This window comes from Dermacentor variabilis, chromosome 11 (assembly GCF_050947875.1).
Source record: "Dermacentor variabilis isolate Ectoservices chromosome 11, ASM5094787v1, whole genome shotgun sequence".
Lineage (NCBI taxonomy): Eukaryota > Metazoa > Arthropoda > Arachnida > Ixodida > Ixodidae > Dermacentor > Dermacentor variabilis.
The window spans coordinates 12,068,141-12,129,088 of record NC_134578.1 but is presented as its reverse complement, the minus strand read 5'-3'; the positions used below and the strand labels follow the sequence as shown (position 1 = coordinate 12,129,088).

The window sequence follows — 60,948 nt, the reverse complement described above, 5'->3', positions numbered from 1 at the left end:
TCTCGTATCGTCATCCTCACACCGTCTTCGAGCAATCGTCGTCATACGGTCGTCATCATTCCATCGTTGTCATGCCGTGGCGGACATCGCTTCGTTATCACCTTCGTGGTCCATTCGACGTCATACAATCTTTGTCATACCACTGCCGTCATGCCTTCATCGTCATGCTATTGTAATCATTTTTACGGCGTCACCCCATCGGCATCACTTCCGCATAGTGTGTGAGCGGTTGAAAAAAAAAACATTAAAAATTTATAGAAAAAGAAAGTTCTTCTGTTTTTTTTACATCCAGGATAAAACTGAGCAAAAAAAGAAAGAAAGAAAAAACAGAGCTTCCAGCAGAAATCTGTTTCGATGCGACTCCTCCCGACGTATCTAAAAATTTGGTAAAAAAGAAGGAGTTTGGAAGTCTGCGAAGCGCCTGGATCCATCGATGTGGTGGCAAGGACTTTACTTCAACCAACCCATGAGCCCCCTCGCCTGTCGCGTACTGCAGATTCCCTGTTCTTCAGCGGCATGTGAAAGAAACTGGTCCGAGTTTCGAAATGTGCACACGCACCAAGCTATGCAACAGGCTCCAGGGGGTAGCATGCAAAAACTTTTGTACGTGCACTTTAACCTCAATGTCCGGAAGGCTTCATCCTCAGCACAGCGAAGCGTTGACGCGTCGAGCGTAAATGAATGATACAAAGACTGACAGAAATGTCGGTATTGACGCTCTGATCTGAAATCAATGCCCTGACGAGAAATTGTACCGACATTTGAACCCGGAAGCTCTGCTGGGGCTCTTGTGATGCAATAATGCAACAAATATATTCTTTGCAGTTTTAGAGAAATATATGAGTCAGGTTTTTCAAAGTTCCATGTGCAATCGTCTTTTTTCAACTTTTGGTATTTTCTTAACAAAATACCATTAACCAGTTTTTTTCATAACCCTAAAGATTTCGTGAAATTTTGCATCTCTACTTCAGCATCGGCTTCACGTTGCATCCCGCCGCCGTCAACACACCATCGTCGTCAAATAAGCGTCGTCTCATGATTGTCACGCAGTCGCCGTCACAACATCATCGTCATACCATCGTCGTACTGTCGCTGTCGTCACGCCATTGTCGTCACACAATCTTTGTCACTCCAGCGTCCTCATAACCTTGTCGCCATGCGGGCGTCGTCACACATTGTCATCACACTACCGTCGCCACTCTTTTGTACACATTTGCGTCGTCGATACCCTTCACAAGTGCATCTCATGATATAGATTATTATCAGAAATTGTTTCTGCAGTTAGTAGCAGTAAAATATCAGTTGTCATCGTTAAAAGGTGCGGGGGTTTCGCACTTGCCTTTGCGTTGTAGACAGTATGGGTGACGACCTATAGCAGAAAAAAAAACTTATTGTTTGTTCTGCCATAAGCATCAAACTACGAGGGAGCTTATGGAAGTCTTTCATATTGATCGGAAAGGGGAAAGATGGTTTAGCAGGCCGTCTGTCGCTCTTAGTAATAAATAATTGAGATATTTGCAAGAAAGCTTGTCAAGGTAGACTGTTAAGTTTTATAAGGAATGTCTTCTACTGGCTGCCTTTTTTTGGTTTTTGCTTTGACATACTCGTTTATTACACGTGGTTCGACACGTCACCATGGGATGGCTTCTGCTGCGCATGCATAGCCGCTTTAGTTGTTGCCCTGTCGGCCCGTGTTTATAAGTGTGATATCATTCGAAAAAAACTTTAGTTGTGAGTCAGAGCCCGTGTCATGTTCTTCTCTGCCTAAGTCCTTGTCCATTTAGCACTGTTATTTTTCAAAACATGAATCACGACCAGCTCGCCCGAACTTCTCTTCTAGTACACTTTGGAAGACTAAAAAGGAAGGAACAAAAAGAAAACAAAAGTGGATGAACTTCAGCAGTACCTTGATATTTTGCAGGAGTAATAATTGCGTGAAAAGCACAATAAAATACTGAGTAATATTATAATTGAAGAAAAATTATAGTTATAGAGCCATTGAGGAGAAAGAGCTCAAGAATTTTTACTTCCTTCTATTGCAGCAAAGTCCCGTCATGATATCCCTCCGATAAAGCAGCGGCTTAGGTGAGCGGTGATGAAAACAAATTTAATTTAGTCATTCCTTGTCACTTCAAATTGAAATTAGGAACTGCGCTATTGTGCTTCTACAAACTCGTCCAGCCGGAACTACGAGGACATTTTGTATCTTTCGCGCACTCCTGTGTGCAGTAAACATTTGCAGTCTGCAGTACGTCGAAGACGACCACTTTTACGTAGTTTCAAACAGGCGATACGTCATCACTACGGTGGGCACGACGTATGCGTGTAACTTACCCCCAGCAACTTTTCTTCTCCATACGTCATTCTAAACTTCCACTTTGGTTGTACCTTGTGTTCATTGCACTATCAGAAAGAAGGAGTTCGGGTTACGAACTTGAAGGTATAAAAAATACGTGCCGAAGTGCGCACGGCATCAAATATCAACTTATTGTTCTGTCATTGAATGGTCAGCGAAACCGCTGATGGAAAGATGATTCCTCTGTTGATTCGAAACCTTTCGCACCGTCAAAACTACAATGTATTGTCAAGCCGCTCGAAGGTACCTTTTACCTCGCACGGAGTGTGTCGCAGCGGTTACCCGAAAACAGCAAATCTCAAAACGTCACCCAACACTCATGATGAGGAGATGAACTTTCAAGGCCCCTGAAGTCAGCAGTTGGCGAAAGCAGGCAAATAAATGCGGTTGTTTTTGGAGATAACTGTTTATATATCGAAGATTGAATGTTGTAAAACTAGCAGAGCTTGAACAGCGCAGCTGTGTGCCTGACCACTTAGGACGTGTAAAAAGACAGAGAAAGAAATGCTCGGCATTGCCGTGGTCCTCCAAATTCTTCAGTGCTGCCACGCAGGTAAGTTCTCAATTACACCTTGACTGAAATTTTGCCATCCTCATGAAGTAGAAATTGATAACTAAAATGATTGTACAATATATACGGATTAATTTAATCAATGTCGATTAGCAATGATTTAGACGTTCAATTGTTTTGTTGCCTCCAATTTATTCTCCAACGATGCTTGTTAGCGTGTGCATTCTTGAGAATAACAGTACTCAGCACTACTTCTGAACAGCTTTTAGTATAAGTTTACGTCTTATGTTGTTAGTATACTTATTTGTTTTTGTTTATTTATAATTAAAAACAAACAAAACAAATAAGCACCTGTTCCCAAAGTACGTGTTATCTAATCTCTCGCCAACTTCTTTTCTATATAGGGTATAATGTAACTCACAAACCAATTCTAACATCTTCAGCTTACATTGCAGCTATTGTTTATGTTTTAGCTATCCTATGATACAGCTTACTGCGCTGAATAAGCAGATACTATATTACTGCAATCACATTTTTGCATTTCATCTCGTGCTATTTCTTTTTTACTTTGCAGAAACTATTTAGATTGCTATTATTGTTTCAAGTCCGTCGTTACACTTGTTTGCTTTTGCTACTGTAACTGCATTATTCCGGCTCGCTGTCATTGAGATCGCTGAGATCTTATTTATTGTTGTCAGAGAGACATAAATAAGTGCTTTCAACAATCACTTATAATAAAAAGTAAGCAGTCAGCCAATTGAAACTTTATTTCCCTTTGCGCTTTGATGCTTGACTGTCTGATGCTGTCTTTTCCCTTTCTTCGAGCAGGGAAGGGATGGCTAGTATATCCTACAATATTGCAAGAACGCATGACTGCACCGAATTTGGTTCTGCGGCTGAATGACGACATAACACTAAATCTCCAAAGGAGTTCTGTGCTGGCGGAGGAGCTGTTGGTTGTCACGACTACTGAGCAAGGGTACGAGTTGGACAAGGTAAGCGCAGAGTGTGTCGCTTGGAATACTATTGCTATATTAAGTCAGACTATGGCAAATTAGTTATACGGAAGCCCGTAAGGTAGAGGAAGGTTCATGGAAGGGAAAAGTGTCAACCACGCTACCGTAGCCGTACAAAGGAAGCCCGGGTTTCTCGGCAAGAAGTCTCTGCAGTCGAAGAAAAATTCGACCTGATGACACTGTATACTGTTTCGTATTAGCGTTAGTCGCAGCGTCAGGCTTTGTAGACGTTTGTAAATGAAAGTTTTAAAGTGAGCTCATCATTCAAAAGTCACTTCATTTGCACTCGAATAATTTTTTTTTGTGAACTCTAGTTTGTGGCGCGTGCGTAGCATGGAATTTTTTATCGATTTGTGAGCGCAGTCTTTTTAGCGCACGCATTGGAATGAAATAACATATTGATGACCGTCATTAGTTCGCAATAAACACTTATTAGTGAGCGCTCCCGCGTGGCTAATTCTGTGTATTTGTTTTCGCATTCAATTTCATACCCAATGAGCTCAATGAAGTGAAAACGGTCTGTCAGGGGGAATATTGACATCGAATGTGTTTGCTGCTTATATTTAGCACAAAGCTCAGCGTATTGGAATCGACTTCATTTCCACATAGTGTCATGCAAAGAAATTGCTCATTACCTCTCTTCTCAGCACAATGCATACACATTGGGACAAGCACGAGATTAGCGGACACGGGGATCAAGACCTCGTCCTTCATTAGTAAGAAATTTAAGATAATTACGGAGTCTTACCTGCCAGAATGACGATATAGTTATGAGGCACACTTTTGTGGGGGGGCTGCCGAATAATCTCGACCATTTGGAGTTCTTTAGTGAGCACCTAAATCAAAGTATAAACGCGCGTTCATGCATTTCACTTCCTTCTCAATGCGGCCGCCGCGACCAAGATTGAATCCACGACCTCGCGATCAGCAGCTCAGCGCTATAGCCACTGGGCTATCATGATAGACAGTGCGAATGAGAAGCCTGTCAAGAGTAATACACAGCTACTCAGAAAAGCAGAACGCACGTGTCTACAGAAAACCGAGGTTATCACAGTGTGTTCGCGCTGGAACCATGTGCTTTGCGGTGGACTATTTATAAATTACGAAACAAATTAACAGAGTTCGCTCTGCAAAGCAAGCATTCTTAAGATATTTCCATTCATAGTGCAGGTGTGGAACTGAAGTTGCACACATTAACACTTTGCCAATGCGACATTGTTCCGGCACACAATGCGACTTTGAAATTAGCGGGGCTGTGAGAATTCTCGCGCAGTGAACTTTCTTAATCTAACTATGACGATGTTGCGTTAAACCATAAAATAAAGGTTCTTGCAATATTGCATTTTACCACCAGCTATTTTCAATGACACTGAATTGAATAGAGAAAATGGCTTTTCTTGTCAGGTAAACACATCTGGTATACAAGACAGGTTATACCACGATGCTCACCATCAGTCCTCCGTGATGATACAACATCAAAATGGCGCAATGCATGTGGTAAGTTTTCTTTCCACGACTGTGCTTAGATTTCGGAACTTGAGGGACGTACTTATGTCAAAATGTCTCATAAGTCTATCACATGTACGCTGCAGGACAAACAACTATTTCAGCAATCTACAATAATCCCCGACTGGTGTTAAACGACTCTGTCTAGTGGCTGCAACCTTTTTCGTAGATTCACTATTATGCAATCTCAGTGGCTTGTAAAAACTATATCGTATGTTACCGTTTTGTTCTGCACTCTTTTGTGCTTTGTTGATATATTCGTCATCATCATCATCATGTTGTTTATTTTCACCACTGGATGTACCGTTATCATTGCCCGCTTTACCGATATATTATGTTCACTACTGTGGAATTATCATACTACTTTGTAACGTATTCAACTTGCGGATATCCTTCATAATATGCTTTTGCGTTCCTTTGCATTTCTATAATACTAACGATATACTGAAACTGCTGATTCACCCCGGTGGCTAGGGCCTAGTTAAGCTGGTTAAACCAGCTTTTTGCTCTAGCATTCATTTCAAATTTGTACTTTGGAAATAATAACGTGATTTCATTTGATTGATCAATATTACCACCACGCCACGTAACCTTCGCTTGGCTCGGCTGCATTTCCCTTCCCTTGGTACACATTATTTTACTCTGCTGCCAATTCTTTATTTACTAAAGTAAAGTTTAAGAAATCACCCGCACCAGATGAAATAATACCCAACGAAACTTTTACAGGTATGCGGAGTGGGTTTCAAAATATCTTGCCATTATATTTCACTCATTATTACTAACAGCTGTTTCCCCAGTCCTTGGAAGCGTGCTAAAATCGTACCCATACACAAAGGCGGCACAACAGCAGATGTCAGCAACTACCGGCCAATTTTCCTTGCCAGCACGTGTTCAAAATTACTGGAGCATATTGCACCAAAACATTTAATTAAATATCTGGATTACCATAAGGTATTAAACAGCCGTCAACATGGGTTCAGAAGGAAACTCTCCACGACAACTCAACTTATAGAAATTGTATATGACCTCTCCCAAACCATTAATTCGCGTGGCCAAACCGACATAGTGTACCTAGACTTTGCAAAGGCGTTTGATAAAGTTTCTCATCCTAAGTTATTACACAAAATAGACGCCATATTTAAAAATCCCGCAATCATGAAATGTTTCACGTCTTACCTTCATTGCAGAGAACAGTATGTTCAAATTGGAAATCGCCAGTCTGTACCCTCACTTGTAGAGTATGGTGTACCTCAGGGTGCGGTACTAGCACCCCTCTTATTTCTCGTATTTATCAATGATATGTCTACTGACATCACTGTACCGTTGCGCTTGTTTGCCGACGACTGCATCATTTATAACAAAATTCAATCCAGACAAGAACAAGAAGAACTTAACTCAAATCTACAAAAAATTAAAAAAAATGGTGCGACGATTGGCAAATGGCCATAAGCCCGCAAAAATCAATCTCTATGTTTATTTCACGCAAAAAGCATACCCTTAGTTACACATACTACATTGATGACAACAAACTCGAGAACGTTGAAAAACACAAATACTTGAGTTTAAGTTTTACATCAGATTTACGCTGGAATACACACACAGAAAATGTGTGCATCAAGTCGTTTAAAGCCCTGTAGTCCTTGAGGTGGAACCTCAATCGGGCAACCCCTGAAATTAAATGTCTTGCTTACAAAACTCTAGTTAGACCAATTATTGAATATGCTAAAATTGTTCGGGACCTACACAGACCTCCCCCCCCCCTCCCCATAACCAACTGTTCCAAACTTGACCGAATACGGAGGCTAGCTGCCAGGTTAATATTTAATGAATATCGTCGCATTCATTTTCCAACAGAGTTATGTCAATTAGCTGATCTAGCACCACTTGAGCTCAGAACTAAATACGACAGATTAAAATTCCTCCTCGAATTTATTCACAATCAAGTAGATATTAAACCAGAGGATTATTCTGAGCTTCCTATGAACGCGTCAACGAGGCATCGTCATAGTATGTACATTCCATCTCCACTTGCCCGCAATGATTGCTTCAAGTTCAGTTTCTTTTCTAGGGGGACAAGAGAATGGAATTTGTTACCCGACTCTCTCGTAACCTCGATGTCCTTAACTGCCTTTTGGGAAAGTCTTAAAAGCACAATATTTTGTAAGAACACGTAGGAAATTGCCCAATATGTATGCATTTACTTTTACATGTGACTCTTATTGTGTCTTTGGCGATGCGGTGCCAAATTGTGAATGGTTTCTTTATTAATTTCCCTTGTATTCTCTTGTATGTTGTATTTCGTACGTCTTTTTCATTCTAAGACACGCTTTGTGAGTGTAACTCGGTCGCATTTTGTTTCTTTGTTTGTTTTTTATTCTCCACAGCTGTAATAGCCCTTAGAGGGCTGACAGTATAAATAAATGAATGAATGGATAAAAAATGGTTATCAACTTAAGTACGTGTGTATCGCAGGTTCTGAATTTATAAGACTTTGGGCCTACGACGGGCTTTTTGCATTCAATAAATTTCATAACGAGTTTACCATCATTAATACAGGAAGGCGTCATCAACAGCAGGCTGAGAATCAAGCCTCTACCAGAGGGCGAACGCTCATCGCTGGGTCAAATACAGCACAAGTTGTACGAAGTTGACGAGATCAAAGACAATTTCATGAAAACTGGTAAGCATTCTTCTTGCCGCCCGTCTCAGCCAGCCGTTATGAATGCAATGTAGCCACTACATGCGTCCTTGTTTGCTTCCCTCTTGTTCTTGTAATTTGCTCTCATCGAATCAGGAATAACGTAAGACTAGACAACAGTAGTAGCTCCTGCAATGAGGGCGTCTCCTTGTCACCGCTTTTGCTTTGCAGTAGCCAACGATGCCTTGTGGCGCAAGTGCGGCAGCATGCCAGGATATTCTTCCTATCCCATTGCGGAGAACGAAGCTTGCGTTCTCAGGGCCATGTTGTGCAGCAAACACGCTAGGTGTATGTCGGAACACGGTGGCAAATTCAACGAGACCTCTATAGCAGTGCCCGCGCGACCTCTAAACATCTTACGAGCGTCCTGCGCTCGCCCGCACCTCTTTCTTTCACGATGGTGCCGGGAAACCGCTATGCGCACACGGTTGCTGACATTATGCAACAGATCTATTGATGCCTTATACTAAACACCATAATGAACTAACTTCTAGTTTCCCGAGCTTTCGCCTTAATTTTACAGCAGTAAAAAAATATTGCAATAACATCGCGAAAGAGGGGATTTGAGGACATGAAGAAAGCCAAAAGGTGAGCCACTGATTGAGCATGCGCTTTGCGTGCTGCAAATGGATATATAGAACTGGAACGAAAACAAAGCTAAAATAAAGTCTAAGGAAAGTGTAAAAAACAAGACATGCTAACATCAGCGTTTGCGGACATTGGCTTCTGTATCGCGGCCCGACCTACAACAACGAAAGCACTGCAACTTTAATTGATCTTTATTTCTTCTTCAAATCATTTGTATATTCCGAAGGCGGCCAAAAGAAAAGTCGGCACGCCAATGCTTCGGAAAATACTTGGTCCCTTCTTAGCGCCCACAACCACAAAGCAACAATGTCGTTAGCAAACGCAAGGAACAAAGCAAGTAGACAGTCTTTTAAAATGCGTTATACATGCTTTATTAGTATTATTATTAGATACGAAAACTTACGAACACATAAAGGAAACAGGGAGGTAGCACGCAGACAACTGCCGCCGAGAAGGGCGCACCTGCCTATACTCTTTCGAGAGGAGGGAATGATAGAGGAGAAGAGAAGACGATCGGAAACAAAGAAATAGGAGAGAAAATAGGAAATAATCAAATGACACAGACACGGACAAAAGAATGTAGGAACACGGAAAGATACATGTGCGCTGAAGCAATGCAGAACGTATCACAAACGCTGGGTGTAAATTTAGTAAGTACGTAATAATGTAGACGACAGAGGTTAACATGCTGGATTTGGTCCATATAATAGTATTTAGTACATAAGACGTTTAAGAGATATAATAGTCATGCAGCCTGTTTCAGTTAGTGAACATATGGGCTAGTTGTGTGATTGATGTGTGGAACACACATCTAGTGACAAAAAGGACAATAATGAAAGACAAAATACATTATATAACTTGTGCCAAGTGGTGAAAGGCGGAAATCGCATCACTGTGAGCACGGAGGCTGGTAAACGGAAACTTGTAGACAGGCGCTGAAAAGAAAACCTTACAAGTCACCCTGAAGAAAGATGGCCCGATCATCGGGCCATCTCATTTCAATATAAGCAGTCCCAATCAATGTGAACATGGCGACAGGGGCGGGACACTGACGCATCACAACAATGGTGACGTTTACGACGCCTGCGCCGAGGATGGCAAAGTATCGCTCATGTGGCTTGTTGCAAGAAGAGTTTGCATTTATGGTGACCTCTTCACCTCAGGGAATATGATGATGATACTATTTGCCACAGATGGCACCAACATGCGTTGAAGTACCCTGAGAATTGCTGAAAAGCCGGAGAAGGCGGGAGAGGGGGCGATGCTACAGCCGGGACAAAGTCCAAGGAAGTCAGAACTAGGGTGAAAGGGAGCGAGACAAAATGGAGTTTTGGCATTAAAAGTGAGAGAGCAGTTGGGATAGCTAGCATTCAGATGCTAGACAAAAAAAAAAAGCGGAGCGTTCGGTGTTGGAAGGTGATGACGAGAAGAAACGAATAGAAGGCGTAGAATAAAAAGAAAAAGAAGTGAGCAAATTTTGTGAAGTAGAGGGGCTGAGCGTGGCGTATGAAGTGAGACAGTGGTCTTTTTCGCAAGGAGGCTTGCACGATAACATTCCTTTTAGTCTTCTGTGCCCTTTTCTGAAGTATGCTCCCTCAGCAACTGCCGTTATTTCAAGATGTTGCGCGCTGCAGCTGTGATTCTACATCACCGGTTAATTTAATAAAAGTGACCCGTCATGATTGCTTAGTCGCTATGGTGTTGGGTTGCTAAACGCGAGGTCGCGGGATCGAATCCGAGCAACAGCGGCTGCATCTTGACGGGGCCAAAATGGGAAAACACCCGCGTACTTAGATATAGGTGGACGTTAAAGAGCCCCAGGTGGTCAATATTTCCGGAGTCCCCCACTACGGCTTGTCTCATAATCAGGAAGTGGTTTTGGCACGTAAAACCCTATAATATTTAGTTCAGCCACACTAGTTAACAGAGTGAGTTCTAAAAAATGAAGAGTGAAATCATCAACGTTTCATAAAAATTCTGCAGTTCATCACCGTGGCGAACGGCTTTGTGTACACAATGATCGCAAATGATGTCGTTCATAATAAACGCTGTAATCTTCCACATAAATAATCGCATAATTAAAGATGGCTTCCGTACCTGTGATAATATTTGCGGTATCAAATTAGTGGGCATCAAAAACCACGTTGTGGGAAACGATGCCTGAGAGAAGCAAATCTCTTCGGAATGCCTTTCCTGCACTTTGGTCACTGGCACTTTTTGTTATGTATTACCTCACTTGTGAAAATTACCTCTCAGTCAATTTTTTGGTCCATTTAACTTTTCACTTGATTCTATCTTACTACATTAACACGTATTTTTTTTCTTGTGCCATCATGCACTTAAGCTTAACGCCTGCTTAGTTAATTCATCTCTGATCTGCTCCTTACGCTATGGGGTGTAAATGGACACGACAAGCCTCTTGTCTATTTAAGCTTGCTTACTCGGTCGGTCAGCAAAAGCTATAGTGCTAAGGCTGTCATTGCGAAAATTATTACAGGAAATATTGACCACGGGAATAACCAAGAAGCCCAGTTAAGAAGCCCATAGGAACTTGGCAGCCGTGAAAGTTAATGCCTTCGATAACAATTTCTAACAAAACCTAATTGCTTGTTAACTTGAAAGCCGATGAACATGACAACTTTTTTAAAGCTTTGGTACAAGTTAAAGAGAAGGAGAAAAGCTTTAGTGTCATTGCTGCTCTCTCCCCGAGCAATTGAGCAATGTACAGCACTACTATCATTTCAACCTATTGCGATCCTGTTGGGACAGGAGGGGGAGACATTTTGTTCGGACGGCTGATTTCCCGGTTATAAAAATTACTCAAATACACGTACGCACAAGACAAAGAGTTCACAGGAAGAATGAGACCTGACGTTATCAACGGTGCGGGCCAGCAGTCGAAGTCTCAACCTGAACACAACGTTTCGTCAAATCCACTCGTTTAAACGTTGTCTCCAGGCTGACGCTTGCTTCGTTCAAGCATTGCTGATCGCATATACGGGTCACTGCTTTAGCTAAAATTGCTCTTCAGTGCATTTTGACCTTGATTAAGGCCATTTGGTAGCTCCAGGTGTACAAGTACCGACTTGACCTCTAGATTTTTTTGTAATATAAGCTGAGCTGGAAGAAAGGTGAAAGGAAAACTGAAAACTCGGGGGAGGGAGGGTAACATAGAATAGACGCAAGCACAAGTTAAATTGCATAGCACGACGGTGACTTCTGTGATTTCACTTTTCATTGATGAATGTGCAGGTGTCTTCGTAGTTTGGAGGTGCAGGTGCCTTTGTGTCATTGCATTTCAGGTGCCTGTATAATTTCGCTACTTCTGTAAACTGCAGTTTATATTTGGCCTTCATGGTATTCTAGGGTGGTTGCTTGGGCTAGTTGGTAATTCATGATCAAAAATAACAGCGCTGTGTATCTCGTATATCGCAGTCCTTGTCCTTCGCGCTGTATGTTATTTTTGTTCATGGTATTCGCCTCAATTAGTTGTGTTCCCTCTTTTTTAAGCGTATTCCAATCGTGTTGGTTGCTTGATTACTTGCTTATCCATACGATGCCTTTTGTTCGAAGGCGTTTATCATTAAACCATTTAGCGTTTACGTGAACCTTGCTCTCGTGAGGCGATAGTTTAAAAGGCCGCATGGAAGTCATTTGAAGACGAATATTAAGGTCACAGCCTGATCAAGTTGCCATCATCTTGCTGCCTATTGTCTTCGCCATTTGAAGTGCGAAAAGAGGAAAGTGTCTTGTCAGCTGCGATACACTGCGGAATGGAGCGCTGCCTTGAATGACCCCTGAGATGACTATGTGACAGTTCGGCCACAGGTGCCCAATGGAAATGGATGGAAAATTGCACAGATCTTCGCGCCGCAAACAGACACACGTATGTCGGCATTGTGGACGGTATGGTGGGGTGGCGACTCATTGTGCGCTGTCGCTGTCGCAACGGCAGCATGTGTCGTACAGTTTGCTTACGAGAAAGCAGGATTTTGAAATGGAGAAAGCAATTGAAAGTCCACGCTCTGAAAGCTCATTTGACAGACATAACATTTGGTCCTGATGAAAAGAATAAATAGCGAAGACGACACTCATGCTTTCTGTCCTCCGAAGGTAGTTTTTGTACAGTTCTGTATTACAGAAAGTCTTAAGTAGAGAGATCTGTAAAAAGACGAGTTATGCAGCACAGGGCAGTGATTTATATTCTGGCCATTTCTCCATTGTCGCCATGAATAAACAATAACATTATTCGCGAGAGAGCTATGTTGCGCCGCGGCGTGTCTGTATAAGCATCGCCTTTAAGAGTGGAACGCCATGACATTAAATGATCGCTCACTGCTTCTCATGCTACCCGGCAACTGCAGCTTACGTAACCGTAATGTTTACCGGAAGTCGCTGGCGGCGAACGCTATGCACGAAGGCGAGCTTTCTCGTAGAAGCGCGGACTCCTGCGTGGGCCGATCCCAAAAGTAGTGCACAGCCGCGCCGAAAAATTCCATCATTTTCAGGTTTCTGTTATTGTTTGGCACTTTAATTATTTAGGTCTAATGAAGTTTAAAATAAAAGGCATGCGCTGTCAGTGTTTTCTTTCATGACATTTGCTTGTGGACTGTCAATGTCAAAATTCCGAAGAATAACTTTGTAAAGGATGTTAGACAGGCTATGGGCAACTTTAGTGATATAATGTTGTGGCAGCATAACCCGCACATACTTCATGTCATATAGCAAGGCGTGACATATACACATGCATAAATATATGCGGTAATTTTCGACCGCAGTAAGAGCATAATGGGATGGGGACGAATGTATGACGACGATAGTGTGACGTCCACTGTATCACGAAGACTGTACGGCGACGGTGGCGTGACACGCGATGGTCAGACGACGACGCCAGGACGAGAGTCGGATAACGAGGCTGAAGTGATGGCAACAGATTGACCACGACGACATCACGACGACGGTATGATAATGAATGCGCGATGAATGTATGACGAAAATGAAGGGAGTGGCGGTGATGGCGTCTGAACATTTGAATGACAAAGCTGGAATGTTAACGATGCAACGATCACGAGTGGCCTAGTGGTCCATGTTATTAGAGAACTTCGACCATTGGGTCGGTGTTCCGCAACTGTAACGATGATGAAACGACCTCGACGGCAACCCGACCACGCGCAAATACACGCGCGCGCGCGCGCGCGCACGCACACACACACACACACACACACACACACACACACACACACACACACACACACACACACACACACACACACACACACACACACACACACACACACACACACACACACACACATATATATATATATATATATATATATATATATATATATATATATATATATATATATATATATATATATATATATATCAATATCATGCGAAGCAGAGTTGAATGGAAGCGAAGTGCGTAGTAAATACAAAGTGCAGCGTGAAAAACAGATTCCCAAAGAAATACGACAAGAAATTCGAAATGCTGTTTTTTGCTAAGCGCAACTTGATAGAACATAACTAACGCGGTGTAACGTCGTCATCACGTGGTGCATGAGAAGTTACATGTCCTTTCCCCGTGTGAATACCCCTTTAAGCACTGAAATAGTGCACGACTATCCCTTTGACTGAGTGGAATCTGATGAATGGATGGCTATTATAAGCATCGCCTTTAAAACGGGATTGTAGCAAAATGACATCCCCCTCGTTATTTTTACCTTTCTTCTGCGCTTAGCATGCCAAGTGACCGCAAAAATAAGAATTCAGGCGAAAATTTCCGTTGGCAGTGGCATTGTCTTTTCTGTATATGACAGGTAGCTGTGTTTGAAAAGTGTCACAATGTGCGATATCCCTTCGAAAAGAGGTTGAATTAAATCCAAAAGCATTGTATCACACAGCGGAGTAAAGTTAGTAGAATTCGTCTGTTTTGCATTACGTTGCTTTCTTTTCTTAAGAGGAAGCTTTATCTCGGGCCCAACTCCGACGCGGCCTATTCAAATACATGTAAAACGCAAAAACGTTTTCATGAGATAACCCCTGGAGCGATTTTGATGAAATTTGCCGCATTTGAAAGAGAAAGTTAAATTCTAGTGACTGTTGGAAGCGGAATTTCGATTTAGGGCTTGAATTTTCTTAAAACGATTTTCAAATATTTGACCGTTTGAAAAAAATAGAATCACGAAGTTTACAAATTCATAGCTCTGCATCAAGAACTTATATCGCGGTTCTGTAAACGGCATTGATTAGATCATTCAAAGCGGACAAATTAAATATGTCATTTTGCATCTTACGTGAATTTGTTACGTTGGTTACAACGGTTTTGCAAAAGTTGTATTTCCCTATGATTAAATTTTTTTATATTCATGTGTAACATATCAATTTTGTCCGCTTTAGATGTACTATTAGATGCAATTCACATAATTGTATTATCATTTTTAGTGGTTAAGTTACAGAGTTGTAAACTTGATAGTTTCGTTTTTTGAAAATTTCCGATTTTTGCCAATCTTTAATAAAACATGGACAGTCTAACTCAAAAATTCGAAACCAACAGTCACTAGATTTTAAGTTTGTCCTTTAAATGCAACAAACCTCGTCAAATTTGGCGCAGTGGTTGCCGAGAAAAACGAATTCTCCTTTTACATGTATTTAGATAGGAGCACTCGAGCTAAAGCTTCCTCTTAACACCTTTTTCTTTCGTATTTTCTTCACTACTGCTATGACGCCAAAGTTTAATTAGTGACTTTGGCCTCCTCATACGAATGTTAAGCGTTCTCCACCACAAATGCACGTCTATTATTTTCAGAGCAGAAGCTTCAACGCTATTACTGGGATCGTTATGGCAATTGGTTTCGTAAGTACTTTTGCAGTGGCATCCTACTCATTTGCAACTGTAGTCACAGTTATAATGACGCGGTGGTGAGAGAAGGGAAAACCTTCTGTAGATATACTAATTAAATCATTCTCTAAAAGACACATGCCAGAAGCTTACGCGTGAGCGTGTAAGGGAACGGAAATTTTTTAATTTTTTTCACCCTTTTCAGCTCCCTACGTAGTGAGAAGGACAACAGCTAAGCCGGCAATGAACATTGACAAGTTCGTTGTGGAGGTTCATGTGATCTCCGACAAGGAGCACCAGAAGCACTTCAGGACAAACAAAGAATTAATTGCTTACTTGGCTGTCATGATGAATGCGGTAAGCAGGCGTTGCCTTAAAGTATTTTACAGCCACTAGTTGTTGACCTCAGTCAGCTCAGCGAAGAAGAACGTTACTCATGCACAGACTCAAAAGATCAACGCTTCACGGATGTGTCGTTATCACTTGTGCACGTATTCATCCACTTGTGCGTAGAGGAGAAAATGATTGAGTTGAGCCACTTTAAAGGAAGATCTACCTCCTAAGCCTAATTTTCGAACACGGGGGAAATGCATAAATGCCCATCATTACGTTACTCTGAGTGAATAACGCGATAATGCATGGCGCTTACTGTGTCAAAGCCACAGGTTTATGCGAGGGAATCCATACTTAAGGTTTAAGGATAATTGTGACTGCTTGCAAGGATCTTTAACCTAAAATATCCCTAAATTTCAGTACTTGATTGCGTTTGCACACCGCCACGATCGGTATGCGACCACCACGGCTGGGAGTTGATTCCGCGCTTGAGCTCTGGCTCAACAGCAAAACGCCGTGGCCACTGAGCCGCCAAAGCGGGTGGGTGGCCTCTGAATTGCTTTGAATATAGTCTGCCGTGTGAGAAGACATAAGAAAAAAAAAAGGCAAGTTATAGTCATGGTTGGAAGGTAGTGTTTTATTTATAATCTCACATTTTTAGTTCCTAATGGGCGCCTCATAGGTTACAAACTGGAAATGAGAGTGAAATAGGGGACTTTCACCTTCAGTGAGAAAACTTATGCGCTCGTTAACACGATTGAATGAGCAGATCGTTTTTATTTTCATTATAATTAAACGTGAAAAGCAGAAAGGCAATAGGATGGCAAAATACCGACAAAATGTATGCAAAGTGCTGGCAAAATTTCCACAGTGTAAAAAAAAGAAAGCCTACAGAAAGCGCAAACAGGAAGTGTACAAAGACAGAGAAATAACTAAAAGATTTAAAAAAAGATCTACGCCGAACGTGGTCAACCATGCTTTGAAATTTGCTGCATGCTCGAGATACATTAAAAGGACAGCTCAATAAACACAGCAACTTTGTTGAGAAAAACGTAACTGCGCCCTTGGACAGCCACACGATTGCGCTAAAGCCGCTTAATTGAACTGTAAACCTGCAAAGAAAGCAGCCATAAATGATAATCCAGCTCGGATTCTTTTGGAACCCGATGGTTATGAACGACTAAAGCGAAACAACAAAAGAGGACCGGGAATGAAGGCGGACTACTTAAAACAAGTAGCGCATCCGGAAGTGCTTGTGAAGACTATTTCAGGCCAAAATATAGCACATAGTCAAGTCTTCTGATTAGTGACATATTCAGTTAACTGCCCAGCTATCCATATTGCAATTCAAAAAAGCGCATATTTGCAATTTTATTTCCTCAAAGCATTCTCAATCTTTTGCTGGGAACTATTTCATTTGCATAAAGGACGCGCAAGGAGTTATGTATACAGTTGCCTTAGCGCATTGCTCAGCTTACTTTCTGTGTCCCTCCATGCTTGACGCATTGGCGGGCGCAGTACTTGAAATTAAAGTGAGTTTTGCTCCTTGCATAAAAAATACCATTAAGGCCGCGTGAACTGGCGACGGCTTTACTAACATAATTGATGAAAGTATTCTTTATTCTAGGTGAACTTACGGTATCTGGACATGTCTATGCCTAAGATTAGCTTTATAATCGTCGGAATAACACGCAGTCTGGTAAGTACACCGAAAACCATTCAAGAGAATGGGAAGATGTAAGAATGACTGTGTTTGAGCAGGCGAAATCTTCGTTTTGCTCCAGTTGGGCACACGGGCTCCGTTCAAGCCGAAGTCCCGCCACCTGAATCCGCGGCAATCCCAAACCTTCATGTGCGTTCTGCGCTTAAGTGAACAACTTTGGAGTAGTTTTTGCTGATTAACGTGTCTGACGGAACGGAGAACTGAAAATGTCATTGTGTCACAGATAACACGAACCTCCATGTACAATATTGTTCAAGTGAAGCCCTATCTTCGACATTGCTTATGCAAGCACCCGTTAAGTTGTGTCACAAGATTTTCCACCTCACGCGAAGAAAGACATCGAAGCGGAGCTGCTTAGCACAGTCGTTGACTCGGTTCTGCAGAGTGTCTTTTCTGACGTGCTCGACGGAATGGCTCTAGCATTGTGTTTATTGCGAAAATTTACTGACAGCGATTGACCCTCTACAGGAATGGGGTCCGGTTGCGAACATGTTCCTCTAGTGTGGGCTAAATGTGCGAGCAAACTTATGCTCTGTGTCGGAATAGCCCGATCATTGAGAGAAGCGATGACTTCAGAGTAAGTTTTATATGTCGTGTGTAAATGTGGGTCGTGGGAAGACACAATGTTCGCGCCCTCTCTGTGAATGTGGCATCCGCTGTGCTGAACATGCAAGAAGGAGAAGGAGAACATCCAAGAAGGAGAAAACTCAAAGTTTTTTTTTGTTATCACACCGTCGAGGTAATGCCTGCATGCCGTTTTGCAATTCCCTATTAAATTTGCATTTGCTACAGGTATGACTATTATATAATTAACTTATTTGTTCTCACTGCGGACCTCCTGAGGCTGCTGCGGGAATGGGGAGTGGGAATAAAAAAATGTGTTAATAGCATTAAACCAACTCCTCCAGGAACATTCTAACATTTCACAGTTAAAGGGAAAAATGTGTGTCTACGTGTCCTTCTTTGACTGAAATGCTAAAAGGTTCAGGCTGTGAGACCTACGGGTGCGCAAAAGTTCAGCAAGCTTGATATAAAGTATTTATCTAAGTATGTACAGCATGGCGAGAAAAGTAGGATATGCAGGAGCTTTAGGCGTTTAATGCCGCCAAGTGTTTACAGCTGGATTAGCTTCACGTTAAAAAAGTTCCAAGAAGGTGAGAAGCTCCTATCGTAATTGCGACAGATAGAACGTAGAGTGTTTTTTATACAAACACAATGTTGTTTACATAATTTTTGTGAAAAGGGTTCCAACACGCACACATTACAGGTATCAATCAATGCGCTAAAAAGGAAACGTGTAATTGATCACTTGCGAAGAAGCATGTTGAAACTCGATCGCTAAATTTTACAGCGATCGTTGACCATTACATGGTCACGAAAGGAAAATATTATTACCACCCGACTGTTGCTCGCAGTTACAAAGGAAACCCGTACGGCTATCTCAGCAAGAAGACTTTGCAGTTGAAGAAAAGTTTCTCCTGCAGCGAGATTCGAACCCGGGACATACTCCGTACCGTGACGATCATACTCATATTTCTCGTTCTTGAACTTTCCCCCACATTTCGGGCTTCCGCATAACTGATTTGCTATGTTGTCGATTAATTCAATCTCGTTCTGCGATCTGCTTGCCTCATGGTTAGCTCAGATGGCAGAGCGACCACCCCGGTACGGCGGTGGTCCCGGGTTTGACTCCCGCACCAGGACAAAATATTCTTCAACTGCGAAGCTTTGTTTCTGAGAAACGCGCATGGGTTTCCCTGTACCATCGTGCTACAGCAAGATGGATGACAGTATTGCTGTTTCACCAGCGTAACCATGTCTACCTGGTTATACTTGCCATTGTTCGAATAAGGCGTCCAACGCTCTAAAGGGGCCATTTACTTAATGCAAATGTTTGCGTTTGAGCTTGTAATTAGCCAAAAGCTTTAGAAGACGGTGATTACAGTGCAAAACCAAACACTGGCGCTTCTTCATTTAGTGATGGTGTCATTTCCTTATTCATTGAATTCAAAGTGTTGCGAAATTTGATGTAAAACACATGCTTTTCCAGCTGCTTGCTAGTGTTACAGTAATAACTGTTTTAAGGCACAGTGGATGCATCAAGTGAGACGAAGATTATCTGACAACACACAGAAAGTACGATAAGATTATACGCAGAAAATGAGTCTAATTCAGTGGATCTATGTCGCCTTAACTCGGCTATGGGCCCGACTAGTTTTGGAAACTTTGTATGTGTTACGTCTGTAAAATTAAATTGAAAGTTGAACTGAACATTATTCTCATCCTCTTACTGCGCAGACCGACCCTTTCGCCAGACACGTGCAAGGCACTCTTGAGGCGACTCGAACCTTGAAGGCATTGGTACAATATTACAAAGAAGGAAATGTACCAGATAATCCTGACGCCGTGTACCTCATAACCAGGTAGGAAAATTCCGAGGCGTTTTTCGAACTTTTCTCGGTGAAAAAGAGTCAAGAGGTGGGCTACGTCTGTAAGTCACCGTGTTATAAATGTGGAAATAGGCGGCTGGCACGTTCTTATGGGCGGGTAGTCCTGCTGTGAAAATTTGAATGCCGTACAATATCAAGTATTTGTTGCGTTATTTTTGCGAATATTACTCGAATTTGATATGTAATATTGATAAGGTAGGCATAACTTGTGCAGGAAATACCCACAAAATGACCGGAATTATTTTATTGCATACGGAAACCTTTGCTTTTGCAATTGCCGCGCAACACAATATAAAGGAAGAAAGAGTGGGACGATTCCTTAGGGCTTCTATCTTGGGAAATCACAGTGCGAGACAATGCGAAGGACGCTGGGAGCATCTAGAAGGCGCATGCAGTGCGATTTTTACTTGATGTTCTTTGTTTAGGTTCGCCCTGTGATTTCAGGGTGGAAGAACTCGCCCAGCTTTCTGTTCGGGTAAGGAAGTCTACTAAGGAATCGAATTATACGTAAAGTGCTCACGGTAACAGTAGGCGTGATGCTTTTATGCAATATTTGAAAATATTTTGCAGCTTAGACCTGTCCAGCGTAGAAGGTGGAGTGCTGAAGAAAGAGGTTGCAGGTAAGCGGAGTGGCCGTGCTTTGATTTGACGACTTTGTTATGTAGTTAATTTCAGGCATGGTTAGAACTTTTGTATTCTGTGTAGAGGCAGCATTCCAATGTTGAATGACTAGCGCTGCTTTGCATTCATTGTACACAGAGAAACAGCGCTTCATCATTAGGCAGCCATATGATTCTTGGCACTGCCGCATTGAAATCATGATAGGCCTCTTGTGTAGCGTATCCACCTATCTCCACTTCGTGAAAAATCAAGACCCATTTGAACAAACATACCGTTTGTTTACATAAGGGCATACCGCATGCCGATATCTCGGTATGTATGTATACGGTATGTATGTTCGGCGTACCGGCATACTGTAGGCCGGTATGCCGTACATGCTGGCATATGCCTCATTGCGACTACTGCTGAGAGGACGCGAGGCGATCTCACGCCGGCGTGACGCATCAACTGATCTACGCTCAGAGGGTTTTTCTTCTTTCAGTTCACTTGTCATGTTCACGCAAAAAACACTCTTAATTCTGTTGTTTATGCTTCTCCGGCATTGCCAAGGCCATCGAAATGCTTGTTCTACTGGGTCCCTTTTCACAATATAGAAACAATGAATGAATGAATGAATGAATGAATGAATGAATGAATGAATGAATGAATATGAGGTCCATTGGGCTTCCGCGTAACAGCAGGAGATTCCATAGGCTGTAGTAACTTGTAGATTGTCCCCGTTCTATACCGTCGAAATTAAACAATAGTGGTCGTGAATTTGAATACCAACTTAGCATATTAAGTACGGCACACCTTCATGATAAGAAACGCGCTGTTTCCTCACTCTGCAGGCTGTCTTCAACAAATGCACAAGAAAATCGCGTCGTTATTTAGATTTGCGGTAGAAAATTCTAGGAATCAACAAAAACCTATTGGAAGTGTGCATTTATTGAAAAAAAAAAATTCGCGACGTTCGTGCTCTGCTGCGGAAATGTCCTTTTATTATGCGAACAAAATGAGCAGGTTAAGTCTCTTTAAAGCTTTGGCACATGTTTATTGTTTTTACTTATGAAACGTCTACGCTGTTCTTAATGTGCTCTGTTTATTTGCGAATATACCTTCCTTTTATCTTATGGTTTGTCTTCTTACTTTACGCTTTGTTCAACAATATTTTATCGGTTATAACTTGAACATCTACCGCTGAGACTGCCCAGACCCGCACGCAAGTCGTTGGCTTGTGTGGGCTGGCTACTGCTATGCATATATGGCAATAAAATTTATTATTAATATTATTATTATTCACTAATCAACCTGCTCACTTATTACTTTATCGCACACATTACGGCATATGATGCCAATGAGTTCACAAGGCACATACACTTGGAATGAATGTTGAATATAGCGCTAGTTTTAACATAAGCGCCGTGAAACTTGCTAAAAAATTGCACTATTCAATTTTCTCTTTTTCTCACAAATTGCATCCTTTTTATGCACCGACGCTCGATATAACTGCAACAACTTCAAGTTGGTTATTGCTGTTGCTCGGGAAAACGCAACAACGACGTCAAATCATGGACATTTTTGTTACCCGCAGGACTTGCATTCGTCGGCACTGTCTGCACTAAGCACGGAGTCGCTGAGGGAGAAGACATTGCTACTTCTTACGACGGGGTGTACGCGATGGCCCACGAGTTAGCGCATACGTAAGTGGAGCAGCTGCTTAGTTCGAAAGAACGAACGCGTACTGAAAGCCGAGATTATCTTTAGATAGAAAAGATTGAAGCTTTATTCACTAATCACGGTTGGGCACCGGCTGCACAAAACTTTTTTTTTTAACCAAAAGTTGGTCGTGCTGAAATTCCGCATTGTGGTTCTGGCGTTGTTTCATGATACAATGCCCATATCATGAAATACCAAAATACCAACCTCAACTGTCTTTAATGACATTAGGCCTTACAGCGTCAAGAGTTTAAGGAATTTGTAGAACTCGCGGCCAGCAAGAATAACGAAAAAAAATCGCCGTCCAATCACAACGCACACATGGTTAACCAGTGACGGGGAAACGTGCGGCCCCGGTCTTAATCACTGGGTTAATCCTGGCGGTTAATTGAAGTATTTCTGAATTTTTTATAAGGACGGCATTGACACGTGTACTTGTTTATCTTTCTCGGGTGAGCACTTTTTCACCGGCTAGCAAAGGGTAGACGTTATCGATCAGCACAGGACGCGCCTGCATGTATCGCAAGTTTCTCGAATGTTATCGATGGTTCCATACGTCGTCTCTTCTCATTGAATCTCGTGTAATCTGATTGTATGCGCGACGCAAATTGTGTAGTACTTTCCGGAAGACACGCGGGTACCAGCGATTATTCCGGAACCTTCGATGTCTCATGTCTCATGCCAACGCGCTTGCTCCGCAGATCAGATTTCGACGATCGCCGACTGTGTTGACCACTATCGTCGTTCTTTGAGTTTAACTTGCTTTTCTTTCTTTCGCGCACACGCCTAGTGTTGTGCAGGAGGAGTTTTCGGCGTGCAAGCGACCGACGGATGGACGGACGAAATCGGCCAGCCACATACAGCTTTGCTGTAAAAGGATGATTTAATAGCAGCGAAGATTTATTGGAGAGCGGCATTGTTGGGCGTCATTAACGCATGCTATAAAAGCAACCTTTTAGTCATAAGAGCGTTCTTTATTTGTATTGGTGCTGTGAATGGCATGTGCTATTATTGTGACTCAGATTGTTGCTTTCAGTATTTTGTTTTCTAATATCGCCGTGTTGTGTGATATCGTTGACGTTCGCACTGTCGCTTTGGGAGGCGCTTTGCAATGTCATGGTGTTGTTTTGACTGGTATGTGATAACGTACTCAAATGTGCATTGATTGTTCTGCTTTTTCTCGCACAAAACTATGCACAAAAATACATGGAACTGTACATGTGACTTTAACACATGTTCAAGAGCCAAGGTTTAGCCCGCGCCATATTTGTGTGCCGACATCTCCTATCATGTGTCAATGAAAAAAAAAGAACAAGTGACCCATAATATTGCCACTCAGGTTGGGTGCCGAACACGACCTGTCCCCCAAGTGTCCGTGGTCCCAGGGCTACCTCATGAGTTACGCCGACGGAGGAACGAATAAGTACCGGCTTTCCCCATGCAGCGAAGAACAGATAAGAAAAACTGCGAGGTAGGTTGTTGTAATATTTCGACGTTTGTGTTTCAAAGCAGCGTAGCTAGCTTTAGCGAACGAAAGAAGATGTCAGTGACCACAAAATAAATCTGCAGATTTCGCGCGATTCCTACTGCTCTGAACTCATTTAGAGCGACAGCAGCATGCGGTTCCCAAAGTGGACTCCGTTATATTATGAACAACTTGTGATGATGATGATGATGATAATAACGCTCATGATTTTTATTGGCAACTTTCGTTGAAACAGGACGGCAACCAGCCGTCATCTAGGCTGCTTAGTGTAGAATGGTTTTACTACATCTGTCGCAATCTAGCATTTTGCCCTATCTCTCCGCGATCCCTTCTTTATTCATTAAGGCCGTTATTCTATATTGTATAGTTACCTATGTCTGTAACGACTCTGGTTCTATTAAACTCTTGCCTGCTTTATTTCCAAGAATACAGTAAATGAGTCTGGCTCATCTCGACTGCTGACTAGTTAATGCTTCCATCCAGTTTGAGTCCCAGCCTTCTGGAAAGAGAACGCTTGCTACTGGTCTCGCTGAGCGAATATCTTGGCATTCCATTACAATCTGCTGAGTCGTTCCCGATGTACACAAGGCCGTTATCGTCAGCTACGCTATTGCCCGTTGTGATCTTCTAAATGCAGGCAGAGACGCCAGTGTCCTCGGAGTCTGTGTTGAGCGCAGGACACCGCCCATATTAATGAGTGCCTAAGCTGCGTGATAGTGTGACCAGTTCACAACTGCATATAGCCACCAGTTCGTATCCTAGTGGCGATGTTCGGCAGCTTTCTTTATTAGCCTCATGGAAAGGGTTAAGCTCAGGATGTGGAGGTGGCCTTAAAGCAAGAGACCGGCACTGCAACTTCAATTTTCCATTCCACCGATAGTTGAGCAAAACACGAAGAATTCTCAATAATATGGTGCAAGATCGAAATCGAAATGTTTACGGTATTTCTAATGGCTTGAATTGATGCTGGAAATACTGGAAGAAGTGGATAACTTGTGATTATTTATCCTTGATGGGACACCATCAGCAGCGGCTGATTGCAGTCGTACGTTCGTTTATCATACTATTAGTTTTGTCGCTTTTTCTTACCATTCAACTCAAGTTTGTAACAGCGAATGTCTACAATTCCACTAGCACCTTCTGTTTGAAACGGTCATAATATTCACGACTCCTCAAGCACTGTGTCACCTTGTCCTTACTTCGTCCCGCGCTTTCGCGCTGTTTTGACTTCGAGATATAAAGCTAGTCAGCGTCAACGCCTTCGTTGATAGATTCAATCAATCAATCAATCAATCAATCAATCAATCAATCAATCAATCAATCAATCAATCAATCAATCAATCAATCAATCAATCAATCAATCAATCAATCAATCAATCAATCAATCAATCAATCAATCAATTTTAATTCCAGTTTGTACAAAACCGCATACGTTCACTTCTAAGGGTCAACGGTATGTAACGCCTCGTGTACAATGAAATGAATGAAAAGGAATTTTGTCCTTTGCTTCCCCTTGCGTACGTCTTTTTTTTCACGCTAGTCTCTCCAAACCATGGATCCCTACCAACATTCTAATTTTCTGCCATTCTAATCGTTCATAAAGGGCATCACATCGATGTGATCGTTCAATTCACTCATGGTGCTGTAGAATGCAGTCAAACGTAGTTTTTTTCTCTCTGTAGGAAGCTTTCAGCAACTTGTATAAGTGTGCTTTCTTCCACAAACCTAATGGAGCAACACAAGGAAGTTCCAGGCCAAAAAGTGCCTGAGGACTACTACTGCAGACAGATCCTGAAGGAAAGAGCACACCAAAGGTCGGTTACACCGGTGAAGGTGAGCAGTTCAAAAATTAGCTTTCGTTGAGTCCTTTCTCCCTAGACTACTTCAGATAGGGGTTCATCTAACTGAGTACTTATCTGTCTTACATCCTGTTTGTGTATTATTATGTTCTTCCGTACAACTTTAACGCTCCCCTTCGCACAAATGTCGAACCAAATAGCCCAGCAGTTTACTATGATGAATATTTCGCAGCACAGAGCAATCACAGTACTATTTTGCAATCATAAGAATAAGTTCATCGCCATGCAAATTAATATCAACTAATCAGGTGAAACTCCATCACTGCTTTGCACTGAAACCTCATCATAAAGCCTTAATACGACGCTATTGCATTATCACACTGAGGCCTTATCACTGCCTGGCTATTCGAGAAGTGCTTACATCTTTTAATAAGCCAAGATATCTCCTAAAGGAACACTCAGTCATCAATTATGATGTTTGAAATTGGCATCCACGTTATATGTAACAATATTTTCGAAGGCTGCCATTTGCTACTTACCAGTAATCTAGTGTTAAAAACTTAACATTGCTATAACCGCCCGTGGCATCTGTTTTGCATTCTGTCCCCAGAGCAGTACTACCACAATAGTCATGAATTGAACCAGGCGATCAGGTTGCACAGCTCCACAGCAGTATGTTACAACCACTACAGCAATGATCCGCTGTATCCTAAAACAACGGATATTTTGATGAGGTCAACTTATGCGTTTGTCTGACGACAGGTTAGCTGAAGGAAATGATTTTGTGCTTTTTAAAATGCTATTACTTAAGGGGACAATATTTTGAATAATCCAGTCAAACCAATTTTATTTTTCAGTAGGCATGCTGGATGGCCATTTTGGGTTAAAAGCTACACAAGAAGCTTAACGTGTCCCCTAAAATATTTTGCAGGACACAAGCTGTCAAACAGCGTGTGTACAGTTCACAAAAGTACGATATAAAGATAAATAAAAGCAAGTAAACGCTGGAATTCATGAAAGCGCGAACAGAGACGGAATAAAGAAGCAGAACGTTAATTTTGTACCTATGTTTACACTTTCAGACTTCGGAGCTTAGCAGAAAGTGTAAGATGTACTGTTGCTACATAACTGGCTATCTGAGAAAGTGCCAGCCAGTGGACATACTTGACGGCATGGCTTGCGCCTACGGACAGGTGGGTGTGTAGCTTATTTTGGAATGTGACACCCAGTCGCTTGGAACTATTCGAATACTAGAGCTCACACAGAGCGAGTTCATGAATTTGAAAAATTCTACCCTGGAAAAAAATGTTTACGGGGACAGCGCATCAAGAAAAGCCATAAGGAAAATCCAAGCTACAAAAGCCGACATCTGTGGTCACTCTCAGCCGCTTCGTGTTCCGCCACATGGGCAATGCACATACTACGCGGTTTCGTCGAGTGAAAGACTACCATTTTTATCTTCCATGAACCTTCATTCCGCTTATCGGCTTCCATATAACTGATTTGGCATATTCAGTGTCCCTGTGCTTCTAGTTGTCGATAAGTTCGCCCTCGCGATACGACCATGCTAGCCTCTTGGTTCACTCACATGGTAGAGGGACCCCCCCCCTCGGAAAGTCGTTCGCCCTGGGTTCGTTTCCCGCACCGGGACAAATGTCTATAATGTTTCTGCATTACGTACACGTAATGCGAAGACGTGGGATCGTTCCCCGCCTGCGGCAACTTGTTTCTTCATCCACATTTATTGTCATTAATTTAAATTTCTTTAATTCAATTAATACATACAAGTCATTTCCCCTATGGTTTCCTTGGTGTCTGTTGGCTTCGCATGATATGACTAATAAATATCGGGCCCCTCTATTAACCCCCTTTCTTGTGATGCTTTCGTAGTAGCACCTTCGAGAAAATTAAATATTTTTTCTTCTCTTTCAGACGTGCAGGAGAGGAGTCTGTGGATATCACAACTGGGAATAGATCACGGTAAATAGTATGCTGCGTCGATGTCCTGTAAGGACAGAGCCAGGAGTACGGCTTCTCGACCAATAAATCATTCACAGCGACTTACCATCCAATTTGTATTGTTATGTCGAGGCTTTTTATCAATCACGAAATCCAGGAACAACCAGCAGCTAGCCTCCCAACTGCTGATTCACCTAATTCGAGTGCTTTGGTAGCGCTTTCATAATAAAGCTTACTTACTTGCTTGTTCGATTGGTTTCGGTCGAGATATTTTTCAAGGTATGCAATGTAAAAAAAAAACTCAGTGCCCTTCCACTTTGTGAAGGATGACCAGTGAAGCTGCGTATGTAGGCCCCTTAATGGCGAACGGCACCTCCGCCGCGGGTCGGCCCGGCATTGCCGTATCTACGGGATCGGCCCACGTATGGGGAGTGCTTAACGCCTGCTTCACTTCCGCCGTGGATCGACCTGGTATTGCACTATATCCGAGATCGCCCCACGTAGGGGAGTTTTTTGCTAACCACGCCAACAACTACACGAAAATTTCCTTAGACGGTAGAGGTATGCAGTTTCGCTGTGAAGGTGTCAAAGATACGTAGCTCTGTATTATGCAAATATTCTAACAATATCGTTGCAAACTTATTTCCCGCTGTCGAACTAGTTTGCGTGGGGTCGTCCGAAGACGTTGTGCTTGATAGTGAACTCCGTGAACGCGTTAGCTTCATGGATTCATGGATTCCTGTCAACTTAGTGCTGATAATTATGCGCAAACGAGAGAAATGTGCCACAGGAGCAACATATTGTCACGATCGATGCAGAATACATTGGAAAGCACAGCTGTAGGTGTAGAACGTTGAAGTCAGTTGCACAACCGCCCCGGGAAGTTAGCCAACAACTGGGTAGCTTTCCGTGCTGCTACAGAAATGAAAACTTTCTAAAACGAAGCTTTATTTTGACTTACTTTTCTGGATTTGGTGTAGTTACTGTCCGCTGAGTTGGTCAGTGTCGCGGCGAATATGTTTGCGGAAACTTATAGGGTGCCCCACATGGCTTGAGTCGAACTTTATTGTTACGCGAATGCCACGTACACTGGACAAATCCAAGGTAATGTTGTTTGCAGTCGCTTGGAGATAATCATATTTCCTTGCATTCCGCTTAATGACATAATTAGTCTAAATTATTATTCAACTTCTCAAATATTGTTATTATATGAGAAGTGTCAATGAGGAAATTGACACTTTTTATACCGCTACGGGTTTCTGTTGCTCAATACGTGCTACATAACGGCGTTTTTCCAAACATGAGAGGAGTCCGCGAATACGCGCAAAATGCCTCGAGCGGTCAGTCGGGTGGCAATATTGACCATTGTGGAGGACAATTATGCACTGACAATTATGAAGGGCCTTGATTCTGAAGAAACGCTACCACAAAAACCAATACTCGCAACGCCAGTCTTTATTGCCTTATAAACCAACATACCTATGACTAATTCTAATTACTCTTCGATAAGAGAAACTATATTCAAATACAACGCGCAGCATTCCATTAAGTTTATCTTTTCTTGAATCCGTGTTCACATATAACTACATTAAATTTGAGGACAATTACCACCTGCCAATACATGGGACAAGTATTGGTAGGTATGCATGCACAGACAAGCCCCACATGTACCTGTGATACATAGAAGACACAGTTACAATATGGGCACACCGCCAGGGCAGTCTGGATAAATTTGTAACATTCCTAAACTATTTTCACACTACTGTAAAATTAACATTGGCTTCTTCAATAGTGCGCACAAACTTTCTGGACACTACAATATGGATTGACAATGGGACACTAAAGACAACATTGGATAGGAAATTTTTGGCAAACAACAATACCTAAAGAATGCAAGACATTATTCCATACATCGCAAACGAGGTATCTTCAATGGTCAAGCAAGCGGACTATGTTGCATTTGTGTTGAAAAGCAATGTACACAAAGACTCGAAAACCTTAAAGAAACCTTACCAATTAGGAGCCGCACAAACCCTTTCTCAAAAAATCGCACACCGACGCAATGAAACTTGAGCAAACCGAGGTCCTTAAACACAGCCCTAAGGTTACAACACCAACGCCTTTTCTTACTACTAAATTTTGAAGCGCACTGCCAAACGTGAACAACGTCCTTAATAAATACTATCCAGTTCTCATCAGCAACCAGAAAGTCAAGAGATTTCCAGACCCACCCAACGTAGCCTACAGACGCAACACTTATCTCTAGGACATTCTTGTACATGCCCAATTAAGGACAAAGACGAAGCCAACGTCCTGTGACTGTGGAAATCGACTGTAGTGTCCGCAAGCCGAGCACATTGGGCCCGACTTGTGGACACTACAGCGAAGCACATGAGCAAATGCCAAACAGTTATCGTTCTGTACTACCACATAAGCTCAAGTAGCGTGATCTTTCTGCAACTGCGTTGAATGATCTTTATTTTATTTTTGACTGGTCGCGCTATGACTAGACACAATGCTGAAAAAGTTGTGCAAGTGTTCTTGTCAACTACGGGGGCTTGACTCACGTCAGTAGTGCGCATACTGTGCGTGTGGTTTGATCTGTGGAGATCTGCCTTCCTCTTTTCTTTTCATGGCTTTCTTTTCCCCCTTTCTCACCCCCTTTTTACCTTTCCTCTACACATGGGCAGGTGACGTGTTTCTTTCGGGAGACCATTCCTATCACTCTTCTCTTCCTGTGTAGGTTGGGTGTTTATGTATGTTTACATGAATGACAATAGTAATTCAGGTTTGCTTAATTAAATGTTTATTTTGCTTAGCAAATAACAAATATCATGACCGCTGCGCTAAGAAACTCGCAGAATCAGATCGATAGATAGAAAGACCCAAATTTTATATAAGCGAGTCCTACAGCAGTTATAGGATCTAGCCATGGCGAATGCAACCGCTTGTCAGGTACGAGTTACTTCTTCATGTACCCGCCCTTGGAACCCAGCCCTCCTCCAGAGCCACCGTCAAGGCCTCCTCCAAGCCCTCCTCCAAGCCCTCCTCCAGAGCCACCATCAAGGCCTCCTCCAAGCCCTCCTCCAAATCCTCCTCCAACGCCTCCTCCAAGCCCTCCTCCAAGGCCTCCTCCAAGACTTCCTCCTAGACCTCCTCCGAGACCACCTCCAAGACCTCCTCCAAAGCCACCTCCATAGCCTCCTCCTAGGAGGCGAATGCACGATGGCTCGAACACTTGGTACTTGGGAACTCCACCGCAGAATATGTTGAAGATAAAGTCGCAGTAGTCGGCGCGCTTGTGCAGCTGTGACGTACGACGCCACATAGCGCATCCATATCCTGCCGGAAAGCAACGAAAGGTTATATGAAGTATTCAAAACGATACTTTGTCGAAACATTTCTTAGAACATCACGAGCTTTTATGTTGGTTTCTCAATATAGTTCCACTTCACTTGCAACCCTACGTGTAAAATTTACGAAAACATTTTCGAGTTATATAAAATGCATTTCCCTTAAAATCACAAAATATAAACAATGGCGTTACATATACTTTAACTTCAAATATGTGGGACACTGAGACTTGGTTGTAGTTACACGTGTGTGGAAGAATGTTCCAGAAAATACATAGGTACAGACATTCTGAACACTGTTCCAGTTAGCAGTGGCTATGTCACTGCAACTTATAGTGGGAGCTTCAATGAAATGAGATTAAGGCTGTTGAGAAGAAGCAGAGAGATCTCAAGGTTACGTTTATTTATTCTGCGGGGAGCCTTGCAAGATAGCAACACATGGAGTGAAGGAATTATTCTGTAGAAGCTAGATGTGCCTCAATAAAGTGCAAACGCAAATCCGCTAATTAAAGGTAATCATTTCACGTTATATAAGTTGAAGAATATCGAGCTATAGGGTTTTGTACACTGCTATGACGTTGAATGTTTGTGCGATGCTTTTTCTTTCTTTTCATACGTGATTTTCAGGATATTTCGACGCATCCATGTGGCGCCAGCTAGTAATTTTTACTTAGACGTACAATAAGTAAATGAACAGAATCAAGGAAAGGAGATGGCACTGGACCAAAGGAAGGCCAAAGGTTTGAAAAATATCTAATTAAACACATTGAATCACAAAGTGAGGTCTCAGAAAGGCCCTGAACACAGCTCGAAAAAATTCTCTGGGTAAGAGAAATGTCCGCGTGAAACTATGTCATCGAAAAGAAAAAAACACGCGAACTCAATCCGAGTAGGACATAGAGCAAGAAGGGCATTGCTTATGCCTTCATGGTCACGTATTTATTATGATCTAACCATTACTAATCATAACCAAATCGCCTAGCTGAGGACATTATACAAGATATCGACAGTTTTACCGTAAGTTCTCCATGTAAGCCCGGAATTAATCTTTAGTGTGCTACACACGAAAGTCGTCAGGCCACTCATCTGGGCATTTAAGTATATTGTCGTAGAACTTACCGTTAAGAGCGTAACGATAGCGTCCGATAAAGCAAGTGCTGCAATCTTTGTAGATCGTATGTTGTTGCCACTCCGCGGGACCTGAAAGATGCAGGAAAAAGGAAGACATATTATTAATGTATCGAGAAAACTGCGCGACACTGTCCTGTAAGCATGTGTAGCTGATTCTGATGTGCCAGAAAAATTTCGAGCACTGCAGCACCTTCGTGAATGTACATAGTCTGTGTGCTGGTGTTTCGTGTGACGCTCTACGAAAGTTAGCTTTGTACAAAGCAGTTGTTCTTCGGCGCTCGCTTGCGCTACATAATAATGAATTTTTTCATTAAAACCTCTAGCACTCTAATATTGCTGATAAAATAAGACGAAAATAAATTAGCACATTGGTGATTAAGCGCTTCAGCAAAGTAAGCAACAACTGCTATAGTGGCAGAGTTCAATATTAAATGAGAAATATGCCAAAAACAGCAGGCTTTTGACAGACAGGGAACAGTATACCTAACAATCATAGTATTATGCTCTTTTGTGTATACTTCTATCCCACAACGATATCTCTTTGCCGCTGTTGCAGGTGTTTCATTAATTGAACGATGTGTGTTGTGCGAATTTCCACAAACGACGCTTTGAATGTACAAATTTTGGCTCGTAGAAAAGCACTCGGGAAGCAGCGTGACATTGTTGAAGTACCTTCGGGAATCCTGCTGAGTGCTACAAAACGAAACTACTCGTGATACGGTATGACCACTTTAGGATCATGTAATGAGGATGGTTACCAATTATCTACGCATGACGAAGCAAAAAGCCAACAAACCATGCTTATAATTAGGGTCTTTGCTTGCCATCGTAAGTGAAACTTAGCAGGGTATCTGCACGTAAGGTGAACTAAAGGTTACGATTACTCTGTGCATGGCAGAAAAAATCATACCGGCGACTAAAGGACTGAACGGAACCAGCGCGCACGTAAAAGAATGATTGACTTATTGATCTGCATGATCCTTAATAATCGTATTGATATGTTCTGCTTTCAGTGTCACGTTATTTAGTTTACCGATTGAAAAACGCTGGCCTTAGGTCACTGAAAAAATATAGTGTAAAGAGCCTGTCATGACGTCCTTAAGGAACTAGTTCCTACAATGTGTGTTCAGGTCGTTGTAGTGGGATGCAGCTATAGCAACTGGAGATTCATAAATTAAAAACAAAACAAATTAAAGAGCCGGTGTCCAGTGTCAACTTGAAAAGAAAGGAACTAAGCTAAACCTATTTGGAGACCTGAATGCTTACGCATTCGATAAGTACATCTTTCGCTTTCGTGTTTACTTACCATTGTTCGGATAAAAGGTGTACAAGTTTCTTGACCAGTATCCTGGTGTTGAAGACAGAACATAACTGCCGATACTGGAAAAATAACGTAATTCAGTCACACATTGTTTCGAGTATAAGCTCATAACGAAGTATTTTGAGCAGTCACTGCAACATGTAATAAACATTTGGTCACCTCTATGGCTTGTATTTCTCTGTTTTAAGGCTTATTTACACTTCGGCTTCAGCAGTTTAGTTGGTCATGGCCACTTATTAACAAATATCTTCCTTCCTAGATACGCTTTGCTATTGGTATAAAATCGTGATTCGTAAATTTTTTTCTTACAAACATTTCTAGCGTAAGAGGGCTTTATTGATGCGGGTCCATATTTGCGCGGCTTTTAACGTCTGAAAAGGTGAGCATCATGCGGCTGAAAGTTCTTCCTTTACAAAAATGTATTGCAATATATTTTACACAATTTATGGAGCAGTGCAACCCAGTTAAGAGACGAATCACATTACTATTTTTATTCATACTTTAAACACATAAAACATAAAATTGAAAATACGCCGACCGTCGCCGAAGGTAAAGGAGCAACAAATAGTAAAGTTGGGTGATGTACCACAGAACAAGAAGGCTTAGACGAGGTAGCATTCCAATTGCCAATTTATGCAGAATCGAGTTGATTCGAAGGCACTGGCTTGTAACTTTTAGCGTAACTGAGAACAGTTCGTGACCCTATGGAAGATCCCATGGCGTAAACCGAACTTTTTTCAACTTTCCAAAGGCTGTCGCACATATGATGCAAGAAGCTAGATTTGCATCATAATCTCTGCATAAAGCGTTAAAAATACTGTAAAGTAGAGGCTGAATGTTACAAGTGTATAAACAATGGTCCGTGGGGAGTATTAAGAGTGATGCATGTTTTTCAAAGAAAATGTCTTCGAATTCTATCGTAATTTCGATTTCCGAAAGTAATTTGCAGTGCGGCGTAGGCCGTATTTGTCCGATAAATAAAAATGTGATATTGTGCGACCATGCTTGCCAACAATTGCCGCTAAAACTGAGGAGTGACGTAAAGTAAACGTCTACGCTTGATCAAAACAAAATTAAATTATTTGGTTTTACGTGCCAAAACCACGATCTGATTATGAGGTACGTCGTAATTCGGGACTCCGGACCATCTGAGGTTCCTCAACTTCCACCTAAATCTAAGTGCACGGGTATGTTAGCATTTCGCCTCCATCGATATGCGGCCAACGTGGCTGGCATTCGATCCCGCTACCTCGTGCTTAGCGGCCCAACACCGTAATCACTAAGCAACCACGGCGGGTGATCAAAACGAAGAGGTAGGGTGTATCGTGCACTATACGTGTGTTTTGGTTTAGTACAATATTGCATACTAATGTTGATTGGAAAGAGCTTGCTAGGTTGCAGGACGCTGAAAGTAGGCGCGTGATCATCAGCAGCACTCCTACAGTCCGAATTGCGATTAATTCATTGCTTTAGGGACCGAATACTTTTGATAGGAGTGTTGAAAGCGTCCGTTTAAGCTCTGAAAGTGTTTGCACTGTTTATACCCTCGACAACTCGGCAATAGATTCCGTCTGATGTTCGCCAAAATTCTTACACTGATCCACATCCGCGTCCGGATCCGTCCTGGCACCATGAGAATCTGGCTGGGATGGTGAAGTTCCTGAACGGTCCAATTCTCTCGTACAACACGCACCTAGCGTCTCCACCGTAGTATGGGTCGATGGGGTAGTTTCTCTTCACCATGACCCACTTGCCATTACGGGGATAGCACTGCGTCGCAGAAAAGAGAAGTTAGGCGCGGTTGCATGAAGAAAATGAAGGGAAAACGTGTCTTGACACGCTGTTACCATATTTTATGTTGGTCGCCCAACCTGCAGGTTTAAGGCAATCGCAGGTGCCGCTACTTTCTGCCGGTGGGGCTTCAGAAGTGTGCAGATCAAATTAACCTTTATTTCACACCAGAGAAAAGCTGGACGGGCTTTTTTTAAATAAAAGCCACAACGTTATACTGACGGAGCCCAAAATACTGACATTGCCGGAGCTGTAAAAGGCACGGTCTGTATTCGCAGCTCACACGAACGATTGCATTGTTTAGCGGCTGATCGGTTCGTGTCGTTATCTTGCGTAGCCGAAGTTACACACTTTTTGTGCCAGGGACTCATCTCTAAGATTCACAGTGTAAACCCTGCAGTCCCCAAAAAGTTTTGATTAGCGCAAACTGCTAAAGATGTCGGCCTAAACATTAAGCACCTAATTCCAGCGTTGCAGAGCAAGTTGCTATTGCTGTTGCATTGACGGACAGTGTACATCACACGATTTATTCGGATTCCAAGGCCGCTGTCAGGGCCTTTCAGATGGGAATGGTGACTCCCCAGGCCCTACGTATCATCCAAAGTGCCAAAGACATGAAACATCACTCTGTGGCCTGGTTCCCTGCGCACCTTGGAACCATTGAGGGTGCCTCGATCAACCCCAACGAGGAGGCGCACTCGGCTGCACGAGGTTTGACGAAATCTGCAACTACAATTATCTGTCAAGAAGACTCCTACCTTCCCCGCACTCCTCGCTGTGCAGGGCCCAGGCAGTCACTCTCAGACTTCTGCAAATAAGCACTTACCCGAGCCCCGCGGCGCTGCACACAATGTACCACGAACGGTTCCCAAGCCCGGACTGTCCTCTGTGTGGTGATTATGCGGACTTCGAACATGTCCTGTGGGGCTGCGCCTCTGCCGGTCCCCCTTTCACTCAAGAGGAAATGATGAAGCTAATTAGGGTCCAGGATCAGACCTCTCAAATCCTGGCAGTCCAGAGGGCTCGCGAGAGGGCCGTCAGATGCCACCTTATGGTCCCCGAGTGGGCCTAGCCAGGTGGCGTGGAGTTTGCTTACGTCTATAGTGGACCAAATAAAGTTGTTTCACTCACTCACTCACTACTTTCAGGCCGGGAAATAAGTATATATGCAGTTTTTAACTGAATTGAAGACAGCCGGCTTTGATCGCGAATCATTCAGAATGTTTTTTTGAATTTCTTGCAATTAAAAAAAAAAAAAAAACTAGTGGGCGGGTGGACACTCGGTGCGCAGGATATCCCACCTGCTAGTGGGAGGTTACTGGCTTGTTTTCTAGTTTTCTATGCATAAATAATGCCACTGCACGAACGTTTTTATATTCCGTGCGAAGTAAAAAAGATAAAACTGTTAATTTCTGTGGGCTCACCAGATGCCGTATTGTCTTTAGATCGGGACTGAACAGCACCCCAGAAATGGAAGTAGGCGCTCTGCACCAGCGAATGCGCTCTACATTACGACCCATAATAAAGAGGTGTGTTTTCACAAGCGATTGCAAACATCTTGTGCGCATAAAATAATCGCAGACGCGACATGAACGCTAGAAAAGAGGGGCACGAGACAAATAATGTGACACTACACGGCGCTCTGTTAAACTCTGTGTCGCCCTTATCTTCGTCACCTAGCGCTTGGATCACACCATGGCCAAACAACACGCCCACTGCAACGTGTTTCTCGCAGAAAATGCTATGACACTTGCTATCACAAAGTACGAACGCATGCTTCTGCAAAGCTGAGACATTACCTACACTACCTACATGAATTGGCAGCGGCGGCAGCGACAAAACACGGAGCTTCAAGTTTTTACATTTCGCCTTTCGTAGGTTGGAAATTGTTATTTCTGCCACAGCTGCTTTCCTATTAGATTTGCTGCTGCTGCCACTCTTTTTGAGAACGCCGTGTTGTACTCTTGACTTTCTACTGTCAGCAGCCCCGACGTTATGGAAGAGCTGACAAATGTATGCCAGGAACGAAGATAAATGAGCGGATCGTTCGAAAGAGAATTCCTGAAAGAAAACCGAGATGTTCACAATTGAACAGGTTTTTTCAGCAAGCGCTTTGATGGCATTGTGTCCGAACTGAGTGCCATCAAGAAACAATATGCAGAAATCCGAAAGAAAAATTCTGTGCTGGCTGCTGAATGCAGAGAGCTGAAAAAAGCCGTACTTGAAAATGAAGAAAAACTAACACAGTTAGAACAGTATTCTCGAAATACGAACATTGAAATCAAATGGGTTCCAAAGCTTGTGCAAAATTTTGGAGGACATTGGCAAGACGATCAGTGAACCAATTTCCAAAGTGTGCCACAGGGTGCTCCCATTCTGAGCAATCGGACCTTATTGTTCAAGTCCTCACGAGGTCAAAGCGCGGTGCTGTATTTGAAAAGGCAAGAAAGGCGCGGCTTTCTACAACCGATCTTGGATACACAGAACAGTTTCCGGTATTTGTTAATGAGCCCCGAGCTAAAAAAGCTTTCGGGTTTCACGATTATGCGAAAGAGGGAAAAGGGCTGGCGCTTTGCCTGGACGAAGGGCGCAAAAATATTCGTAAGAAAAACTACATCGTCTCCCACACTGTGCATCTGCAAAGCGCATGACCTTGATAAAATCAATTAGGTAGCACCGAGTGCGCTTGAAGTACCACTCATTTCCGCGAAATTCTGTGATCATATTACACCTGGCCATGCAGTTGCTTTACCTACGAGATGTGATAAAAACGTGTCGTTTGCTCATATAAACGCTCAATCAGAGAGAAATAAAAAAGAACATATCCTTGCGTTCCTTGCCACGCTCGGTTTTAAGCACGATGCATTAATGGTCATGAAAACGTGGTACCACAATAGCATAAATGTTCTCAGGTGTCCGGATTACACAACTCTGCTTTTTTTTAACCGGCCATAAAAAGCAGGAGGACGCATTATGGCCAGGGCCAAAAATGAAATTGACTGTCACCTAGCGGACTATTGTTTTCATGTGACCTGTGATTAGGAAGTGTTAAGTGTCCGATTCTCTGATTTTATTGTTGCTGTTTTATACCGACCGCCAAGCCGAAATGTGCATAATTTTTTTTCTTGATGACTGCTTAAGATGGGTTAATGGCACTCGTTCTAAACTTATGTTTGGAGATGATTTGAAGGTAGAGTTATCCAAGAGTTCTTTACAACAGCAGGGATTGTGCAGACTTTTAAAACTAAACGGGTTTCATAACGTTATAACTCTTCCTACCAGTATTCAGAGCGATTAATCTACGCTACTCGATGTATTTATTAATAATATCGAAAACACGCACGTAGTGTCGAGTATAATTAGCGCACCGATTAGTGACCATCTAGCAATATGTTTTCGGCAAGCCGTAGTTTTTCTCCCAAACACACTACGCAACACATTAGAACAATCATCGATATAAGTTCGAGCACTTTAGCTGTTTTTCGTAATTATCTTCTGATAACCGATTGGTCAAATGTTATACGTACTAAATGACATCGAGTAGCCCACGATTTATTTTTGAAAAGTTCGAAGTTGTTTACGAAAATACCCCCTTTCGAAAATACTTAAACTTCCCGTAAATGTAAGAAGCCGTGGGCTACGAAGAAATACGTACGAAGAATAAACTCTATAACGCCTTCCTAAATAACGAAAGTCAAGGCGCATTCATTCTATTTAAGGCTCAAGGAAACAGGGTTAATAAACTTTGCTTTGCTAAAGAAGGTGTTATTTACATAACCTGTCTGATAAGGATGTAATGAAAAGCCGAATCTTGCATGGAAAAGAATTAATAAACTTCTAAATCGGAACGATAATGGAAAAACCGATCACTCAGAAATCATTTCTAGTAACCGAAGTATTTCCGAAGTTGACCAAGTTAATACGCCTAATGATTGTTTTACGTCTCTGTCAAGCAGCTACAGTTATCGCCCACAGTGCTTGCGGTGCCTGGATGCACCCAGAAAAGATAGTGATTTTCTTGCTCCAACTAGTACGAATGAAATAATTAACGTCTTTGCATCGCTTAAAACATCAACTGCTATGATACCGATGACTTGCAAATGCGACCAGTCAAAGAAGCCTTGGACATCATAGCCCCCATATTAAAACACGTTTCTAACCTTGTTTTATTGCTTAGAAATTTCCCGGAGAAGTTACACAGGGCTAAATTATTTGTTTTATATGAAGGTGGGGGGGGACGCAAATTAAGTATCCAACTACAGGTCAATGTCCATACTGCCCGTGTTTTCGAAAGGTTTGGAGAAGCTAATACACAAAAGGATTATTTATTATCTTGGAGAACATCATATTGTAACAAATGCACAGTTTGGCTACCGGAAAGAGTTTTCTATGCAAGCCTCTTTTATTACATAAAGAAATTATATCAGACTCCTTTGAGCTTGAAATGAGTACACTAGGCGTATTCGTAGACTATTCGAAGGCCTTTGATGGCGTAAATCCCACTACATTAGTCAAAGAGTTCAGCTACTACGGTTTCCGGGTGGTATCTTTGGATCTGATAAACTCTTACCTTAAACATCACGAGCAGCAAGTATATATAAAGCAACACGTTTCAAAAAGAAAGCAATTTGGCGCCGGTGTTCCACAAGGGAGCATTTTGGGGCCACTCATGCTCTGCCTGTATATCAGTGACGTAGGCATAATTCATAATTCCGCACAACTTATAATACACATTGCATCATGGAGTCCTGACAAATGACTGAAAGTACACGCTGTTAAAAGAAAAGGTGTGTTGTTGAAGCCAAAAACACTGCAAAATGGATGCTCAGATAGAATTATATTATGAAAATTCACATCTTTAAATAGTCCCTTGCGTTAACAGACTTGGAGTTTTGTTTGAGGAAGATGTCACGGAATAAACACACAGAACTGATTACGGGAAAGATTACACGAATCGGTGGTATACTTAACAAATGCAAATTTTACTGGCCAAGAATATTAAGCTCTTATTTGAAATACTTTGCTTGCGTCACATATAATGTAGTGCCATTTAGTGTTGGGCACGATTACCCTACCATGTATATATGTCAGTAGCCTCCATATAATAAAAAAGGCAATTCATGCCATCATGAATTTCCCACATAACAGTCACACTGAAACACTTTTTTCATCAATTAAACTTAGTTACTTCACCTAAGTTACACAAAAACACATTTGTTAAACGCTATGAAGCAGCTTTTTCCAGGAATAATATTTTCTTTTCCAGCATTTCTTGTTTCAATGAAAAAACAAAAACAATGTGCTACTCGCCTTATTCAAGAATGATAACTTACGCGAACTCGAAGCAGCTACACAAAACAGGTGTTACGCTACTTATTGCCATGCCATTTACCCTGAGTTTGTGTACTTTTGCTAGTAAGCTGCTTCCAATGTGTATATATACATGTACATCAACATAGGTGTATTGTATTCGTCTGCCTGTAACCAGAACCTATCAAGCGATCGCATTTCGGTCTTATGATTGTCAGCTATACTTCGTTTAAGCATGCTATTTTCATCTGTATTGCTATTTCTCTTCCTTTTTTCTTTTTTTGTCTTGAAGTTCTTCTTTGAGTTGCATTTATCTTGCATTATTTTGCTTCACTATATACTTGATGACTGACATAGTACCTTTGTTGATACGCATCTGTTTTTCTTCTGTTTTTGCTATGTTGCTGGGGTAGGCAATGTATTAGCTCTGCACTTACCTTTGCCATTCCTGTGACGTTTAGTCCTCACCGTCAGCATTCTTCGGATTGCGATGTTGATTTGATTTTTATTTGATGTGCACAGTATAGAATATTGCTTGACATGTATTTTATTTCGTCGGAACTTTCCTTTAATTTCGCCAATAAAACTGCACTTCCACATATTAACGCGGCATAGTGTACTAACATTCCTTACAAAGTGTCGCAGCAGACACCTTTCAGATGTCAAACGCCATTGTCCTGTGCTGAGAAACATAAACGGTTCTACTTGTTATTTCTCCATTGCAACGTAACGGGAACGTTTTTGTAAAGGACTTACATGGGAGGGATTCTGGTATCTTTGCAGATCTCTTCTCAGTTCTGGATAATTGCACCCCTGGGCGAGTTCCAGCCCAAGCTGCAATGTGAAAATGGCGACAGTTGCCAACAAGAGACTCGAATACGACGTCATTCTTGCTTGTGGTCCCAGCGCAATGACGAGAACGCATCTTCGGGCGCTTCCTTTTAAACGCGCTGCTAGGCAAATCGAGACACGGAAGGAGATGATTGTGTAACGTGCTTCAGTTCTGACGACTTCAAGGTGCAAGATAGAACAATGTCAGTAGCCGCATGCTGACAACATGTCTTATGAACAAAGAAAACTGTTGAACAACCTTGCCAGCGACCTAACCTGTTCTTGCACTTTTTATTGTAAGCATATAGTTCCTTTGTTTTCAAGCACGTGGGTCACAGCTGTCGTTAAGCTTTAGACTCACAGCAGGTTATTTGCCTATGAGATATTTATGGTTAGTATTTGTGGCTTTCACTGTATCTCAGGCTTTCGCAGCGAGTAGTTTGACGTGGCTGTCCTCTGCAGCAAGTCTATGCACTGAGAAAGTGTGGTCCTTGCCTTTGTTTCGTGTGTGTAAGCACTTATTTTTTTCTGTGATAAATTATGCCGAAAAAATGTGGCGTGACTGACAGAAGAAAAAGAAAAGCCCATCGCGATCCTGAAAGGCTGTTTTCAACGCAATACAATTACAAGGAAATGACCTTACAACAAATTTATTTATTTATTTACTTGTGATACCCTCAAAGGACATAGTTGTACATTGCAGAGGGGAGGGGCGAAAATACATTCCAAGAGTAAAAAATATAGGATTAGTTCTAGGAATTCACAGTGCCGGGAACAAAAGAGATATGAAAAAAAACTAGTAATACATTCAGAACAACCAATAAAGATACTTACATAACATGAAAATACAGAAAGAGTGCACTTTACCAAGCAGACAATGTGCACGTATAAGTACGCAACTATGCCATTTGCCACCATACATTGTTTACGTTGATTAGTGCATTCTTAAAAAGAGTGGGGTCACTGATGCTTACTAATGATGTAGGTAGATTATTCCAGTCGATTGAAGTCCTAGGAAGGAATGATTGTGAGCACGCGACGGTGTTATGACGGGATACGTTAACTTTATGTACGTGATCACGACGAGCCAAATAATAAGGCGCAGGGTGGATCCAAAGAGGGCGAAGAGATGCGTTGTGGCAGTAGACTTTATGAAAAAGGGAAATGCGTGATTCCTTTCTGTGAACATATAATGATGGGATTTCAAGGGTGCTCTTCATTAATGTAACACTAGCAGTGCGATGGTAGTTAGCTAAGATGAAACGAAAAGAGAGATTCTGCACTGATTTGAATTCTTAATTAATTTGATCTGATGAGGATGCCAAATAGATGAGGCATGCCCTAATGGGGGCGGACGCATGTTTTGTAGAACAGCCGTTTTAATAAAACAGGCGCAAGCGAAAAATTTCTCCTCAAGAATCCTAAGGTGCGGTTAGCTTTAGATATTAGATATTCTACATGCTGCTTCCAAGAAAGTTCATTTGTTATGGTGGCACTGGCAAACCCGGTTTTATTTTAGTGCGATAGCATTTATATAGACACTCCAAGCGAGTTTATTGTCGTCGCCGTCGCCGTGACGTTCTCTATAAAGACCAAGGGCCATAATACCGTCACCGCGCTTTACGCTGTATGTGCGAGTGAACACGTGCGAAGGGAGCCATAATGGTGGCCTAATCTCGCCCGAGCGAAATAAACGAAAGCGCGGAGGAAGCGCGCCATCTTGCGTCGTGCGCGGGGCTCCCAACGTTGCGAGGGGGGGGGGCGCTGCGTTCTACTCCGGCTGCACTGACTGCATGTGGTGGCTGATCGCGGTCGCGTGGCCGTATCTTGAGAGCGATCTGCGTTTGGGGCAGTCTAGGTGCAACAGCAGCTCGTAGCTTTGTGCCTGCTGCTTGTTATCGGCGCTCTCTTTGCGTTGAAGCGATAGACAGAACGAATGTCGCTTCGCTCACTGCCGCCGCCTTTCATCACACCAGCGTTTCGACACGGAGTGTCCGCGGTCATGGAGTGTGATGTGTTCATGTTCTTTGTGCGCACTGACATCATGCTTGTTAATTTAGTTAGCAAGCGAATGTTTACAAGTTGATACGGCCGATAAAATCACGATACTTACTTCGTATGGGGGTCTGATATTTTGCTTTCGCAATCGATGCTTCGCCATTCGGGCGAAACTGTGACTTTTGTTACAACAAGAACGGTACACATTGTATTGCATGTGTACTTTGTACAACACAAAACAAGTGTGAACAATTCAACGAACTGGTATTTATTCACAGCTAAATGAAGAGCATAAGAAAAAGAGCTATGTCGATCAAGAAGTGTCGGATGTCCATTCCCAACGAGCTCATCGGGAGGCGGATGTCTAATGACCCTTTGAAGACTTCCTAAACCGGCAAACATGTTCGCAGGTGTTCATTATATTAAGTCCTTGAAAGTTGATCAACTACCTAATGTTTGAAAATTTCAAGCTGTGCACATTAGGTGTTGTAGTCTGACTTTGTGAGTCTTCATGTTACTTGATCATATGTTACAAAGGAACAGTGCAGAAATCTGACGAAGACGAAGAGAGGCATGTGATTCAAATTTAAATGTATGTGAGAAAATGTTTTATTTTTGTGACCGTCCTTTTGTTGAGTACCTTGGTGAACTCGCTTTCTGCAAATGGGCACGCCTGTGATAAGCGAGCTTCAGCATGAACACTGTTTTGCGCGCACTACTTTACCTGTTAATATCATGCCGCAAAGGGTAGGAGGGCAACTTATAGGCACAAACATGTCGTGATAATGACGTATTAGTATTAGACAAGACTATGTCTGGGGTCTTCAACGCTGGCGCATGCAGCTTCGCGAAACTCGACGCACATACAAACACGGCAACAAAACTACGGAACAAGAAAACGTTGACTTGTTATTTTACATGAGCATATTTCTAGACAGGGTACAGGGTTCAATATACCATGTTGTGGTGATATTGTAGAAAAGGTGGTAGGTGGTGTGTCATCCTTATCTCTCTGTAGCACACAGTGTATGCATAGACGATATTTTGGGCGGGCACACAACTAACACGTTCAAGCACTTTGGGTCGCATTCAGGCCGATTGCGTTTTACATTCTATAAACTCCCTCTAGAGGGATAAATTTGTCATTTATTAGAAATTGTTGAAGATACTCGGCTTGATTTCTTCGGATAGCGTAAGCATGTTAAACGGTCGTAATCATAGCATCAGACACAACTGCAATGCGAAGGGTCTGTGCTAGAAGGGGTTGGCAACAATGGCAAGAGCACAAGTTTTACTAAACGGGGTCAGACAGTAATAGTTGATTTATTTGAATTTGTTTAGTGAGCAGTGGTGGACTACCGCGGTAACTGCAATGACAGTATCCAAGCAGCTTAGACAGCAGAGAGGCGTGACGGCACAAATGCAAATGAAACGGCGTTGTCAAAGAAATCAAAGGCAGCGATGCCATAATTCGTCAAGCAAAGGCGTTTGCCGGTTAAGGCCTAGGCCTAATAGAGAATACGGTTTAAAATCTGCCTATTTGCCTGGTCATTTTTGTTCTAAATAGTGCAACATAAAAAAGGGACCTTACATTAGAAAAACTTTCTTTGTGATCTGATCATCTCGCTTCAAACACGTTTGAGAATGCTCAAGCGTATTCGTTTTGTGTATGTGTGCATGCGCGCGCGCGCGTGTGCCAACACTAATTCTCACACAGTAACCATTGAACATACATAACTGGGCACCTTTCCTACGTTTATAATAAATATCTGTGTTAATTGTTTTGCTTTTCGTGCTTTTGCATCGAAGCTGTATATGACTACACAATTCGTCCGTACGGCCGTCTGTCGCCTGTACGCTGAAAACTCCTCCGGTGCAACACCATGCGCGTGCGCGAAAAAAAATGAGAAAGAGAGGCGCGCGGTTGGCTGCGCGAGTAGTGACGTGGTTGCTCTCCGTGGCAGCCGAAGGCGTGCCCAGCTGTTGCTCCTGCTACGAAATGTGCTGGCCACGTGTCATACGTACTCCTGAGGAGCAGGCAGCTTTCTATCTGCAACGCCGCGAGCAGTAGCGTGAACGAGCTCGTCTACGCCGTGCCGATGGTGCAGCTCGGGCACAAGAACCGGCTCGTGCAGCCGAGCGCAAGCAGCAACTGCGTACCGAGGATTGGGCAGCCTACCAAGCCGTCGTTTAATGAACCATCGGGATAACCCAGTGAAAACACCGGTAGCCGCACGTTTCAGCTTCGCTGGTTAACCATATGAACGGAACGGTTGGGCGGTGATCTTTTTTTATTAGTCATACGTACTATTTTTTTTCTATAAAGAAAACTATATGCGCACATTCTCCTGCAGGTATCAGCTGTACTCAGTTGAACTGTGTTGTATGCTAAAGCTGCCGAAGCAGCAGAACCACTGCCTCTTAGAACTCGCTTTAGCTTCTACAAGCCCACAGATATGCGTCTAGCTTTCGCAAATAAAAATGTAAAAAATGACATTATTGATCACCCTGACAACCACCGCTACTGCCGCCAACGCGCTCAAAATTCGACGCGCTCAGCAAAGTGCGTCGAATAAGCAACTTCCTTGAGATCAATTTTCCCTCCTCCTCGCTCCCGGCCTTCCTCAGCCGTGATGCCGACAGATATTAGTTGAATGCGTGTCTGCAGAAACAATTGCTCCTACAAAATCTTTCTTTCGGGGAGAAGAAAGACAAATTGATGGACAGAACAACGGAAATACTGTTCTACTACAACAACATTTACCTCGAAGATGACCTTATTTAGAGCATATTGTTACGCGAAGGACGAGTCAGTAAGACGAACAACTATTTACAGGTTATATTTACAACAGCGGTTGCAGCGCTGACTGGTTAGATCCACAGCGCGAGCTCAGTTGGTTCTTCCTCTTCTTTTCTCGAGTGATGGCACCCATGCGCCTCGTTCAAACAATCAAATATCACACGGGTGTAGCATAATCCCACGGCGGCATAAGCGACCTCCCGGAGCGTCTAAATGTCATCACTGGGAGGGTGATACTGCTTAAGTTGTGTAACATGCACGATATCACTAGACTGGGAAGCAGACGAGGCGTCAGGGGTGATCTCGCAGGTGACGGGAGTCACGGCACGAAGCACTCGGTATGGGCCTGTGTAACGAGACAGCAGTTTTTCTGACAGGCCGACCTGACGCGACAGAGACCATAGAAGCACCAAAGAACCAGGCGGGAAGTGCACGTCTCGGTGTCGCCGGTCGTACAAACGCCTTTGACGCTCTTGCGATTTCCGAAGGCGGTCGCGGGCAATTTCCGTTGCGTGGGCACAGCGGGTGATGACCTCAATTGCATATTCACTGGTCAGTGCCCCCTGAACAGGGAGGGTTGTGTCGAGGGGCAGTGCTGGTTCTCGGCCGAACAGAAGGAAAAATGGGGAATAACCGGTGGTGTCGTTATATTATAAGCAAATGTGACAAACGCTATAGCGAAGTCCCAGTCAGTGTGGTCTGACATATTTCGCGAGCATGTCTGTGAGAGTGCGAGTGAGACGCTCCGTGAGACCATTTGTTTGTGGATGGTATGACGTGGATAGCTTGTGTCTCGTGGCACAGGACTGCAGGATGATAACTTTTGATAGAAATGTTCGGCCACAGTCTGTGAGAAGTTGTCGCGGAGCTCCATGTAATAAAATCACGTCGCGTAGAAGAAAATCGGTGACATCTGTGGCGCAGCTTGTAGGAAGCGCTCGGGTGATGGCGTAACATGTGGCGTAATCCGTGGCTACAGCGATGCACCTGTTCCCAGAGGTAGAAAGAGGAAAAGGGCCAAGTAAGTCCAAACCAACCCGAAAGAATGGTTCCGCGGGAATGTAGAGCGGTTGAAGGTAGCCAGCAAGGAGCTTCGATGGTGTCTTGCGTCACTGGCATTTCTCACACGCAGCTATGTATCTTGGAACGGAGCGAGCAAGCTCTGGCCAAAAGAAACGTCGGCGGATCCGGTCGTAGGTACGTGACACACCCAGGGGACTGGCAGTGGGGAGGTCGTGAAGTTCGTGGTTAACAGCTGAGCGAAGGTGTTTAGGGATCACAAGGAGTAATGCAGGGCCGTCGGGGTGAACGTTGTGGCGGTAGAGTACGCCATCTTGAAGTGTGAATAAGCAAAGAGAACTGCCGGCAAGTGACGATTCTAGGCGGTCAATGAGGATACGCAATGACGGGTCACGGCGCTGCTCGTCGGCGACATGGAGCAGTAGAAAAATAGAACACAGGCGTCGGTGTCAGTATCAGACATAGAGGTCGCGTTCGACTGGATAGAGAGAGAGGCAATCTGCGTCCTTGTGTTGGTGTCCCAACTTGTAAGTCACGGTGTAAGGATATTCTTGTAGTCAGAGGGCCCAACGATCGAGTGGGCCAGTGGGATCTTTGAGTGACGAAACCAACAGAGCGCATGATGGTCTGTGATTACTGAGAAGGGCTTGCCATATAAGTATGGGCGAAACATTGAAACAGCCCAGACGAGAGCAAGACATTCGCGCTCGGTAATCGAATGGTTGCGCTCTGCAGGTGTCAGGAGCCGGCTAGCATAAGCTATAACACGGTCGTGTCCGTGTTGGCGTTGCGATAAGACTGCGCCGATCCCATAACCACTGGCATCAGTTTGGACCTCTCTAGGTGCGGACGGGTCGCGTATTTCCAATTGCTAGTAGGTACAGCGGGGCGTGGCACTTGCGGAGACAACGGACGTTTGCGCGCATGCGCGAGTAAGAGCGGGTGCGAGAGCGGAAATGTGAGGACTTTTGCTCCTTGAAAATACGACTCTGCCTAGGTACTACGGAGGAGTTGGCGCGCGTTGCATGCGCTTGTCCCTAGGCGCGGCGGCAGAAGTCACGGGACGTGGTAGTGCTGAACTTAGCACCGTAAGTTGGCGGCTCGACGGAATTATATTTATTCAATGATGCTTTACTAATATAAACGACGTGTCATTATTTCGCATTATTGGCGGCGCCTCCAGGACACCCAAGCAGCAACGGGGACATCAAAGCTAGAACCCGGACTGGTCCGTGGGTTGGGGCTCGCAGAGGTCTGCGCGTGCCAGGGGAGTATAAGATCGGCTGTGCGCTATCGCGGGCAGCCAATTTTTGATGCCAACACCCCCTGGCACGCTTCGGCCTCCGCGGCCCCAACCCACGGGCCGCCCTGTTTCCAGATTTGACTGGCAGCGGCGGAAGCATTAGAGACACACGGCTTACGCTTGCGTGTCGTATTTTGGTCCTTACAGATGCCTACACTCGAGCTGACAACAGTTCTGCGCTGACCAAAGCCGCGCGACTACGCACATCTTCCCATCGGACATCGTGATCTACGATCGACAGCAGCTGTGACGCCCACTACGAGCAGCTCCGGATAAAAGGGGATGCTGGCCCCTTGAAGCTTCACTGGCAGCGGCAGCAGCATTTGAGACACATGGCTTACGCTTGCGTGTCGTATTTCGGTCCTTACAGGTTAGAAATCGTATCAGTATCTACTTTTTATGACTTATGTAAATATTGCTGTTGCCGCTGCCATATCTTGACTTGTTGTTCTTGTTTCTGTCACCCTATTCCCTTATTCCAAGCATGACACCTGATCCTGAAATGTTAAAAATTTTGAAAGAAATGTAGCAGGAAATTCGTGACATGCGCGCTTCTCTGGAACGAGAATTTAGAAAGGAAAACAGAGACGTAAAAGCTATCATGGAACTGATTAACCGATGTTTCGAAGAAATGAAAGTTAGCATGATAGCCATCCAAAAGGAAAACGCAGATATTAAGGTTCAGAATGCTTGTCTTCTGTCTGAGTGTGCACTCCTTAAAGAGCAGGTGCAAGTGAATGAACTAAGAATGGTACCCCCCCCCCCCCAACTAGAACAATACTCAAGAAGTAAAAACCTAGAAATCAAAGGTATTCCAGTTACGCAAGATGAAAATCTCCCGAAAATTTTGCAGAACATTGGCCATGCTGTCGGTGAATCAATTATACAGGACGATGTTGAAGTATGCCACAAGATTGCAACAAAAGGCTCATCGCAGCCAAACGTTCTTGTACAGTTTTACAGCAGATCGAAACGCGATGCAGTTTTAGAGAAGGCTAGAAAGAAAAGATTTTCAACGGCTGATATTGGTTTCGCACAGTCTACCCTAGTATATATAAACAGCATTTGTGTTTCGAATTAAAGAAGCTACTGGGCATGACAATCGCGAAAAAGAAAGAAAAAAATTGGCGTTTTGCATGCACAAGGGACGGCAAAGTTTTCGCAAGAAAAACTGAATCTTCCCGAGCAATGCGTATAGTTTGCATCTCGAATCTTGATTAGATCGACTAGTAAAAGGATGTTTTCTTTCGACGACGTCATACCTACAAACACCTCTTCTCCTACTTTTCTCTCGCCTTGCGTAGTAGGTGACTTATGTGCAAAAACCAAGAATTCATTAACTTTCGTTCACATTAACACACAATCAGCCAGAAGTAAGGAAGACCAAATTGTTGCTCTTACTGCCTCGTTTGGTTTCACCCCAGATGTGCTCATGATAAGTGAAACCTGGTATAAAAATGAAATAGATGAACTTAGGTTGCCCGGTTATAAATCATTCTTTGTAAATCGACCCTCTCGAAGAGGAGGAGGTGTTATGTTGATGGTAAAAAACGCGCTGCAGTGCCAACTGAGTGAGTCGTTTTCCTTTGTTACTATTGATTATGAAGTGCTTTCAATTAAATGCAATGATAATGTATATTGTGTTGTATACAGACCTCCAGGTACAAACATATCAAGCTTTCTGCCCTTTATAGATGAGTACCTAAGCTGGATTAACGATAAAGGTTTCAAGCTCATCATGGCAGGTGAAATAAACATTGACTTGTTGAAGACTTCTAAACCGCGTGATGGATTTTATAGGACACTTGAATCTAATGGTTTTGCAAATTTAGTAAACTCTCCCACTCATATTTCAGCTGACTCAAGTACGCTAATAGAAGTCTTCATAACAAACACTGAAGATACAAATCTCTCATCCGGTGTTGTAGGCACTCACATCAGCGATCGCCTCCCATTTTTTGTTTTTTAAACATAACACATCTATTGGAACCACGAACGACATTCCTTTGACTGTACGGGACATTAATGCACGTAGCTTAAACAATTTTCGCAATGAAATATTGCTCGTGGACTGGTCACCTCTACTGCTTATTACAGACCCCGAGACAGCTTACGAGCATTTTTATGAAAAGTTTAAATCTGCTTACGAGAAATGTTTCAGGTACAAGGTATTGAAACCTACGCGCAAATGGGAAGTTACTCAGTGCTAGAACGCATCTGTCCCAGCTAGCCAGTTTTCGTCAAATTTTGATCAGTCTCTGGGGCATTTTCCGCGTCCTGGCTTGAGGCGATGGACGCGGAACGTTCCGCAGGCCCGTGCTGCCAGAAGTCTGCAACGGCAATCTCTTCTATGAGTCAAGGCACCTGGTCAACCACCAGTGACCACTCAAGAGAGACTCCTACTCCTGTGGCCATGGATGCAGAGCCTATTGCCGGCCCGTCTGGCAAGATCACTACATTAACAAGTTCCTCAAGGAAACGAGGCACCTGGTCCAGCACCAGCGAAGACACAGAGGTCTACTCAATCACAGGTGACGACTCATCTGATGACAGCTTCGTGTCGGTGAGGAGCCGAAGGGCTAAAAGGAGGCTTATCAAGGCGTCGTCACCAGCGAGTACGTCAACCATGCAGGCAGGTAGTGAACGCTGGCCGCACACCATCCTCTTCATGCCAGTGGATTCTTCTGTCAACCTTCGAGTATTGAACAGGCAAGCTCTCTCTGTTTTTCTTGAGGGAAAGGCGCCTAACGAAATCAAGGAAGTCCGGCTGAACACACGAAAGAATGTTCTAGCTGTCGACACAACCCGTGGAACCACGCTGGAGACGCTACGACAGATAACAGATTTGGGCAACATAAATGTACGATCGGTCATACCTATGGATGGGGCCTGCACTGCAGGTGTGATCTACGATATTGACTTGGCTATTTCGAACTCGGACCTGCCAATTCTGATCAAACCGGCATACGAAGGAATGGTCATCACGCATGTATGCCGACTTGGCAACAGCCGTTGTGTGAAGATTGTGTTCAAGGGGGATTCCATCCCTTCGCACGTAAAGGTCGGTCACTTCCGACATGTCGTACGACGGTTTATCCCAAAGCCGCTTCAATGCCACAAGTGCTTTAAGATCGGACATGTTAAGGGCGCCTGCACAAACTCCCCGATATGCCCCCGGTGCGCGGAGTCACACACGGTAGATGTCTGCCGTGCCACAAACTTAAGGTGTGGCACCTGTGAAGGCACCCATGAAGCGACGTCTAAAGAATGCCCAAGAATCAAAAAAGAGTTCGAAGTTCTGAAGCAAATGGTGAGGGATAACTCAACCCATAGAGAAGCCTCAGAAAAGATCCGGCGTCGACGTCGTCATCGACGGAAACGCTCAAGACAGGGTGGAGCTCGTGCGCCGCTTGCGCCAACGCCATCATCTTCATATGGAACGCCCGAGAGCACAAGGAAGCCTCAGAGGGGAACTGCTGCCCCCGTGGAAGAGTGGCCGGCGCTTGCAAGCTCTCAGTCTTCTAAGGAGCCTCCACGCTTGATGCTCCCATCGAAGCCCGCTTCTGTCGGTGAGGCTTCAACAGTCGACTGCCAAATGATCCCGGTGCTGCGATCCATTGTGAATGTCATCAGGGCCATGCTGACAAGCATTGACACTCCATCTGCTCGTAGTGGACTACAAGTGCTCGACGCGCTGAGCCCCGTCCTAGCAAGCCTTGAGTGAAGCCATGACTGACAATCACAAGTCATTTCGTAAGGAGGTCAGAGAAGCGTCGATCCTTCAGTGGAACGCGAGAGGTCTAAGATCTCGCATCGCCGATTTTCGTCAATTTGTTCTCACTAACCGCTTTCCAATCATTGTCATATGTGAACCAAGATTATCCCATCCAATGAGACTATCCGGCTACGAGACAATATTCTCATCAAGAGACATCAAAAGTAGCAAGGTGGTCGTGTTTATTCGCCGTGAACTCACTTACGTCGTCCAACCGGTGCAACATCACGACGACAATCAGTATGTGTGCATGACTGTTAAAAATAGGAAAGTCACCTTTGCACTCTTGGGGGTGTATCTGTCTCCATCGAGTCGATTTGACACCAAAAGACTAGAAGACATCTTGAAAACACAACCTGGTCCATGGATTATCACTGGGGATTTCAACGCTCACCATACCATTTGGGGAAGCTCAAAGGTTAACGCGACGGGAAGACGACTAGCTTCATTAGCTTCCAACAATGGTCTCTGCCTGCTGAATGACGCGAGTCCAACATTTCTGCGGGGAATAACGTACAGCAGCTGCCTCGATTTGACTTTCGTCTCCCACCGCCTCGCCACACATGTTAAGTGGTTTTTGGACATTGAAACGCACGGAAGTGACCACATCCCCACTTACCTCAAGATCAAGGGAATGTCTAACACATATACGTTCACCACGATACGAAGAATAGATTGGTCTGTCTTTACATCCCAGATTGAGGACGCTTGTCACAAAGGCCTCTCTTGTGGCCTTCAACAAGCTATTAAGAACACGGCACAGACGGCCACGCGCACACTTACGTGTTCTCCAAGGTATTCTCAATTCGACCTGGAATTGGAGCGGCTTCGTGCGATTCGCCGTCGTGCCGAAAGGAGATATCGACGCACTAAGTCAATTCAGGATCTCAGAACAGCCAGGCGAATGCAAAAGAAGATACAACGGCGCATGGATAAACTAGAGGCTCAGCGCTGGTCGAAATTTTGTGCGTCGCTAGATCCCCGCAAACCGCTATCTCAAATATGGAGAACTGTGCGAGGTCTACGTTCTGTTCCGGAACAGCGTTTCCCGTTTAAGGCCCTAGCACTATTCCAGCGCCGACAAGACATTGATGTGGCGGAAGACTTCTGTGCTATGATTGCGGGCCAGCCAACTCGCACAGGTTCGCTTACATTGAACCGTATTCCAGATTCACGCGATTCACGCATGGATCTGCCTTTCACGACGCAAGAGCTTGACGCGGCGCTCGCCCTCTGTAATCGGTCGTCGTCGCCTGGTCCGGATGACATATCTTACCGCATGCTATGTCACCTTGGTGAACGGGCACGAAGTGCACTCCTTCATATCTATAACGAGTCCTGGCAAGAGGGCAAAGTTCCTCAAGATTGGAAGCTCAGCCGCCTGGTACCGCTTCTTAAGCCTGGCAAGTCTCCCTTAGAGATTACTTCATACCGACCGATTGCGCTGGCAAGTTGCGTTGGGAAGGTAATGGAGCGAATGATCCTCGCCAGACTTGAGTGGTATCTTGAACATTACGAAATCTACCCGGACGCCATGGCTGGTTTTCGACGTCACCAATGTTCTATCGACAACGTTATCGATCTGGTAACCTATGTTCAACACCAAAAGGCGTGTAAGAGGTTATCTGTCGCAATGTTCTTAGATATAAAGGGAGCCTACGACAACGTTCTTCATGACGCCATACTTGAAGCATTGGAATCGGTGGGCCTAGGCGGTCCATTATATCGTTGGACTCGCAGTTATTTACATAGGCGGTCTCTATTTCTTAACACTGAAGCTGGCCCAACCTCGGAATATTATACGCACCATGGAGTTCCACAAGGTGGTGTCTTGAGTCCAACGCTTTTCAACCTTGTACTCATTGGTCTCGTGGAACGGCTTCCGAACACAGTTAAAATTTCAATGTATGCCGATGACATCTGCGTATGGGCATCTGGTGTGACACGGCCGCAAGTACGCGCCAGGCTTCAAAAAGCTGCCACGTCAACATCGGCCTACTTAAATGAACAAGGCCTCAAGATCTCGCCAGAAAAATGCGCATTGGTCGCGTTTAGCCGGAAGCCAATGAGATTATACGATGTCTCTATCGACGGTCAAAACATTCCTTATGTCAGGACGCACCGATTCTTAGGAGTAATCATTGATCGCGACCTCTGCTGGAGTCCTCATGTGGCCTACCTAAAGAAGCGCCTGACGGATATCTCTAATGTGTTGAAGTTTCTTGGAGGAAATGTCTGGGGTACTTCAGTACATGCAATGATGCAACTGTACAGGACGCTCTTTCTTGGGTATTTGCGATACAGCTTGCCTTTGCTGACCAACACCTGCAGAAGTAATATCCGTACACTCGAAAGCGTCCAGGCCCAGGCGCTAAGAGTGTGTCTTGGATTGCCGCGGTGTTCATCAACGGCTGAAACCATTGCGATTGCACACGATTTCCCAGCCAAGACCCATATAGTCATGGAAGCACTCAGAGCACACGTAAGACACCTTGCTCGAGCCCCTGCCCATCATCTAGCCTCACTGCCAGAGGATCGACCACGCGCTTCCTTTTGTGAAACTGTCCTGCCCTATCGTGCATACCTTCCATCAGGTTATACAGCTCCAGCGAAAGTTCCGTTTCCACCATGGTGCTTGGCTCAAGCAAAGGTTCGACTTATCGTACCAGGCATACGAACAAAAGCCCAACTCTCGTCTCCAGCACTCAAGCAGCTTTCACTGCTCTTGCTGTACGAGACGTACAACGATCATCATCATCTGTATACTGACGCTTCAACCACGGTGAATGGGTCTGCAGGATCGGTGATCTTTCCTGCAAAACCTTCCACCATAAAGATTCGACTCTCTCACCAGACTACATCGACTGCCGCGGAGCTTGCTGCTATTCGTTGTGCACTTCGGGTAATTTCTGAAGAACTACCCAAGAAATGGAGCGTGTTCACTGACTCCAAGGCTGCACTTCATTGTTTGGTTTCTGCCTTACGCCGAGGACCCCACGAACAACTAGTTCTAGAAATCAGACTGCTGCTTCACCACCTCGTCGAGCAAGGACACGACATCACGTTGCAGTGGATTCCAAGCCACTGTGGCATAATGGGCAATGAACTTGCCGACGCAGCAGCACGATCTGCACATGAGGAGGGCTTGCAAGACTCCATTCCATTCTCAAGAACAGACGCTGCAACGAAAATTCGTGTGCTTGCAAATGAATCCATCAGAACTTTATGGAACACACCAAGCTTACAGCATACACGTCTACACCGACTGGACCCATCCCTTCGACTTCGACCCCCATCTGGACTCTCTCGACTAGAAACAGCAGTACTTTGCCGACTGTGGCTTGGTGTCGCCTACACAAGATCCTTCGCCTTCCGAGTCGGTATGGACGACAGCGCGGCTTGCAGACACTGCGGCGGCGAGGAGACCATCGAACACGTGCTCTGCCACTGTCCTCAATACAGCACGCACCGGCTGTCACTAGCGACCACGTTGGCACGCCTTGACGACAGGCCACTTTCAGAACAGTCAGTTTTGGAATGCCGACGTGAACTGTCGTCGCAGCAAAAGTCGGTCAAGGCTTTGTTGACTTTTCTACGTGACAGTGGCCTATTAGAAAGACTATAAGGACCCCATTTCATCCCTTTTCATATTTTTTTTCTCACGCTTTTATTTTTGTCACGCTCTTCTTTCCGTCTTTACTTCCCCTTTCCCTTCCCCTAGTGCAGGGTAGCAAACCGGAGGTTTTAAGTCTGGTTAACCTCCCTGCCTTTCTCTCATTTGCATCTCTCTCTACGCGCAAATGTAGAAAGCCATGGGTTACGAAACAGTGTTTAAAAGAAATACGCACAAAAAATATCTTATTTCGTAACTTTATTTCAACGTGGTCTGAAGAAACCTTGCGTCAATTTAGGGTTCAAAGGAATAAATTAAACAGTCTTCTGCGCCGCGAGAGAAGGATGTACTTACAAAATTTATTTAATGTTGACGTTATGAAAAAGACAGATATTGTTTGGAAGCGTATTAACACAGTTCTTGGACTAAGCAGTTGGAATGAGTCTATTAAAGAAATTACAATTAATGGCAATGCAATATCAGAAAAGGAACTAGCCGAATCTTTCAACAAGTATTTTACCAATTTAGCAAAGAGTTCTCACGATCCAAATTGTTCGCACTATGTAACTACAAGGACCAGCAAATCTGCATTTTTGACTCCTACGACAGATAGGGAAATTATCGACACTTTCTTATCTATCAGAAATAGTAAATGTTGCGATGGCCGATGGTTTTGAAATTGGGCCTGCTAAGTTCGTACTAGATGCAATCCCTCCGGCGTTGACACACATTTATAACATTGTTTTATCTGATGGTACTTTTTCAAAACGCCTCCAGGTTGCTAAATTTATAGTGTTACACAAGGGTGGCGATAAAAACGATTTAACTAACTATAGACCAATATCCGTCTTACCAATTTTTTCAAAACCTCTGGAAAAATTAACTCACAGCCTCATTACATCCTTTACAACTAAGCATAAATTAATAACAAACATGCAATTTGGATTTACGAGAGGTCAATCTACTGAAACTGCCCTTCTAACACAAAAGGAAGTTATATTAGATTCTTTCGAACGTCAGCTATGTACATTGGGTGTTTTTATCGACTACTCAAAGGCGTTCGACTGCATTAATCATGCTACCCTACTAAAAAATGTAACTATTATGGTTCCCGAGGCGTTCTTTTGAAGTTATTAAAATCATATCTCCAACACCACGATGCGGCGGTCGGGCATGGCCTGACTGCCCCAGCGTGGGAGTGGCCCGCAGCGCGCTGAGTCGCGTACCTCAGGACATTTATTAAAGTTTTGCATCCATCCATCCATTTGCGTACTCCGCCGCGTCCACATAGTATGTCCATAGTTGCTACGAGTCTAGAGGGTGACTGCAGAGTTAGTGGGACGGTAAAAACATGGAAGGCAGAGGTGGCGGAGGAAGCTGCCTTAGCACTGGCAATAGCCTCCACGGAAGCTAACATCGTAGTAAGCGACTGCAAGACAGCCGTCAAGAACTATGCAAAGGGAAGAATCTCGCCGGAAGCACTGAGAATTTTAAACAACTTTCGTGGAGATCGCGACATCCACATTATTTGGGAACCCGCACACTCCTCCCTTCCCGGGAACGAAATAGCGCACAACCTGGCTCGAGAACTGACAGGCCGAGCAGGTGACACGCAACAAATACTGGGAACGGAGAGAGACCGGATGACCAGCTTTAACGAGCTCACCAAACACTATAAATTGGGAAGGGCCCATTTCCCCCCGGCACACTCCTCGTTAAATAGACGGCAAGCGACGGCATGGCGCCTCTTACAAACAGATACATATCCGAACCCGGTGGCCTACCACCGCTACTACCCGGACCTTTACACGGATAGATGTAGATTCTGTGAAGAAAGGGTGGACCTACAACATATTGTTTGGGCTTGTCCTCGTACACCCATACAGAATAAAATAATTAAGACCAGTGAGCAGTGGGAGACCGCGTTGCTCAGCTGTGCACCGGAAGACCAACTCAAGGCAATCCAGCAGGCCGAAGATGCCGCCAGGGCCCAAGGGCTCGAGGCCGTCATTTAGGTAGAGGCCTAGGTCTCAAATCTGCTGTGCACAAATAAAGTTTATTCCTCCTCCTCCTCCTCCTCCATCCATCCATCCAACACCACTTGCAACACGTCGTTATAAACAGTTACGCGTCCGATTTGAAACCACTTATCGCAGTAGTACCACAGGACAGCATTTTGGGCCCCTTGTTTTTTTGTATCTATATTAATGATATAGTGACTATTGACAAAGACGTAAAATTTATTGCATATGCAGACGACATTACAATTCTTGTAAACGAAAAAATGCGGAAGATCTCATAATTAAAGACAACGAGGTGCTGTCAAAATTATCATCTTGTAGTATCGCGAACTCGTTAACAATAAATGTTAATAAAACAAAGGCTGTACTTTTTAGGCCGAAAAATCGAAATATTGACACTCGTACCGTTTTACAGCTTAACAACTCCATTTTGCCTATTCTTCCTTCTATTAAGTGTCTTGAAGTTATATTTGAGCAACATTTGTCGTGGAATGCTCACGTGGAAATGGTAATTGGTAAGCTCTCTCGAGTGACTGGAACACTATGCATGTTGCGTTTTTTTCTTCCAGAAAGTATTAAACTTATTTTGTACAAATCACTGTCATTACCACATATAAAATATTGCCATCTTGTCTGGGGCACTACAACGCTGTATAATATCAATGTACAGCATAGAATACAGAAAAAGGCTGTACGTTGTATACTCGATGTCCCTCACGTAACACATACTAGTCCTCTATTTGAAAAGCTCAATTTGCTGTCAATGCCTAACATTTATGAAAATTTGTTACTACGAATCATATGACCAGTATTAAAACAAGCAACGACACCGTAAAAGGTATTTCCAACTTTACAGCAAAACATAAGGCGGTCAGTACAAGGAGTTCTGAAATATGGGAATTACCAAGGCCTAGAACAAATTATACTTATCAAATGCTACGTTTTCGACTACCCTACCATTGAAACAAGGCAAACATAAAGTAATGCTTATTTCTGTGCTAGGATAAACATATATCTAGATGCGAATATGTACATAGACGTATGAATGTTCTTTGAACAGGCTCAATTCTTGTATAATCATTTTTTTATTGTGCGTATCGAATCCTTCTGCATATGTTACTGTATGAAATATTTTTCTATATTATGTCGTAATAGCGATGAACATAGTGCTGCATTTGTTTACTATTTCTTGTGTATTTTGTGATGTATTTCATGACTAGCTGTATTTATGAGAATTACTCATCATGTAAGCTTTACTTGCCAGTTATTAGTGTGGAAATCCTATTTTCCAATTACTATTGTATTTAACCGTGCTAATCCTTTGTTGCATTTGTTGCTGCCTGTAAAACGGGGCCATGCACCACGTCAAGCCTTCCTGGCTTTTTGTCCATGGTCCTCAGCATCAGTTGTATGTTGAAATAAACTTGATTTGATTTGATTTGATGCCCCCGCTACCACTTGGGGGCCCCGGAGAGCCTGCGACGCCTGCCTTAATATAACCTCAGGTGCTCTCCTGAGGGCTCCGTTTGCCGGTTACATGTGCCCTCCTGGAGCAGTGATTGTAAAAAATCCGATCCATCGTCGCGATAAAAAAAACGACCCACGACTTGTACGACACCAGTCAGAACATTGCCCCTTCAGACACAGCGATCACCAAGCGGCGTCCGCGCCCACTGCCTCACCGCGCGGGCAGCCAGCGGCGGAGCGTATAAACTAACTCGACCGCTCTCCACAATGCCGGCCTGTCTAGGAGACAAACGAATACAACGCCCGCTAAGAAACCTCCTCCGTAGTGCCTAGGCTGAGTCATATATTCAAGGAGCAAAAGCCCCCAGATTTTCTCTTGCGTCCGCTCTTACTCGCGCCCGAGCAGAAACGTCGAGCGCAGTCAAAAGCGCCACGCGCCGCTGTACCTACTAGCAATTGTAAGAACGCGGACGGATCATAGTGGGCGAAGACCGGTGGATTGGTGAGAATCGTGATAAGGCGTGAAAATGCGGCAGCCCGAGTGGATTCCCACGTAAAAGGCACGTTTTTCTTCAGAAGTTCAGTGACTGGTCGAGTGATTGCTGCGAAATCTTTCACGAACCGTCGGAAATAAGAACAGAGCCTCACAAAACTCCGGACGTCTTTGACAGACTGAGGTACAGGAAAAGCCATTACTGCTCGAACCTTCTCCGGGTCGGGTTGTATTCCGGAAGCATCGACTAGATGACCTAGCACTGTAACTATCGGCGCCCGAAGTGGCACTTCGATGAGCTTAATTGGAGCCTAGCCTTGCGGAAGACGTCAAGGATAGCTGCGACGCGCTCAAGGTGCGTCTCAAATGTAGGAGAAAACACAAGGATGTCGTCGAGGTAACAAAGGCAAGTTGACCAATTGAAACCTTGAAGCAGAGAGTCGATCATCCGTTCGATTGTGGCAGGGGCATTGCATAAACCGAACGGCATAACTCTGAATTGGTAGAGGCCATCTGGAGTGATGAAAGCGGTCTTTTCTTGGTCTTGCTCATCGACGGAAATTTGCCAATAACCCGTCCTCCTGTTTTCTCGAGTGATGGTGCCCACGCGCCTGGTTCAAGCTATCAAATATGACACGCGTGTATGACACGCATGTACGTATAGACATATATATCTATACAAAGCAGGAAAGAATGAACACGGCGTACGTGAAGATGCGTTCTTTTTTACTGCCAAACATGTCGGCTGGTGGGCCAGCCTTCGTCAGTGACCATATCACTGTAAAAAAATAACGTGTTTTCAGGTACGTCATGTTTATTCTTTTGTGCTATACGAACTGAGCCTTTTCGTTGCCACCACTATATATATATATATATATATATATATATATATATATATATATATATATATATATATATATATATATATATATATATATATATATATATATATATATATATATATATATACTTTTCACTCGTCAAGGTTTTATCATTGTTCTGATATAATAGGCCAATGCATATATTTCAAAATATTTGTAGATGAGCCACGTACATGTCTTCCATTGGCGATTGTTCTTAAAAGTGAATTGGACGCCTTTACAAGCAAGAAAAGAGGTGCAGGCACTAACATG

At 43.6% G+C, this 60,948-nt stretch overlaps 2 protein-coding genes across 2 annotated transcripts; one reads left to right on the top strand and one right to left on the bottom strand.

The window, feature by feature from the left end:
* The first annotated feature begins 2,714 nt into the window (after positions 1 to 2,714).
* LOC142564578 (venom metalloproteinase antarease TserMP_A-like) lies at positions 2,715 to 27,838 on the top strand. The gene is made up of 14 exons (XM_075675631.1): positions 2,715 to 2,909; positions 3,696 to 3,862; positions 5,288 to 5,380; positions 7,946 to 8,069; positions 15,487 to 15,534; positions 15,725 to 15,876; positions 17,480 to 17,551; positions 19,874 to 19,998; positions 20,596 to 20,645; positions 22,220 to 22,328; positions 23,684 to 23,815; positions 25,513 to 25,663; positions 26,712 to 26,822; positions 27,562 to 27,838. The coding sequence occupies exons 1-14, from the start codon at positions 2,861 to 2,863 to the stop codon at positions 27,601 to 27,603; spliced, it is 1,425 nt and encodes a 474-aa protein (XP_075531746.1). The 5' UTR covers positions 2,715 to 2,860; the 3' UTR covers positions 27,604 to 27,838.
* Positions 27,839 to 30,371: 2,533 nt separating this feature from the next.
* Positions 30,372 to 41,418, bottom strand: LOC142564145 (uncharacterized). The gene is made up of 5 exons (XM_075675008.1): positions 41,251 to 41,418; positions 34,988 to 35,163; positions 33,379 to 33,452; positions 32,061 to 32,141; positions 30,372 to 30,930 (listed from the first exon to the last, which is right to left on the bottom strand). The coding sequence occupies exons 1-5, from the start codon at positions 41,380 to 41,382 to the stop codon at positions 30,551 to 30,553; spliced, it is 843 nt and encodes a 280-aa protein (XP_075531123.1). The 5' UTR covers positions 41,383 to 41,418; the 3' UTR covers positions 30,372 to 30,550.
* Positions 41,419 to 60,948: the final 19,530 nt, after the last annotated feature.

What these genes read in the sequence shown, in the direction of transcription:
- LOC142564578 (XM_075675631.1), top strand. Translation starts at nt 2,861, where the DNA reads ATGCTCGGCATTGCCGTGGTCCTCCAAATTCTTCAGTGCTGCCACGCA. An exon ending in AAGGGTACGAGTTGGACAAG is followed by an intron (nt 3,863 to 5,287) that starts GTAAGCGCAGAG and finishes TTTTCTTGTCAG; the next exon opens with GTAAACACATCTGGTATACA. An exon ending in TCGTTATGGCAATTGGTTTC is followed by an intron (nt 15,535 to 15,724) that starts GTAAGTACTTTT and finishes CACCCTTTTCAG; the next exon opens with CTCCCTACGTAGTGAGAAGG.
- LOC142564145 (XM_075675008.1), bottom strand. Translation starts at nt 41,382, where the DNA reads ATGACGTCGTATTCGAGTCTCTTGTTGGCAACTGTCGCCATTTTCACA. An exon ending in GATACCAGAATCCCTCCCAT is followed by an intron (nt 35,164 to 41,250) that starts GTAAGTCCTTTA and finishes TCTGCGACGCAG; the next exon opens with TGCTATCCCCGTAATGGCAA. An exon ending in GGACGCGGATGTGGATCAGT is followed by an intron (nt 33,453 to 34,987) that starts GTAAGAATTTTG and finishes TTATTTTTCCAG; the next exon opens with TATCGGCAGTTATGTTCTGT.